The following is a 60,948-nucleotide window of genomic DNA, read 5'->3' as shown; positions in this document are numbered from 1 at the left end:
GTGGGGATCTTAGAAAGTCAGAGAGAGGTGCAGAGACCCTGCACCCAGCTTGAAGAAGCAAAGGTGTGGCCTTGGGATACCCCACACAGAGGCCATGTCCTCAAACACAGAGCCAGCACCAAAATGTCAGCTGAGTGTCATGGACATTTGGGGAAGTAGCTTTCATGTGACTTGGTGGATGTCCCACGGCTCCACTGACTTTCCTGGGGCCTCCCACCTGCTCACTGCATTGTACCGCCCCTGTAGCAGGCAGGCTTCCTCCCCCTCCCTGCACCCTACCTCCCCCACCCCCAGCCTTCTGCTTAGGTCCAGTTCCCTCCCCCTAGACCTCAGCACCGCTGGCCAGGTCCTCCTTTCCTTGGTGTGTCAGTCCCTCCTCCTCCTCTTGGAATTCTGGCCTCTGGAAGCCACCTCTTAGGCCCCAGGAGTCTCTGAGGTGCATATCGACCACCTCCTCCCCTGGCCCATGGGTGTCTCCTGCCCCAGAGGTGACCACCGAGCCAACCTCCATATCCTTCCCAACCCACTACCAGAAATTCAGCACAATCCACAGCGTTTGGTTGTTTCTGCTTTTTGTTTTTTGTCTTTTACTTCCCTATTGTTTGGAACTCACAGCTATGGCTAAAATAATTTCTTTCACAGAAAGAAAAGAAAAAAAATAACAACACATCTGTTTGTCTAGCTCCAGTGTATGGTAGATATAGCAGCATCGGAAATAAAATTGAAACCAAAACACAAAATTCAAGGCAGGGGAAGGTCTTGTCCTCGGAGGCATGCAGGTCATCCCTGTCTGGCTGGTCTCCTCCCCCAGCCTGGACGGTGGACCCTTGGGGACTAGGGGACATTTCACAGTGGCAGAGTGAATGAGGAGAGGCCTGGCGTGGGCATTGGCTGAGGGGTCCAGAGGCCTGTCCTTCCTGGGTTGTGTGGATGAATCAGAAGGTGAGGGGAGCTGAGTGGCCAGCCAGGTGCTCTGGGACAGTGGCCTGTGTGGCAAGTCTGGCACACTGTTGCTGCATCAGGAGGACCCGGGGATCAGCCCAAACCACCAGGGCTGGGAGAGGAGACCAACCCCTAGGGGTTGTGGGTCCTCTGCGGCAGCACAGGTGTGGCTGTTCCTACCAAAACATTCCAAACGACCCCACCCCACCCCAAATGAGCCTCCAAGGCAGGATGATGGGGCTGGGCTGGTGCAGTCCAGCAGGCTGGGTGGACTTGGGGTTCGGGCTGTGGATGAGGAAGGTGAGGGAGGTGCTGAGGACAAGAGGAAGGCCGGACAGTGCTGGGATAGCAGGCTGCACTCCTCTGCTGTAGACCGGAGGGGGTGTTGGTGAGATACCCCAGAGGAAGGGAGGGCCCCACAGTGGGGTGTTCTGTCAGCTGAAAAGCAGAGGCAACAGCTGACCAGGCCAACAGTAGGCCTGGTGGGGGTGTGGGCGACAGCAGAACAGTCACTGGGAAGAGCCCCTGGGTGTCTGATGTCCCACTCATGGCAGCCAGGGCAGAGCCAGGTTTCAGGGCCCAGCTTCCTGCTCGCCTCCGCCTCCAGAACCCCTCTTTTTCCCAGGCCAAGCTGGTTCTTGGGGACCTGCAAGTCGAGGGCTCTCTTCGTAGGATTCTTGGCCAGGGGCGCTGGTAGAGGCAAGGCTGAGGAAGGCGTGCCACAGTCCTCCCGGTGCCAGAACCTTTCCAGAGCGCCAGACTCGGACGGCCCTGGTCCCCAGACTTCAGAGGAAGAAGTGGGGGACGGGAGTCTCGGCCGCTGGTCCGCCAGGAGAGCTGCTCTACACAGAGAAGGTGGAGTGAATGGAATCTTACAGGCGGGCTGCGTTGGAGATGGTGGAGGGGCTAAATCCCCAATTTGGGAGCCCCGCCCCTAGAGAGGACGGGCCCCTATCCAAAAGCCTCACCCCCAGAGCCCCGCCCCATCCTGGGAGGATCCCCGGGTGGATCCCCCGCCACCACTCTGCAGGCTCCTCCCTGCTCTACCCTAGAGGACCACGCCGAGCCAGGCGCGCAGCTACTTGCAGGTGTGCACGTCGTAGACGCGCGCGCACTCCTGGCAGCTAACGTAACAGCACCAGTGGAAGACGCAGAGGCACTTCTCCAGGCGCTGCTCAGCGCGCGCGTTGTGCCCGCGGCCGCAGCATAGCAGATCGCAGCCGTCGATGCCTGGTGAGCTCACGTTGCAGGTGCGGTCTCGTGTGCCGAAGGAGCCGGTCTCGCGATTGGGCTCGCAGAAGTTGGGCGACGCCTCGTAGTAGACCAGGTCACGTTCCGTGGGCACCTTGAAGTAGGTGTAGCGAGGCCGCAGCGTCTCCACCCAGCCGCGCGACTCGCGGTGTTTCTCCACCACCATCTCCGAGGCACTGTCGTATTTGTCCTTGAGGAAGTCGCCGATGGCACGGAAGTCGGGCTGCGACCACCAGCAGGTCTTTACCTCGCAGCTCCCCGACAGCCCGTGGCACTTGCACTTGAGATGCATGTGACTGGCGATGGCCTGCGGACGCGCGGGCGGGGGCGTCAGGGCAGTGCACACCCGGTGCGTCTGCGCGGGATGATCTCCCAGGACCTGGCTCCTGAACTGCCGCCCCCGCCCCCAGGTGCACCAGGCAAACCCAGCCCATCTACTTGCTCCATAAAGCACCTGGGGCTCCCAGGCAGAGCAGGTGCCTTCTCCATGGGCCCGAAGTGCCAGTCCCCTCCGTGCGCCTCTCCCGGCCAATCCGAATCCCCAGGAGGGGGGCAGGGCCTGGAGCCTCCCTGCTCTATGGTCCAATTCTTTAGCATCTATGACAGAGTGAAGGCAGCCAGGCTGTAACGTTCTGATGTCAGTGCAGGCTGGAAGGAGGAAGGCCTACAGGTTACTTCTGACCTGTAGAACCCAAGACCACGGCCCACAGGTATATGTGGGCCGATAGAAAGGCTGGGGGCTACCTGAGCGTGGGTGATGGGATGGCTTGTCTTGGGTAACTTCAGGGCCCAGGATGCTGAGTTCTTGGACTGTATGGGATTGGGAAGAGGAGGAGTGAGGCAATGCAGGGGACAAAGCTGTGGGGACCTTTGGGGCCTGAGTGTGGACAGAGGGTAGGACCTGGCTGAGGGGTATGTGTTTCTCCCTGTGAGAAGCAAGGAACCCTCTTCCCTTCTCTCTTAGGGGGAAGGCGTGGGGGTGGGTGACCTAATCAGACCTAAAGTTGCCTTGTCCACTATGGTGGGCACCACCACCAGGAGCCCCTGAGATGTGGCTGGTCCACATTGAGAAGCTCTGTGAGTGCAGACCACACACAGGGTTGCTGTAAGTCCCCAGACTTCATACATGAAGAGGGTATAAAATATCTCATACATGATTTTAACATTGATTGCATTATTGAAATGACATGTTGGGTACAGTGGGCTAAATAAAATTTAGTATTAAATGAATGTCAGCTGTTTTCTTTTAAAATGTGGCTAATAGAAAATTTATTACACATATGTGGTTTCCAGTGCATTCCTTTTGGATGGTGCTGGGCTAAGGCTTCAGGTGGGCTCTGCATCCAAACCCTTGTCCCACTCATTCCACCCCCTCTCCCTGCTGTTTCAACTCTTCCCTCTCATACTGGCCCTTTCCTGCAGGGTGTCTATTAGTTGCCCCCCACACCAGTCCATTTCTGTCTAATCTCTGTCCTCTTCTCTTTTCTGGCCAAGAATTTCCAAAGAGGGGCAGCTGCTTCCCACCTCTGCCTCCTTAGTCTCTTGTTTTACTTTGACTTTATCAAAGATATATATGTATCTACTTTAAATAGCCCAATATTTCCTAACATCTGTTAAGAACAACAGGAGTTCTGTGCCCGCTCTCACACTGCACTTTCCTGACACCTCCCACACCCCCACTGCAGTGCCTTGTGCCTCTCACAAACCTGGAGTTCGGCATTGTCTCTGGACCTCTCACCACCCCATCACACTGATGCACATGCCCAACCTCTCCCAGCTAGATAGATATTTAGTGCTGATGGGATTGGGACTATTAAATGTCATCTCAGTGGAGCCATGTAAATGTTATGATTACTTTTCCTTTCCTACAAGATGTTTTGTTGTTGGTTTTTAAGAATATATGTGAAGGATTCAGTCTCAACCTCTCCCTTAATTGTCTAAATATCTTCTTCAAGACATTCGAAGACCAGGTGTCTTTTTGGAAACACCAGATTTCATTTTGGAGACATCTTTTTGAGAAGTCTTCTGGTAAATTTTATGAAATGTGCATGTCTGGAAACAAATCTTTGTTACTTTGCTACTTTTGCTATACTTGAAAAAAAATGGTTTAGCTGGACATAAAATTCTTGGCTAAAAAACTTCTCCCCACAGAATTCTGAAACATTGCTCCATTTTGTTCCATCATTTATATTGTTCTCAGAAAGTCTGATGCCATTTTGACTTCTGATACATGAGCCTCACCTTCTCCCACACACCCTGGAGGCTGTGTCTGTGCCATCAGTTAGTATGTCGCTCCCTTTCTTGTGCCAGTCACTTCCTGGGCCTGTGTGGTCTGCAACATGTGATCTCTGGTTCTGAATCTTCCTGCCTTATTTCTGTGCCAATTTCCTCCTCTTCGTGTTCACCACTGTCTCTCTTGGACAGAGCCTCCTTATTTTCTATTCTTTCCTACTTCCCATCTCTTTGTCTTTTTCCTCTGCTCTGTAGAAAAATGTTCCAACTATCTTCCAACCTTTCTGCTGAGAGTTCTGATTCTGCTGTCCTATTTTTAATTTCTAAAAGCTCCTTTTCCCTCTTCCAAATGTTCTCTTAAATTATCATCCTGTTCCACTTTCATGGGTACAGTGAGTCTCTTATTTCTCTGGGGGTAGTGATAGTTTTTGAAATTTTCATCTCTTTACAACATCTCTTTCCCATAAGTTTGGATTTGTTTCTTTGTTTTGGTTTTTACCTTTGTGGTTGCTGCAGGCTTCCTCGGGTGTCTGGTGGTCCTTGGTTGTCTGCTTATATTTAAAAGTGGGGCACTAAAAACCTTGCTGGAAGTTCCTGTGCCCAGGAGGGACTTGCCAACTTGGGCCCTTGCCCTGGAGTGACCTGGCCACATTGTGCCATTGGAGAAGTTAAGTCTCTTTTCCTGAGTTCATCTAATTTCCAAGACAGAACCTTCCATTTTCCTGCCTGGAGGGTGATCAAGCTTCCCTGCTGCATCAGGAGATTAGGAAGAGAAAATTCGTACATAGACAGACTATTTTCACTTGGGTGGCCTCACTCTTAGCTGTACTTGGGGTTCCAACAGTCCAGACACCCCCTGCTTTATCTTTTTTAGAGATTAAGCCTGCAGATTTCTGGTAAAGGAGAGGTGTTGCCTAGGTGCAAGGAATTGGACCAAAGAGCTGTTAGGTTAAAACAGACTTTTAAGATAGACTTTCACCCTGGCTGGTGTGGTTTAATGGATTGAATGTCAACCTCTGAACCAAAGGGTTGCTGGTTTGATTCACAGTCATGGCACATGCCTGGGTTGCAGGCCAGGTCCCCAGTAGTGGGTATGTGAGGGGCAAGCACACATTGATGTTTCTCTCCCTCTCTTTCTCCCTTCTCCTCTCTCTAAAAATAAATAAATAAAACTTTAAAAAAATAAAATAGACTTTCAACCCACCTTGTTGTTTTCAGCCCCGTATTTATCTCTGCTTCTCAAGACAACTCATGGTAGTAATTCCTGGGTTGTTTCTCAGATTTCTCATCTACTGACTTCAGACTCAGCTTTCTTGAGTCTATTAAGACATCGAGTACTCTTCTATCTGCTTTTTAGCTTTCAGAATTTTGTTGCTATTGTCACTTCTGTTTCTATGTTCTCAAATCTGTTTATTCATGTTAAAATTCATTCACTGTCATTTTTGTGGGTGTTTGGGAGAGTGCAGAGGGAAACACTTGTGAAGTGGAAGTCCCCATTCATTCTTCAGTTTTTACAATTTCTATGTGACTCTTTCTTGGTCGATTACATTACTTTTTATAGTTTCCGATTCCCTGCTAAAAGGTTCATCCTTACATTTCAGCTTTACAAATATAAGTAAGCATATTTTTTCCTGATAATCTATGTGTAAGCATTCTAGTATTTGGAGTCCTGCTTCTGTTGCTTTTTTCTGATTACCGCTCATTCGTTATGTCATCAGCTCATGTGACAGGTTATCTTTGCTTATGTGCTGGACATTTTGGTTGAAAAATTATCTGTAGAAACTATTTTAGGCCTAGCTCAAGTTACCAGCCTCCAAAGAGGATTTGTGCGCTTTTTCCAGGTGCATGAGTATATCAGCATTTGGTATCACCTTAATTCATTCTAATGTCCTGAGACTTTTTTAAGCCTGAACATATGTACAAGAGCTGGTCTACTTTTGGTTTACTCCCTAGGGTCCTAAACAGAGCAGTGATTTCCCAGAGACACCACCTTTGGTGGGGCCCTTAGTTCTGGGAGGCCATGGAAGTGCAACTCAGTGTATGTACTTCCTTTCACATCAGCAAACAACCCCTGGACAAAAGCTGCCCTACGTACTAGGCTCAGAGTCTTGTCTTTTGGATTTGGGCTTATTAACCTCCTACTCTGTAGTTAGTTATTTGACACTTAAAATCATTTTATGGAAGTATAATATACAAAAAATATATATATGTCACAAGCTAAAATATGACAAAATTTCACAAATCACCAGCTCCTCAGAAATTCCCATCATGCTCCCTTCCAGTGGTCCTCCTCCCCCTTTTCAGGGCATTGGCTCTGACAGCATTTAATTAATGGCTAATGATATTGAGCACCTTTCCATATATTTTTTGGCTATTTCTCTATTTTTATTTTGTGGAGTAGTTTTCTATCTTTTTAGCAAACTTTTCTATTGTGTGATCTGCCTTTTGAAAAATTAATTTGTAGAGTTCTTTTTATGTTATAGTTTTCATATAGTTTTGGAGATATAATTTCCTCCTGTGGAGGTTGTGTTTTCAGTTTCATGGTGGTATCTTTAATGAATAGACATTCTGAAGTCCACATTATTATATTTTTCTTTGGCTTATTTAATAAATCTTTGCCTACCCTGAAGATGTCTCCTATGTTTTCTTCTAAGCATTTGTTTGTTTGTTTTACCATTCCCATCTGGGTTTGTAACTGATTTGATATATGGTGTGAGGTAGGGTCCAGGGTAATTTTTTTCCATATTGTGATTTGATTGACGGAGCACCATTTATTCAAAAGCCCATTTTCTCTGCACCACACTGTCTTCCCTGTGATCAATCAGGTTACTGTATACAGGTGAGCATTCTTTATTTTTAACAAGGTGCTTTTTATATTCCAGGCTGCATGTGTACTTTTCTTCAGCAGGCATATAAGTCTGGTCCCTGTGGTTGGAAGTGTAATGTCCCTGTTCACTCCTTAGCCCTCTGCAATCTCCTGGTTCCACTGGGCAAAGCCAGTGCCATCTGTATGCTGCTAAATCTTCTAGACACCTCTAGATACCTACGTGGTCACTTTCTATCAGCAGTCAGTACTCTATCAGCTTCCTACTGATCTTCTGCCCCAGAAGGTCTCAAAACACTCACAGCTGGTCCCAACTAACCTCTCTGTCCCCCAAATTCTCTTCCCTCCTTCTGCTCTCCATATTCTACCCAAACCAATTCACATGCAGTCTCATCTATGGGCTGCTCAGAGGCTCACCTGGCCTCCCCACCTAGATAACTGCCATTATTCTTCATTTCTCCACTCACCACCCTTGAAGGCAGAAGCCTTTTTTGAGACTCCAGCCTGGGTCTGGACCCTCTGCTATGCCCAGTCACCCTGTGTGTGTGCATCTCCTCATTACAGAGCTTCCCATGTTGCACTGTAGCCACCCGGCTGTCACTCTGGCTGTGCAGGAACTTCTGCAAGGCGGGTCTTTATCCTACCCCTCCTTTCTTGTGACCTGAACTCTGGAGGTGGACCTGCCATTCTGTGGGATTTCCCTAGACACTTGTGGAGCAGCTGGACAGTGCTGTATTTCAGACAGCCCTGGGTGGAACGTGAGCAGAACCCCAGCCTGGCCACTGCGGACTGCCCTTCCACAGCCTCAAGGAACCAGGGCACACACCCTGCTTAGGAAACTTCTATTTCCTGGAGACCCACAGGGGTGTGCTCAGAGGGCCCCCTGGCACACCCCCAGGGCACAGAGAGCAGTAGTAAGAGCCTCCCCAATACCCCATGACATACAGGAAAGTGGTCTGAAAGTCCCCAATAACCCAGGATGTACAGGGAAGTGGTCAGAGTTCCCCCAACGCTCCAGAATACACACAGGGCAGTAGTCAGAGGGCTTCCAACACCTCAGGATGCCCAGGGCAGTCATCAGAGAACCCCAGGTGCACGCCGAGGACACTCAGGGTCATGGACTTACTTGGCGTCCTGCCTCATTGTTGTGGCGGTTCATGGCAGAGCGGGCATCGGGCCTGTTCTCCCGAGCATCTGCGAACTCCCGGGACACCATTCCTCCAAACTCGATGTCCTCACTGCAGCCGCCCCACTTCCAGCCATGGCCAGGTAAGCCCAGGTGACGGCTGCTGCATCCACAGATGGCAGCGGAGCCTTCAGCACACGAGCGTGTAACAGCGAAGGCCACACCAGCTGCGGCAATGGCGTGCACGAAGGCAGACTCACGGGTGGCTGCAGAGAGAGGCATGCAGTGGCAGGACTCAGCAGCGGAGTAGGGCTTGGGAACGAGGGGTCCATGTCCCCAGAGGACCCGAGGAGGAGGGAGAGCTTCCCCAATGAAAGTCCACTGAGGGCCAAGGAACTCAAGAAGAGATGCTGCATAGCTCTTATGTGGGGAAAAGCCCAGGGATGGTGTTATCAGAATCAAGGATCACAGAGAATGCTGGCGAGAACCCTGAGCACTGCTGGCTGGAGGAAAATGGGGGTGTCTCTTGGGAAGAGGTTTGGCAGCTTCTAAAAAAATACCCGTACCTGTCTGACCAGTCATCACCTCCCAAGTGTCTACCCTGAAGGAAGCCCACATTGACACAAAGTCCAGGAAGCAAATGTAGGCTGCTTTATTTGTAACAGCCCCAACTGGAAGCTCCCAAATGTCTATCAACAGGTGAATGGATAAAAAAAATGCGGCATAAGACTTACAGCCAAGATGGAGGCTTAGGTAGACACACTGTGCCTCCTCGCACAACTGAAAGAAGGACAACAAAAATTTAGAAACAACAAAAAAAAACACCCCAACCAGTACTGACAGAAAATTGAACTGTATGGAAGTCCAACAACCAAGGAGTGAAAGTAGACACATTCATCCAGACCACTAGGAGGGGCGAGCCCGGCGGTGGGCAGAGAAGGGTCACAGGAAAAAAAGAGGTGGCTGGTGGACCCTGGGGGGTGAAAAGTGGCAGTGGGCAGACCCAGTGAGGTGGCAGATTGTGGAGGGGTATGGTGAAGAAGGCAGCTGGCAGACTGGGCAGTCCCACATTCACATGCAGATAAACCAGGCGAAACTGGGGAGTGAGACCGCACAACCCAGAGCTTCAGCTCAGGTAAATAAAACCTCAAAACACCGAATGAAAATAGCTGTGGGGGTTGAGGTGCCGGGAGAGACTACCAGAGTCACAGGAGAGTTCCTTGGAGAGACCCACGGGGTCCTAAAATGTGCACAAGCCCACTCACATGGGAATCAGTACCAGAAGGACCCAGTTTGCTTGGAGGAAGCAGCAAAAGGGACTGAAATCTAACAGAGAGTGGAGCAAACACTATTGTTCCCTCTCTGAGCCCTGCCCCACATACAGTGTCACAACCCAGTGACTGGGTATCACCCGCCCCGGTGAATACCTAAGGCTCCGCCCCTCACTATGTAACAGGCACCTCAGGATAAAATTAAAAAATGGCCCTAATGGAAGAACAGACCAAAGCTCCAGAACAGATACAACTAAGCCACGAGGAGCTAGCCAACCTATCAGATGCACAGTTCAAAGCACTGGCGATCAGGATATTCACGGAATTGGTTGAATTTGGTCGCAAATTAGATGAAAAAAAAAAAAATGAAGGCTATGCTAAGTGAAATAAAGGAAAATGTAGAGAGAACCAATAGTGATGGGAAGGAAACTGGGTCTCACATCAATGGAGTGGACCAGAAGGAAGAAAGAAACATCCAATCAGAAAAGAATGAAGAAAAAGAATTCAAAAAAATGAGGAGAGGCTTAGGAACCTCCAGGACATCTTTAAATGTTCCAACATCCAAATTATAGGGATACCAGAAGGAGAAGAGGAAGAGCAACAAGTGACAAAGTTATTTGAACAAATAATAAAGGAGAACTTCCCCAATCTGGCCAAGGAAACAGATTTCCAGGAAGTCCAGGAAGCTCAGAGAGTCCCAAAGATGTTGGACCCAAGGAGGAACACACCAAGGCACATCCTAATTACATCACCCAAGATTAAAATGAAGGAGAGAATCCTAGAAGCAGCAAGAGATAAGGAGACAGTAACCTACAAAAGAGTTCCCATCAGGCTGTCAGCTGATTTCTCAAAAGAGACCTTACAGTCAAGAAGGGGCTGGAAAGAAGTATTCCAAGTCATGAAAGGCAAGGGCCTACATCCAAGATTGCTCTATTCAGCAAAGCTTTTATTTAGAATGGGAGGGCAGACAAAGTGCTTCCCAGATAAGGTTAACTTAAAGGAGTTCATCATCACCTAGCCCTTATGTTATGAAATGTTAAAGGGACTTATCTAAGAAAAAGAAGATCAAAAGCATGTATAGTAAAATGACAGCAAACTCACAATTATTAACCACCACACCTAAAACAAAAACAAAAGCAAACTAAACAAACAACTAGAACAGGAACAGAACCACAGAAATGGAGATCACATGGAGGATTATCAACAGGGGAGTCGGAGGGGGAGAGAGGGAGAAAAAGTACAGAGAATAAGTAGCATAGATGGTAGGTAGAAAATAGACAGGGGGAGGGCAAGAATAGTATGGAAAATGTAGAAGCTAAAGAACTTATATGTATAACCCATGGACATGAACTAAAGGGGGGGAATATGGGTGGGAGAGGGTGTGCAGAGTGGAGGGGAATGAAGGGGGGAAATGGGACAACTGTAATAGCATAATTAATAAAATATATTAAAAATACAAAATAAATTAAAAAATACAAAATAATTTTAAAAACCTGTGGCATAAGGTAAGTCCTGAAATGTAATGTACAGGGTGGTGGCTATACTTAACACTGCTTTATTGTACACCTGGAAGTTTCTGAGAGTAATCTTAAGTGTTATTACACAAAAATTAGCAGCTATGTGAAGTGATAGATGTTCCTTTACTTACTGTGGTGATCATTTCACAATATATGCACATATCAAATCATTATATTGTGCACCTGAAACTAATATAATGTGTGCATATGTCAATTATATCTTCATTAAAATTTGTGTCATTTCCATAAAGTGGAATTCTGTTTAGCAGTAATTGGAAAAATTAAGCATGATGCTTCTCCGAGTAATCATGCTTAAGGCCACCCTGATACCCAGGGGTTCGACACCCCGGGGTGGCAGCCCCTTCCCCACCCCACCTGGACTTTGTGCTTGGAGCTTCCAGCAGCCCGATGACCTGCCCAGAGCTTCTGCCTGTGCTGCTGTTCTGCCTGCACATCTTCCCCTTTACAGGCTCCAGGCACTGTAAGGACCACAAGCTCCCAGTGCATACCTCACCCTGTGCTGGCTCTACACGCTCAGGCTTGGGGATGCCAAGGACTACCTGGTGCCTGCCCCAGGACAGCTGGTATTGGAGCTGCCTGGGCCTCATGTGTGGAAGCAGCCTCTTGCTTCCACACATGGGGAAACCGAACCAGAGGAACTGACACTGGTTTGGCAGAAGAGCAGTGGGGGAGGGTTGGAGCTTGGGAAGAAGAATTGGGTGAGGTAACAGGATTAGAGAGAGGTGTGTGCAGGAGTCCAGGGAGTCCCCTCTCTACCTTGTTGGGTAGGGGAGGCCTAGACTGATCTTAGTAGACAGAAGCCTTAAGCAGCTAGTCCTGAAGGACAGGTAGGAAGCAGGCAGAAGGAATGCAGGGCACAGGGATATTCTTCTGGGCTGGGAGGAGCAGAGTGAAGCACAGAGCATGTGGGGGGCAGCCTAGCATCCCTCAGCAGAACTTTTACCTCCTGGGTATGTGCTCACATTTAGATGGGCTCTGGGCTCAGAAGGAGGGGGTGGGGCTGCCCTGGGTCCCAAGGGGAGCTGATAGAACTCACTTCCTCCTCACTCACCATTCCGCACGCTTGCATAGGGAGCACCTGCTGTTTGCCAGCCCTGCTGGGAGAAACAAACAGCAGGGAGCCAGATGGCCTCCCAGAGCTTAGCTTACCTGTGACTAGCAAGACTTTAAAAACCTAGCAAAAAACCTTTCAGGGCCTGGGAGCCCAGCAGGCCCAGACTGAACCTTGGCTTGTCTCTGATGGCTGATTGCCTTAGGTATCTTGCTGCCTTTATGTGAGGTCCTGCACCCACCTTTCTTGGTGCTGGCTTCTGTCTCTCCTCAGGCCCTGAGTTGGCAGGAGGGAGAAGGGAGCAGAGGGATGATGTGAGAAAAGCACTGACCAGGGTCCAGCGAGTGCTCTTTTTGTTTCCCCAAGCTCTCCTGGGCAGAGGATCCAAGGCAGGCTTAGGCCCTGCTGGGCCCTTTTGCCCATGGGAGAGTCGTGGGGGAGGGGTGCTGCTGTCTCTGCATTCCACGTCATTGCCCAGGGGGTCTTCTGCTCGGGAGGGGTATGGGTAGGTGGGCTCCACCCTGGGGAGCAAGCAGAGGTTCTGGGCATCCAGGTTGGCAGCTAAGAGCTAAAGTGCCCCAGGCCCATGCTCACACACACTCAGACTCACCTGCCCAGTTTCGTTCACATCCATACACACTTGTCACCAAAAATGCACATTTCCTCAGCTACCCAGAATACACACACTAGGAATGTGTTGGAGGAAGTGCCCTCCCCACTGGCCTCCCATTGGCCCTGTACCTATGCCGGCTTTTGGTGACTTTCTGTAGAGGTGCTAACACTTTCTGACAGCCCTGTGAAGGCTGTGGGCACCCTTTTCCTCCCTGGGCTCTGACCAGAGCAGGCCTGGACTTTCCCTGCTTTCGGGAAGCTTTGGGCCACACACCTCACCGTAAATCCCAGAAGGCCTCCCATTGCCAGTTTGGGGCCACCCTGAACTACAAGCTGCCTCAGGGGCCTCGGCCCATCCTGTCTACCCAGAAGCCCAGCCCTCAGCATCTTCCTCTAGGACCAGAAGGAGCTCCTGGTGGGGACCCACACCCCAGCCTCTAGCTTCCTCCTCGATCCATATGTGTTCATTGCACACACAGGCACATGGACACAAAGAGATACACACATGCAAAACACAGACACATATACCCATAGACACTCTCTCACACACAGGCACACAGACATATAGACACACACAAATGCACACGTGTGTGCACACAGACACACACTCATAGACACTCTTATACATGGACACACAGACTCACATAAATGCACACATACATGCACACAAAGATACATACAACCATAGACACTGTCTCACATGCAGACACACACAATCACTCTCACATACACTTGGCCATACAGCCACACACACACGCACACACCCACAGACACACTCTCAGACATAGACACATATGCACATGCACTGACATGCAAGGACACACATGCACAGGCATGCACACACAGGCAGACACGTAGGCAAACGTGTACAGACACATACCTATAGACATTCTCTCTCACACACTCCCAGACACACCACATATACATACATACGTACACACACACAGGCTGCTGGAACAGTGCTTTGTCCAGTGCCCATCTGGTTCTGCCTGATCCCTTCTCAAGTTCTCAACACCATGTCTTTGCTTGACTGACCACAGGCTGACTCCAGCCGTCTCACTCTCCTCCCAGTCCTGTTGGCCGCTACCTGGTCTCCAGCCACACTCAGCTACTGTCCCTCCCTTAGAGTTTTTCCAGCTGTTTCAATGCTCATGCAGTACCTCCTGTATGCCCTCCCCACTCTGGGGCACAGGACAGGGTCCTGTGGTCATGAGGTCTGGATAGGACTTAGTTTGGTACCTCAGGCTCCCAGGCACAATGGGAGCTCCCTCCTTCACCTGCTTGATCTGAAAGTCCCCTGAGGCAGGGACCAAGTCCTGTTCACCTTTTGTTTCCAATCAAGAGCACCAGGAGGTCACACAGATGGTTGTTGAGGAGCAAGGACCTGGTCTGAGAAGAGGACAGGAACTCTGGGCTAGGGCAGGGAGTCTAGTGAGGTCTGAGCCCATCTGAGCAGGCCCACCCTGTGGGGCCTGGCTCTCTGACTCTTCCCACTCAGCTTGTTCTTGAACAGATTCAGGAAAGCTCCCCTCACCGAATACCCTTTTTCAAATACCATCTAGGCTGCTGTCTCCCAAGATACATGAAGCCCCTGCCTTCTACTAGCCCGGGATATCTGAGTGAGTAAATGTCAGTGTGTGTGAACACTGACAACTTCCCCTCCTGTCCCCACCCTCAGTAGAACTCCCATCCTTGTTTTGTGTTCTCTAGGACCCCACCTGAGGCCTCCTCTCATACTAGTGCAGCCTGGGTGAGGGGCTGCTGTTGGGATGGCCTGCAGACTCCTCGGGGCCAGCTCTCCTGGCCCACCTCCCAGGCAGCTCAGGATCCAGGACGAGCTTGTGTGTCTTGGGCCTTCCTCCTGGGCACCCTCTGACTCCCAGCTGGCTGAGGGCCCTGGTCGCCCTTCCCCAGGGTCTCCAAGGCCTGAATGCCCTCCCCCAGCCCAAGGAAAGCCTGCCTTCCAGCACAGGGGGCTCAGGGCAGGCTCCTACATGGAACCCTCACTCTGCTTCTGCCTCTTCCTCCTGTGCCAGCCCCTCCCTTCCACTCTTGCCTCTGGAGATAAGGGAAGAGCAAGCAGGGGCCTTGCCCCACAGCCCTCAACAAGGGCTTGGAGATCCCTGCTTATCAACCTCAGGCAAACAGCTCAGGGCTGCCAGATACACTTGAGGGAAAGGGTGTGTGGGGTGGGGGTGGTGGACCATGAGGGCTTCCCCTTGAACTTGGAGGAAAAAGAACTCATTCTTGCCTAGCAGTGTCACCAGCTGGCTGTGCAATCCTTCACACATCTCCCCCAGCCCTGTGGGCCTCAATTTCCCCTTCTGCCAGGCGAGGAGGGGCTGCTCCTCGGATAGAGTCCTGATGGCTGAGGATGTCCCGAAGTTCAGCTCTCTCGTGGAGGAAAGAAGCCTCTGCTTCCTGTTTCAGAAAAACGTCATATAGTTTGTTCTGGCAAAGAAACAATGGTGACTGCACAGGAGAAACCAGGCAGGCCTGCCTCCCAGATGGACCGAGGTGGCCACCACCAGCCATGGGTTAGACTCAGCGCCCAGGCACTGTCCCAGGGGTGCTCTGAGGACACCTCCTTGCCTTCAAGGCATTCTCGCCAAAGATTCACAATCTTTATCTAGTCATCGGGAAACCCAGAGACCTGAGCAGGTTCCTTCCAGTCTTAAGAGCACAAAGGATAAGGGCCAACATAAGATCCTGGACAGAAGAGGAGTACTGGTGGAAAAATGAGTGAAACCTGGATACAGTCTGGAGTTCTGCTAATGGTGATGGAACTCAGTTTTGATGGATGCAACTGGGAGAATCCTGGGAGTGGGTCTAGACTCACTCCTGCAAAGTTTCTGTATGTCGACAATTATTTCCAGAGAAAAAGTTAAAATGTACCCTGAGGCCCGGTGGAAGGAAGACCCCAGAATGCCTGGGTGGCTTTAAGCCAGGGCGACCTGCAGGCTTCTGGGGGCTCATAACCTTCTGGAAATCATGAGCAGGAATGACAGAGCACTTCTGAAAACTCACATGGTTTCTGGGAAGAGGACCCATTGCTTTGATCAGATTTCCACGGTGGTTTGAACAGGAAGGTCACAACCCACTGGCTGGGATGGCCTCAGTTTACAGAGGAGGGGGACGGGGCTCCCTTGAGGTCACAGGTGGGGAGGGTCTGGAGCCCAGTGGCTGACCTGCTCACAGTGAAGTTCTTATCCACAGACAGCAGCTTCTGCAGAGCCTCCTGCTTCTGTTTGCACAATGATGGGGGCTCTCATGCCCTGGGAATGCACCCTCTTCACCTGCAAAAGGCTTTCTTCCCAATATGCTGTGCAAGGTCAAGAGAGGAGGAGACAGAGGCTATTGGAAGAAGGAGGGTGGCTAAGGACCAGTGTTGCCAGTTGGCCATATCTCTGTCTGGGAAAGATACTGAATAAGCTGCTTGAGCTACTTCAGGCCTTCTCCCTTCAGGCCTAGCACTCTTATTCCCACAGCGTGAGCAGGCTGGGAAAATGAGAGAGGGAATTGGGTGACCAAGTCATTCTGTGAGGCAAGCATCTTCCACCAGGAAAGCCTCTTCCCAACTTATTGTCATCTCATTAACAATTATTTATTGAGTCCATGCAAACTACCAATGATCCTTCCTTCCACCCATCTCCCATCCATCCTTCTCTCATCCATCCACCCTCTGTCCATCCACCCACCATCTATCCATCTTCTGTCTGTCCATTAATCCTTTTAAGCATCTAGAGCTGAGAGTCTGTAATGAGCCATAAACTAAACTCGAAACTAGGAACACGAGTTGAGCTAGAATGGTCAAGGTGACCATTCTCAACAGCTAAAGTAAGAAATCTGAAAGAAAGATGATTGCTGCCCCACATGATGAAGTTTCCAACAACCCAGGCTTTTGAGAGTTGAAGAGCTACCTGTACCAGTGGTAACTAGGCAGAAGCTGGATGACTGGCCCACTCTCAGGTACAGAGAATCTTTGCACTGGGCTGGGGGAGGGTGTATCTGAGGAATCCTTTCATCTCTTTAATAGTTGCTCTGCTGCTGCAGGACAGGTTCTTTGCTTTGGGCTGTGCACGATCACCGGCCTTTGGGAGCTTACAGTTCATGAGGGAGAGAGTTGGGGGAATAAGGACACACACTAGGCTTGGCAACATGAGCTTTAGGGTATACCTGGAGTGGCTGGCTGAATGGATGAATGGGAGATGGAGGGATGGTGGATGGGTGGATGGATGGATGGACAGATGATAGATGGATGGTAGATGGGAAGATGGATGGGGTGAGTCCGGGGCAGATGAGGGAGTCCTGTGTAGCAAGAGCTGGGCATCAGGAGGAGGGCAGGAAGAGCAGCCCAATGAGGCCCATCCTGGGCACGGCCAGGGAAAGCCTGGGTATGGGGGGCTGGGTGTGGCCTCTGGGCTGGGCTGCAGTGGCCACTTTGCCTCTCAGAACTTAGAACTAAAGGAATCTTAGCAATTCCTTTCTTCCTGTGGCTTGTCAAGCACCAGGGATCACTTGGGGACTGAAAGAGAACTGCCAGGCATTGTTACTTTTCCATGAGAGGGCAAAACATACAAAAATGACTACCAGAATTTCAGAAAGAGAATTTTAACATAAAAAAACCTCTATTTCTAAAGTCCTATACGTTGAAGAAAGTTCTCAAAAAATCATTCCCAGGACCTTGTCTTTCACATTTTGCTGCAAAGCTCATCAGTTGGCCACTATTTATTGAGCACCAGCTGTATTCTAAGTAGACAAGAAGGCCACCACTTCTGTCCCCAAGCTGGCCTTCCCTGGGGGGGGGGGGGGGTCACCCAGGAGGCCCTATCAGTTACACTGATAGGAAAGCACACCTGGAGGCCACCCTGGCCCACCCCATGAATCTTTTACCACTGATGAGAGAACCAGCTCAGACAGGGAAAGGGCACTCTGCTTAGCCCCAGTAACATGTGGGGCTCAAGGAAGTTCAGCTACTGGCCCCAGGCTGCAGAGAGGGAGAACAGAGCCCAGATAGAAGTTTCTGGGAGAGGCTTCAGCACCCCCCAGCAAGGGGTCCAGAGACTCCACCAGGCTGTTTCCATGGCTGCAGCCCTGAGGGGGTGGAGGCCCCACCTACCCTGCAGGGCTCATGCCCCACTGCCATGGTGGGTAAGGGACACCTGCCTGTCCTCTCCTAGGAGAGGAGGGTTGTAGTGTGCTAATGCTGGACAAGGAGGACAGGTTACTGGGATGAGCCAATGGGCCCGAGAAGACGCTGCAGTGGCCCTTCTGAGAGACAAGGGTGACCGCAGGCAGTAGAGGTTCCTGGAAGGGAACTATGGCTCAGATGTGATCTCTGAGCAATAGGCTGTAGCTCCTGGGTTGTCCTGTCTGTGGGGCCCACCAGATGGCCTTCTCAGGAAGCTCTGCAGGGACAGGGTTGCCAAGCCCCACGTTACTACAGGCCTGCTTCACCTGCCGTGGGCCTGGAGCCACAGCTCTTGGGGACATCTGTATCTATAAAAGATCACAGCTGATTTTCATGCATCCCCAGCTGTCTAGTGCTAATCCTGGGGGAGGAAGAGGGCCCCTGGGATGAGCCCCCAGGCTCTACCAGGGCCTCAGGTTGATAAGTCCCCACACTAGACCGTGGCAAGACCCAGCAGGCATATGGGAGAGAGGAGCCCGCACGGAGTCTCTGACACATCCCCCGCCCAGGCTTTCCCCAGTGGGCTGTGTCTCTGACCCAGTCTGTATGTGAAGCCAGGCCCTTGGTCACTGACTTCTGGGACTCAGGGGTCTGGCTATTGTCACCTGGTGGCCAGGCAGGGACTCAGTCAAAGGTAGGGTGTGGTATGAGCTCCCTAAGAGCTGCAGGACCTCCTGGTCAAAATCTCTTCTCAGCTGACCTCCTTCACTGAGTGTAGCGCCCCTCCCCTCAAAGGGCTCCTGGGCTCCATCTCTCCTCTGGGCAGTGCTGACCTTTGAGCCTCTGTGGGGGCCTCCATGGGTCACTTTGCCCCTGCCTGACTATAGAGCATCATGGGGAGGGGCTCACAGAAAGAACTGGAGTGCCTCCAACCAGGCTGCACCCTCAGCCTCCCTCCCTGGGCCCCCCAACTTCCCCAGGTGGCTTGGGGCCTTACAGAGCCCTGTCCACCTGGCAGGTGAGGGGCTCAGGGCACTCCTAGAGCTTTCTGTGCATTAGCACCTCTCCCCCAATCAATGCCCCAAGACTGCGAGCAACCCGACCCTGCAGGATGAGGGCTGGCCAGCTCTACCCCTCCACAATGTCTACCTTCCCTGGTCCACAGCGATGTGGGCTGTGGTGGGGGGGAGTCACAATGGCATCTGTAATCCTGCATCCAGGAGCCACCTGAGAGCGGAATGCAGCTGCGCCCCCACTGCGGCCCAAGCCCCTGACACCGCCCCGCCGGCGGCACGGCCAGTGTCCTCTGATTACCTGCTGGGGCTAATGAATTTGGCTTTGTTGAGCCACTGTCACGCTGCCTTAGGCCCACAATGGCCGGTGATATTTTATATGAATTTCCCCCTTGTTGGCTATTAGGCCATAGCAAGCTGGTCATAGCAACCGGGAGGTATGTGTGGGGATGCTGTTCACACGCTGAACATGGCCCTCGGGCGTGTGAATCCAGCAGCATTTCACTTCTCTCTGTGCTTAATCTTGTTGTCCTGGCGGGCACATTGTACTCTGATCGGGGGCCCTGTGGGGTGTCCTAGGGTTTCTCTGGCGCCTTCACCCCCTCCCACTGGGGAGAGTTAATGATATACGAAGGTGCCCCTACCACAGAGCACTGAAACACTTTCTGATTAGGGGTCAGAGGTCACAACCTAGATTGGGAATGCTGATCCTCTCAAGGGCCTCCTCTTGGGGCCCTTCCTGAGCCCTGAGCCCAGCTCGTGCCTGCACCCAGCCCTCCCAGGTAGGTGGCAGACCACCTCTTGGAGCTTGGACAGGCAAAGGACTCTGCCAGGGAGGGGACAGGCTGTGCTGTCCCCTTCCTGCTCCTCCCCAGCTCAGCCCCCAAGGAGCAGAGGGGAGATTGGGGGACTGGGCTCACACCTGCTGAGTACTTGATTGATTCCCCCCCATCCCTGTAGACTGCCTAAGGGGCTCAGGGGCCCTGAGGAACTGATTAGCACAGGCTCCTGGCCCTGCTCACACTAAGGGCACAGAGAGCATGAGTGAATGCAGCCTAGCATCGGGGTTGTTGGGGTCATGGGAGGATGCAGCTGGGGCCACCCCCACCAAGGATGACTCGCCCCTCATGGCCCCTTCCACCACTCTCAGGTGAAATGCCCCACTAGTCAGCCCCTCAAAGAGCTGAAGTAGAGGGCCCTCTCACTTGCACCCTAGGCGGGCCATGTGCCAATGTTCTCCCCAGGGGCATGGCCAGCCAGCTCTCCTTCAGAGTGTCTGCTGAGGCTCTGAGCTCAGAGACCTGCCTTCCCTCTCCTGCAGCCTCCCCATCCCTTTGCCTTAGGGTCAAGGGCTGGCCAGCTTCTCCCCTTGTATTGGCCCGCTCTGGGGAAGCCGGCCCTCCAGTGCCCAGAACCTGACCAGGGTGGGGTAGGGGACAGATAAGCAGCAGTCCTGTGCCAGCCTCCATGCACTCAAAAATTCTTCAAATGCTTCTGCCCCATGATGCAAGTTAAAACAGTCTAGCTACCTTCGAAGCAGGAGGGGGGCACTTGTCCCGAGCCAGGGCTCACTTCTGTCGCCCAACCCCACCTTCCCCCACCAGCACATCTTTCAGGTCCAGCCCCAGGCCACGAAGGTGGCAGAGAGAGTGTGTGTGCATGTGTGTACTTCAAGCAGAAGCTGTGACCACACGCTCTTCCCCTGAGGTCCTCACACACACTGCACACGCACCCATACACCCTCACGTATGCTGTGCACATGCACACACAAGGCTGGGCCCTCCCCTTACCTGGCCCGGTGGTGTTAAGCTCTGTTCCATGAGGCTGCTCTCGTGGGGCCAGGTAGCCAGTGGGCCTGGCCATGGAGCCTGGGTGACCTCTGACATGATCAGGGGCTGCCCTGGCCCTAATTCAGCCAGACTGATTGCAGCCAAGGCCTCCAAAAGGGCCTCTAGGAGCTGGCCTCTCTCTGGGGCACCTGGCTAGCTCCTCCCCCCATTTCTTAGCCCTAACAGGCTAAGGGAGCCCATTGGGTGGGTGAAGGAGAGCTGGGCTTCCTCTGTCCCATTTAGAGCAAGTGGTGAGGGGCAGAGGGCTGAGGCAATTGTCATCTAGCAGAAAAGGGTAGAGGTAGGATATGTGAGGAGGAGGAATGGAGACTGGATAAGGGGAGCCTGCAGATCAAGGGACAGAGACAGGTGCTCAGATGTGGGGAGAATGACAAGGGGGGAGTGGACATGGAGCAGTGTAATGTGGTAGGAGCAGGTGTGAGGGTGTGGACGCAGCGGCAGTAGATGTGGGGGAAGTGGATATGAGGACCTGGATGTGAGGGAGTAGATGTGGGAGAGGTGAAGTGGGGAGAGTCAACATGGGACAGTGGACATGGGGATCAGGCATGGGAGAAGTTTTGTGGGGGCATGGAAGTAGGGAGGGTAAACCGTGGAAGGACTGGATGTGGGGGTTACTGGGGGCCAGACACTGAGGCTGCAGGAGTGTCCCTGTGACCTGTTGGTGCCTAGACTTCCCAGGAGAGGCTTTTGAGGAAGTTTCGAGGTGCAGAAGAGGAGGGCAGCTGCCCAGACCCTCGCACCTGCAGACACTGCCTTCCCCTGGAGAGCCCCTGTTAAACTCCATGTTGGGCTTACTTTCCTCACTTGTAACCATAGCTCTGGCTCATCTGTTGGGTGTTAGGATTCAATTTTCTGCCTGGTGTAAAACACTGAGCACTCAGCCAGAAAGCTCTGTGTGCATGTTCTAAAGGAAGAGAGAAAACTCTGAGAGCCAGCTCAGGGCCACCTCCCTGTGAGGTCTATCCACACAGGGATATCTGGGCCCACACTTTGCCTTTCAGTCACCCACTCATAGCCTCCTTACTAAGCACTCTCTACGTGCCAGTGCACACATTGAAAGAGCCCCTTGCATCTGCTGTGCACCTGCTGGGCGTACAGTGGGGCACATGAGACTCTGGTCCCAGAGAGGGATGGTGTTAGTGGGACACAGATGAACCTGGGAAATGCAGAGTAGCTCCAGGGGCTGGGAGCCACTGCCCAGGTGGGACCTGTGGACCGAGAAATGAAGAACAGGGAGCTAGACAGGATGAGGACTTTGATCATGGGGGCACAAAGGTTGCCCTTGTTTCAAACTGAGGGGCACAGTGAGGCAGGGTACGGGGGAGAGCAGTTCTCGGCAGGCAGGTAAGGTCTGTCACAGTGTCATCTGAAGCAAGCAGGGAGCAGAATGAGCTCCAAGAAAAGGCATGATGCTGTGATGCCCATGAAACACAGAAAGGGCTGGGTGGGGCATGGGGCCAACAGACCTTAGGGCTTCACCAGCCTTGCTGACTGAGGTGTTTATGGGTCTGAATGCAGCTGGAGGATTGCAGTTTGGAGCTGAGAATGACGGGAACCAATGTACCAATGTGTGAAGAAAGGGCAGAGCCTGAAGCCAGTGAGGGTGATGTTGTGCCCTAAGGGAACGATGGCTTACCCTAGGGGCCTCCAGGTGGGCACGCATATCCCTGTGGTGCATGGAAATGAGCCAGGGCCTTAGATGGCATGGGTGGATGAGGCACCTCCCTTGGGCTCCTGCCTCCCCTTCCAGGGCTGCCCTCTCCCACTCTGTCCAGGAGGAGACTCCTGGTCTTCCTGACATGTGTCCAGCCTGGCATTGGCTATGAAACTGGGGTCACAAAACCCTGTGCAAATCAGGCGTTTCCAGCTTCTTATTTTTCACAGGATGAAAGGGAATCCAACTGAGCCAGGAGCTGACAGATTTTTAAACTTTTATCAAAAGACAACAGATTTCTATGTGCTTTCTGGCATATATAACTCAAAAAAATGCAAGAAATCAAAAGATCCATTTCATGTACATATACTTTCCATATGACCTATTCATGTGAACTGGCATCTCACACTGAGATCTGTAAAGCCAAGCATTATACCCAGTAGGGAAAGACTGAAACCTCTTCTTCACAGAGCAGGATGAAATTAGAGTGCTCACTCTGCCTACTACTGCTCAACATTGTTCTGGAACCTCCAGCCAGGACAATTGAGCAAGAAAAGGAAATAGAGAACATCCAGATTGGAAAAAAGAAGGAAAACAGTCTTTATCAGCAAATACATGAAAACCCTAAGGCATGCACAAAAAGTATCAGAACTGATGACCTTCAGCAAGGTTACAGAGTATAAAAAACAATATTAAAAATCAACTGTGTTTTCTTTACCTGAGCAATAAATAATCTAAACATGAGATTAAGAAAACAATTCCACCCTGGCTGGTGTGGCTCAGTGGATTGAGCACCAGCCTGCTAACAAAGGGTCACAGGTTGTATTCCCAGTCAGGGCACATCCTTGGGCCTTCGGGCCAGGTTTCCAGTGGGGGGGCACATGAAAGGCAACCACACATGCTGTTTCTCTCCCTCTCTTTCTCCTCCCCTTCCCCTCTATCTAAAAATAAATTAATAAATAAATCATTAAAAAAGAGAAAAAGAAAAAACAATTCAACCTGCCACAGCATTGAAAAGAATAAAATACCTAAAGACAAATTAACAAAAGAAGTGCAAGACAATGTACACCGAAGGCAAAAACATCGTTGAAAGAAATTAAAGACCTAAGTAAATGAAAAGACATCTATGTTTGTGGACCAGGGGACAATACTGGTCCCCTGGTCCCACAACCAGGGGTTGCTCCTTAAAATCCAAGCTTTTTGCAGACTGATGAACTGACCCTAAAATTCACACAGGAAGTAAAGGGCCCAAACAGCCAAAACAAGCCTGGAAAAGCAGAACAAAGTTGGGGAACTCACACTTCCCAATGTTGAACTTAGTGCAGGTAATCAGGATGCATGCATCAGTGGGATAGACAGATGGACCAACAGAATAGAACAGAGCCCAGAAATAAACCCACATTTCCCTCTCCAGCTTCCAGGTGGGGTCCAGCCCCATCTGAGACAACCTTCCTCCACAACTGTATGGCAGCTTCTCCAGGGAGGATAGGCTTTTGCCTTCTTCCCCAAATCCTGCTGTTTCCTTTTGGGGCACTGGGAACCCTAGGAGTCCCCATCTGCGCTCTGGCACCAGGAACCCAGATGGCACTGGGACTGTGTCTGGGGCACCTTGGTAAAGGTCTGGGGCACATGGTGCAAGTGGTAAATATGCCTCTTGGCCCCACAACACCATTGAGCAAGGCACAGCATGGGTTCCACATAGGCAGCAACTGCACCACAGGCATGCTCGTTCACACATGCACACACATGCTCATGCACATGCACACACCACAATGATGCTCGCACACCCGAACACATGTGCACATGTGTGTGCACCATATACACAGACATGCCACACATGCATGCGCACAAGCTAAGCAAATACATGCATGCACACACCACACATGCTATGCACACATGGCTGAACATGGGCACACGTGTACTCACAGTCATTCACACCCACACCCACACAAATGCTTGCAAATGTGCATCACACTCACACATGCGCAGACACACGTGAACATACACATGCATGCACACACTTATACACACATGTCTTCACGTGCCTGATGTGCCACACTGCCCTGTGGATCTAACTCCTATGCACAGCAGTGGCCATCCCCACAGGGAGCTACTGTGTAATTACCCCTTACAGTAGCTCTGTGAAGTCAGCTGAGTAGAATTATTTTCCCATTTTGTGACAGGGATGCTGATGCTCCAGGAATTGAACAGACTTGCTGATCAAGGTCACGTGATGTGACCCCCTCACTCACAGCTCCAGAGAACATGGGCTCCCTTGGGGTGTGGTCGTGACCACCTGACATTGGGGATCCTGGGTGCTTGGGCAAACACTTTCAGGCCCCTCCAGCCCTTTATGCAGCATTCAGCTACACGCTTAGGACCCCTCCTCAGTGGGCCCCTGCTGCCTGCTGCGTGCACAATAGTCCCAGGACCTGGTGCATCTTCCTCCCAGATGTCTCTTATGTTTTCCCTTCCTCTGCTTTCTGAGGGTGCTGCACCAGTGCACATTCCATCCTTCATGCTCATCTCTCAAGGTGACTTTGACATGCCACCAAGGGTTGGGGTTTTTGTCTCCTACCCCAGAATCTGGATTGGCCTTTGAAACTGTGTCAACCAATAAATGTAACAATTTGAGGCCCCTGAAACGAGGTCTCAAAAGGTGATATGAAGTGACATCAGTGAAATAGAAGAGTAGGAAGTGCCAAGGGCCTGTCCATCCACAGAAACATGGAAAAAATAAGCAAAAACTGTCATAATCAACATTGTTATAACTTTTGAAAGGAGCCCAAGGTTTTCAGCAACCAAGCAAATTCTGAGTCAAGGTGACTTTGTCAAGGTAGGAGAGCTTCATGCTGTTCTTACTTGGCCATGGCCCACTAGGCTCCATGGCACAGTGAAGTCTTGAGATGGCAATCTTTGTTGTTTCCATGTGGGTACAGCAAAGGAGTATATGGAGTATAGTGGACATTTTCCCTGAGTATTTTGTCTGTTTTGACATGTCTGGGGTTTCCTGAAGGACTGGACTCTCTCAGTGGAGGATATTCCATGAAAATATTAAAATCAAATGAACCAGCCACTTTTACCTGGGGAAAAAGATTATAGTTGACTGCCTGGGAGGAAAAGCTGGGGAAAGAACTACTTTGGCAAATAAAGGCTTTGAAAAGCTCCTGTGCATCCTGAGAGAGCTAAAGCCACATGCATATCAAATGCAGGGTGCTTGCTCAGGAAGTATCTTAAGTTTTCATCTCCAGCTCATTTCCAGGCTCAGTGGCAGGTAGCAAAACTAAGGCAAATTGTGAGCAGACTAGCTAACAGAGAACGAGCACACAGCACACAGCTGATCTGCAAACACGAGAAGAGTATTTTTTGCTTTTTTTTTTTTCCAGGATATTAGGGAAATTTCTACCAAACCATTATTAGCTGACTACAAAGTAAAGAAACAGATACTTCAGAGACCACACATGACAAAGAATACAGTAGTTATAAATAGTTTTTAAAAATCACCAAACAAAAAAGCAAGTAGAACTCACAGCAAATACAACAAACCCTGAGGAGGAGCAAGAATCTGGTTTCCAAAGTTACCCACATTATAATTATTCCAAAAGTACAGATTTCACCAAAAGTCATGAGGCATGCAAAGAAAAAAAGTCTAGCTAAAATGGAGAAAATTTCCAGAAAAACACAAACTACTAAAACTAATTCAAGAAGAAATAGAAAATCTGAATAGATCTATAACAAGTCAAGAGGTTGAATCAGTAATTTAATACTTCTCAATGAAGAAAAGCTTATAGAATTATACCTAACACTTAAAATAGATCACACAGATCATTCTTAAACGCTTCCAAAAAAAGGAAGAAAAAGAAAAAAAAGAGGAAGGAAGAATTCCAAACACATCCTATGAAGTGATATCAAAACCAAACTACTGACGCAATATCCCTTACAAATATTGATGTTGAAATCCGCAACAAAATCCTTACAACAAACCAAAATATCCAGCAGATTAAAAGGATTGTACATCATGATCAAAGAGCATTTATCCTAAGAATGTAATAGTGGTTCAATGTAGAAACATCAACCGGTACTAACACACCACATTAATAGAATGAAGATGACACATAAACATTTGAATTGAAAAGAAAAAGATTTTTATATAATCCAACGTCTTTTCATGATAAAAACACTCAACATACTAGGAATAGATAGGAATTTCCTCTACCCAATAATGGGCATAAACAACAAACCCACAGCTCACCTCATACTCAATAATTAATGACTTATAGTTTTCCTCCTATGATAAAGGGCATAAATAACAAACCCAGAGCTAACAACATACTCAAAGTTGAATGACTGAAAGTCTCTCCCTGAGATGAGGAAGAAGACAAGGGTGAACAATCTCGCTACTCTTGATCCAACAGAGTACTGGAAGGTCTAGCCAGAGCAATTAGGCAGGAAAAGAAATACTGTAAAAGGTATGTAAATTGGAAAGGAAGTATTAAAATTATTTCTATTCACAGATGACATGATCTCATATACAGAAAATCCTAAAGACTCCACAAAAATTACCAGAGCTAATGAACAAGTTAAGAAAAGTTGTAGGATACAAGATCAAAACTCAAAAATTGGTGCTAGTTCTATATATTAGCAAGAACAATTTGAAACAGAAATTAAAAAAAACAATTCCATTTACAATAGCATCAAATAAAGTAATATACTTAGGAATGCATTAACCAAGGATGTACAAGACTTGTTCACTGACAACTACAAAACATTGATGAAAGAAATTAAGGAAGTCCTAAATAAATGGAACATACCCCACATTTAAAAATTGGAAGACTTAATATTGTTAAGATGGCATACTCCCCAAAGTAATCTACAGATTCAATGAAATCCCATCAAAATCTCAATAGCCATTTTTTGCAGAAATGGAAAAGCTAATTTTAAGATTCATATGGAACAGAAGGGACCCCAAATAACCAGAATAATCCTGTAAAAGAAAAACAAAGTTGGAGACTTATACTTTCCAACTTTAAAACACACTACGAAGCTATAGCAATCAAAATCATGTGCCACTGGCAGAAGGATAGACATATAGATCAGTAGAATGGAATTGAGAGTACAGAAATAAATCCCTACAACCTACTGCCAATTGATTTTTTGACAAGAGGCTAAGACCATTCAATGAGGAAAAAAGTCTGTTCAACAGATGGTGCTGGAATAGCTACATTTTCACATAAAAAAGAATGAGGTTGGACCCCAACTTCATATCATATAAAAAAATTAACAACATAAATCAAAGATTAAATGTAAGAAATAAAACTATGAAGCTGTTAGAGGAAAACATAGGTGTAAATCTTTGTAACCTTAGATTAAGCAATGTTTACTTTAATATGACATTTAAATAAATAAATTAGACTTTACCAAAATTTAAAAAATTTTGTGCATCAAAGGATACTGTCACAAAAATGAAAATACAACCTACAAATGGGAAAAATAGTTGCAAGTTGCATATCTGAGGAATGTTTAGTGTCCAGAATTTATGAAAAATTCTAAGAACTCAGAACAAGAACCACAAACAACCAAATTAAAACTGGGCAAAGAACTCAAAACAGATATTTCTTTAAAGAAGACATACAGATGTCTAATAATCTTGTAAAAGATGCTCAGTATCATTAGTCTTCAGGGAATTGCAAATAAAAATCACAATGAGATGCCATTTTGTATCCACTGAGATGACTAAAGTGAAAAAAAGGCAGAGAATAACAAGTGTTGTCAGGGATGTGGAAAAAAGGAATGCTTATGCCTTGCTGGTGGGAATATAAAATGGTGCAGTTGCTGTGGAAGACAGTTTGGTGGGTCCTCAAAAACTTAAACATAGAATTATCTTGAGAACAAACAATTCTACTCATCCACTGTAAAGGCTTTGAAAACAAGTACTCGAAGATAGTTGTACACAATTGTTCATAGCAGCACTATTCACAATGGCCAAAGGTGGAAATAACCCAAATATCCATCAATGATGAATAGATAGTAAAATGTGATATATCCATATAGTGGAATATTATTCAGCCATAAAAGGAATGAAGTCTTGTGACATGCTACAGTGTGGATGAATCTTGAAGACATTCTGCTAAGTGAAAGGAGTCTTTTTCTCTCTCTCCACCTCCCTCACTTCCCACTTGCCCGTGGGGCCCACCTACCACGTGGTAAGGGAGCCCAGGTCACATGCAGAGGTCACCTGTGGCTGTTCCTACTGACAGCAGCATCGACTGCCAGATGTGTGAGAGAACAGGGATGGCTGAGGGGCATAGACCATCCCTGCCTGTGTGTGCTGCACTCTGATTTGTTGGATGTACAACACATCATTATTGTTAAACCATCATGTTTTGAGAAAATTTGCTGTTCACCAAAAGTTAACCAACATGCAGCCCTCCTCTTCTTCCTCTTCTTCCCAAAATAACTGCTGGCTCCAGGATACTGGGCAGCTTCCCCCATGTGCCTCTTGCCCCCAATCCTCTCCCTTACTGTTTTTAAAAAAGTTCTCTCTAAGACTTGCCTGAAGCATCCTCTTGGAGCCGTACAATTGCCTTGGGAAGAGAAGCTGAGAACCTGCATGATCCTGTGTCCCTCCAGAGCTCCAGGAGCCCCTCAGAGCCAGGGACTATGGTCAGGGACCACACCAGATGCAGCCATCATGAGGTCTGCTCTCCTGTTGGAGGTGCTGCTCCCATGCCCAGCGCCAAGTGAGACACCAGGGCAGAGCAGAGCAGCTGGCTTGGGCCAGCCACATTCACAGGCTGCCACTTCCATTTGGAAGGCCTACCTTTGTCCAGCACAGGGCCAAAGATGGCCAGGCTATTGTTGATGGTGGTGCAATTCCACCGACGGCCTCGGAACTGGTGCTGGCACTCTTCGATGCTGATCCTGACACCCTCTGCCACGCTGGGCATGATCTCCACGTAGTTCCGGCAGAAGCGCAGCTGTTTAGGTACTAGGCCCGGGATACTGGCACAGAGGATGGGCTGCGTGCCCAGGGACGAATACTGGGGCCCAACAGCTAGGGACCTGGGGAGAAGGACAAGGATAACTAGTGAGTGGGATAGCTGCCTTGGAGGGAGCACAGGGGCCTTTTCCTTTGTGCACTCCATGGTGAGACATGCTTGCACTCCAGAGGTGGCCTGTCCCTACACTGTACTGGAGATTTGACACAAAACCTTAAGATGTGGGAAGTGAATCAAGAAAGATGGAGGCTCGTTGCCCCAAGGAGGCGCTGCTGGTCCAGGGCAGGAGCGGTGGTAAGATGGGCACAGCAGTGGCAGAATCACACACCCTCTGTGCCAGCCCAACAGAAATAAAAACATGTGTCCCAAGGAAGATGTGCTCAAGAATACTCCCAGGGCTGTGATCGTGAGCACAAACCTAGGAGCTGCTGCATGTGCAGCACGGGCACGTGAATAACAGACAGAGCTTCTGCAGAGAGAAGCTCTGTGAGACAGAGGAGCCAATGCGGCAGAGAGGCCTGATGCAGGTGCCTGAGCTCCACCTCTCTGAGACAGAAGCTGCCCACGCCATGGGTGGGGACAGAAACCAGGGCGGTGGTTAGGCACACAGTAGGATGGGCCTGAGAGGGGCAGAGAGAATGTTTCTCTGGCTGCAGAATGGTCCCCACTACCCCACAGGTACCTGAATTTAAACTAAGTAAAATGACATCGAAAGAGAGAAAACTTGGTTTCTCAGCTGTACCAGCCACATGCGGCTCAAAGCTACCATGGTGGAGGGTTAGATATGGAGCATTTCTGTTCCTGCAGAGAGTTACACTAGACCACAGTGACAGACTGCTCTGTTTGATGGGGAGTTGATTACACATGTGTTTGTGTGTCAGAACTGATTGAACTATGTCCATTTTACTGTAGTAATTGCACCTTGGTTTCAAAAACCACTAGGTCCTCTTGGCAGGAGGAGGGAGAGAGAGCTTCTCTAGTCTGGCACGTGATGCATAGTCCTTCCTCTGTGGAGGTGAGGTGTCTCCCTCCACAGTGGTTGGTGGTACTTGCAGGCAGAGCTCGGCATCTCTTCATCTCAGGGTGGATGGTATAATCTTTTCCATCAACTGCTAATATCACAGAGGGTCTGCAGGGCCTCTGGGAAGGGGCTGCAGAGACCTTCAGGCTCACAGAAGAGGCCCCAGATCCAGGAGGCCCCCTGTGTGGATGGTTCTAGGGGACCAGCATCCAAGGCTTCTGAATGCATTGTTGCCAGGGATCTGCTGACTCTTTGCTCACTCAGGCCATGGGCTGTGCACACACTGTCCTCTTTCTCCTGAGGGAGCCCCCTCCTTCCTCTGGATTTCGGGGTATAGGGTGTCCCAGTCCCAGACCCTGGACCCTCGCCTATCTGGAAGCTTGCTAGCTGAGCTGCAGGTGGGAGGAGAATGAGGACATGGGAGCTTCACTGATGCCTCTGCCAGAACTACTAGAGGTTCTTACTCAGCACCTCCTCTCCTCTGAGGGTGGAGCACTCTGAGAAGAAGGGATGAAAGCTTCTGTGTCTCTCAGCAACCGCATATTCCCATGATGATACTGACATTTGGTAAGTTCTACTCTAAGTCTAACTTAGTTCTATCTAGCTTCCATGAGAGACATTAGAGAAACAAACCTGCTCTCTGGAAGCACAAAGCAGATCCTACCATCTTTCTCACTCAAGCCAGCTCATTGTGAGGCATGAGGCCCGTGCCTTCCAGCCCCTGAGCACCCATGCCTTCCATAGCTCACCATTTCCTCATTGCACAGCCCTGCTAGGATCTGGATTTCCCTGCCACCACTCACTCCTCTCACAGCCTGAGGCTCTGTACTTCTGCCACCTCAGCCTCCCTCCTACAAGGGCTCTTGTCTCACTCATCCCAGCTGCTGCATGGAGAACTTTCTCTGCTTGCAGAGCCCTGCTTCTTGGCCCTCGGCAGGCAACACATATACAGTTCCGCCTTATTAGTTAGCCAGCTGGAGAGTGGGTGACTTCTCCCTGGAAGTCTCGAGTGTAGGGTCTCCCACATGTGATGTCCTCTCACCCCATGCCCTCCTGTCCAACCCCCTCAACAGCCTGTGTGTTTCCCCTATTCCTGGGCACCCTCCTGCCCTCCAGACCCTGCACATCTCTCGGGGTCAAACCCGTCTCTTTCAGAATGTCCACTCATTTTGCAGCCAGATGCCCTACCAAAGCCAGGCTTCCTTCCCATGGGTGCCTCGCCTTCTGAAGGGAGACCTGGTGCTTCCAGACCAGACTCTTAGCCTCTTGGGTCCCTCGCACGTCCCCACTCTGATATGCCAGAGTGCTCCCTGTCCTGTCTGTTACCTGCTTGATGTGTTGATGAGCCACAAATTGCCATGACCTCATGCCAGACACCACAGGCCTCACCTTACCCCCATCTCAGTCTGTGTCTCTGTTGTGGCGTGCAGTGGGTTGGCAGGGAGGGGCAGGCTCATTCGTTGACTCCTTGTGGAGCCCTGTTAGTGCTGAGCCAGGCTTCACTCTCCCAGGTTTCTCTCGAGACTCCTTCATAGTCTCAGGACCCCAAAGTTTCCAGAAAGGCTAGCCATCTGCTCTTACCCAACTGTTTGGTCTTTCCCCTCTGGGAAGCTTCCCATAACCTGCACCTGGCTCTCTTGCACCTTGCCCTATAAGCATGGCTCTGAGTGGGGCCCATGTGGGCTGCCTCCACCATCTCTCAGGGACCCTGTGGCAACCTAGTGCTTGCCTTCTTGGTGGACAACATGGGGTCAAGTGGACAGATGTCAGGATGAGCAGAGAAGTTGGGCCTGGCCTGGTGCTCTGGCACAGGGCATGGGTAGGACAGGGGAGGCAGTGGGGCAGGGGGCAGAGAAAGTGCGTAGCTAGCCTGCATGCCCCCATCACTCTTGGCCACTTGGGTGTGGAGAGCCATGAGGAGTAAAGCCCAGACCCTGATCCTGCTTGCCATACCCCCTTCCTGTCCAGTCCGCTCCAGCCCATTTTTGCGCCACCCACCCACCAGATGGTCTTGTCCTGGCTCCAGAAACTGCACAGCCTGTGTGGGCGCTGTGTGAAGATGGCTCTGCCTGCCCCAGGCCAAAGTCAGCACCTGTTTCCAAACCTTCATGCCCCACTCCTGACGAGGAGCAGGTGCTGGGGGCTCCACACGGACGTCTCCAGACCAAAATCCTTGTAATGGCATATCCATTAGGCTGCATGCCCATCCCACTGGACCCGCAGCACCAGCGGAGGGTGCACCCTTGCCAGTGAGTGGGGAGACGCAGGTGCTGAGGCCCGGGAACCCTTCACTGGCTGGGTGTCCAGCGGGAGCAGTTGGGGAGGAGCCCTGTGGCTCAGGCTCCTCTAGTAGCTCCAGGGGTGACTCCCGCAGGGGCCCATCTCTCACCAGGAGGAAAATTCACACAGCTTTTGAACATGTTTTCTGACTTAGAGACTCAGACAGACAGAGAAGAGGACCCTATCTCTCTCTCTTTGCCAGTCTCAAGGTGCTGGCCCCATGCCAGATGTGAGGCCAGGATGCATTGTGGGTGGGGCTACAGGAGGGTGGAGGTGCCCACCCTAGAGCCCCACAGCCCCACAGAGAACCAAGTGCCTGCACCACCCTGGCCTTCCCCACCACCCTTCCTGCCTTCAAGTCAGGGCTAGGGCAGGAAGAGTGGGCCCACCCTGCTTCCTTCATACCCCATGCCACTACTCTGGGAGATGCAGAGAGGGTCTCTCTGGTTCACAGCCTCTCCCCAGCTCATTCCTGTAGATGCTGAGTCAGCTCCCACCTGCCTCCTCCTGGCTCTCCTCTGGGCAGGCCCTGGCTCGTCACCTTCCCAAGTGAGGCCAAGGTGCCAGTGGCTGCCAGCCCAGATGCTGCTCCAGCTGCTCCAGCCTCCACCAGCCCTAGCTGGATCCCTCTCCTACCCCATTATTTCTTGATTTGCTTCCAGAAAGGCTTCTCTGTCCCAGAGCCAGGTGGCCAAGGGGACCTGGGCAATGCAGACCCTTCCTGAGAAAGGCTGAAAGTCAGGGGCGGGGGGGTTCCCTTCTTACAGGGGCAGGGCCATGTTGAGCAGGAGAGGGGCAGGGAAGGGCCAAGGGGTCTAACTGGGCCACCAAATGTTGGTTGGGTCTTAAAGGACAAATTGAGTCATTTAAAAAATCATATAAGCCCTGGCTGGATGGTTCAGTGGATTGAGTGCCAGCCTTCAAACCAAAGGGTCACCAGTTCAATTCCCACTCAGGGCACATGCCTGGATTGTGGGCCAGGTCCCCAGTAGGGGGCATGTGAGAAACAACCACATATTGATGTTTCTTTCCCTCTCTTTCTCCCTCCCTTCCCCTTTCTCTAAAAATAAATAAGCAAAATATTTAAAAATAAATAAATTAATAAAGAATCATATAAAATTTCAAACATGTTCACTAATCTTATGTGGTGATCATTTTGCAACATGTACACGCATTTTATCAAATCATCATGTTGTACAATGTCACGCACGTATCAATGCATCTCAATAAAGCTGGGAAAGCATCCATACTGCACACACCCAGGACCCAGATCTCTAACTAAGGAGAAGGTAGACATGGTGTTCCTGCTGTGTGTTCAATCAGTACTTGGAAACCATGGTCTGTGGGTCCCTCCAGCTACACCCTTCCAGGAAGAAGTGGGGAACTCTGGGCTGGGGCTGGATGGGAACAGCCTCCATCTGCAGTAGTGGCTGTAAGGGGCTCAGTCTCCCAGGACCACCATGTACTGGCCTCTCTGAAGGTCTCCTAAGGACTAGAGGCAGCACCAAGTGGGACAGGAGCAGGGAAAGGATGCCCATGGAGACACTGGTGAAGCTGGCTGTGTGTGGCTGGTGGCACCGTGCAGGAGGGCTCTCTCCTCTGAACAAATGTGCTTGCAGTGCAAGATGTGAGTGTGAAGGGTAGTGGGTGCAGCATGGAATGGGAGGATGGAACTCATTGTGAACCAAGAGGAGGAGACACAGTTGTGAGGAAGCAGCAGACTGACATGCAGTTGCAGCTGCAGCACAGGGCTTTGATTCAGGAACGAGTGTGTCTTCTTGTTGGGCCGATGCCAGGGTGGAGAGCACCAGGGCATGTTGTGATCTCTGCCCCACCGTCATCTGAGATGAAAGTAGCTGCTTTCTCCTGGTGACACTGGCTCAGAAATTGCCTGCACTTCGGCAGTTTGCCTCCACATTGGTAACTGAAGACGAGCCCAACCTCAGCCAGCAGTGGGCAAAAATACAGGTGTCATCCATCCCCTCTGCCCCACGGGCATCTGCAGGCAGCTGCGTGCTGTGGGGGAGCAGCTCGTGGCTCCCCCTACCTCACTGCCCAGCAAGCCCAGACCCTGACACACCCCTGAGTCCCCACCCTGCTGCCCAGACCTCAACAGGCTGCAGACCAACTTGCTTCATCGCCAGAACCTATGGTGCATGGCGTGATGTCAATCAGGGCCCCACTTGCACAGTTCTGGCAGCACAAACTCCACCTGGGGGTAAAATCTGAGTCCCAAGGAGCTGTTGTGGCTCTGTGAGGGACTTTCTGGCCACCTCTGGGGACCAGAAAGTGCCCCCCAGGAGGTAAGAATGACTAGGTGGACAGCAGCAAGTATGTGGGGCTGGTGCCCTCACCATAAGGACCTGATTTGCCAGCTAGGTGAGGCTAGGAGCACTTTGATTTTGTCCTCATGAGATCTGGAGCAAGAAACCCAGACAAGCCCCCCAGCCTTCACTGGCAGAGAATGAACTAATGAATAGGTGATGCCTGAGGCACGAGCCTGGTCACTTGTCACTCACCGCAGGCTATTGTGCTCCTGGCAGCTGCCTCTGCTCACAGGCCCAAAGGGACAGACCCTCATGGGCTACTGGGCCTTCCATGTGCAGTCCGAGGGTCCGTGCCAGTGCTGCCTTTGCCAGGCAGTTGCCAAGATCTTTAGCTAGCTCCCTCTGCCAGCTTGCATCCCTAGGTCCATCACTCCCCACAATTCCCAACCGCCACCCCCCCCCAGAGGCTTGTTATTTCTTCCTTCTTAAGCTCTGGCACCGCTGAGGCCTCTGCCTGCAGTTAGCCACTGATAAACCCCTTACCTGGCCCACCTGCCCTTCACCATCACCTGTGTGACCTTGGGCTCAGTTCTGCCCACTCTGTGACTTTCTTCAACCTGCACAAACTGCAGAGGCAGTGTCCAGGACCCTCCCAACTGGGAGGCCGTGGCTCAGAGGAAGACACCAGCCAGCAGACAGCTGCCTTCTCACTGTGTCCTCATGCAGCAGATAGAACGAGCTCCGGTCTCTCCTTGTTCTCATAAGGACACTGACCTGACTGTGGGGGTTCCACCTCCTAACACTTCGCACTGTAGGTCAGAGCTTCAAAGCGGGAATTTGGAGGACACAGACAAGCAGTACATGACAATGAGTAAGATGCACATCAAATCAGTAAACAAACCCCACCAGCCACCACTAAACCTGCACATCTCATTTCCATCATGGAAGCGTTGTCAGGGGGTCAGCTGAGGCAGCCCCTGCCTGTGCCCAGACTGGTGGACTCTGCCTGCAGCCAGGGCACCCTCTGTGCTTCGGCTTCTCTAGCTGACACACCAGGCGTCTGGGTGAGAGTGAGGTCCTGCTGGGGTAGTCCCTGACCTGCCAGCGTGTGCACCAGAGGACCTGCCAGAAACTTGAGTTCCTCAAACCTGCTGGGTCAGAAACACAGCCTGGGAAAGGGTTTCTGGTTCTGGGTCACTGAGGGTGTGTCCGGCTCTCAGTCCTGGGGCTGCGAAGCCTCCCTGCTGGTGAAGAGACCCTGAAGCCTCTTCAAGTCCACACTCTTGGACTGCCACGGCAGCCAGGGTTCCCCTCTGGTTTCTGCTTCCAAACCCCAAGACTTCTGGAGACATCCAATGCTACCATTGAGACAGTGGGTTCAGTTTGACCCAGGAGGATATGTCTGATCTAGGTCAGGAGTGGTGCCAGACATGGATCTCTATGGCCCCATCCACTTCCCTGGCACAGCCATGTGCCTCCCTCTAGCCCAGTGGTCCTGGAACCAGAGGTGAACAGGTCACTGGGGCCGGGCCCACATGTCCCCTCAGAGACACCTACAAGAGGAGGAGGCGTCAGTGGTGACTGTTCCAGAAGCCACGTGGTGGGAAGGATGATGTCTGGCCACAGGGCAGCTTGCTCTCCAGCCTGAGGGGACAAACTGGAGTCTCCATCCAGCATTAATAAGAGGGGTTCTCAGGAGGGGCCTCAGTGTGAAACTAGCCTCATTGACCTTGGAGCCCGGGCTGAGCTCTTGCCTGGAGTCTACGTGGCAGGTTAGTCCTCCAGTCTCCCCTGGGGTCCAGATGGGGATGAGGCCTGGCTCAGGAGCCACTCACAGGAGAAATGGCTGAGTTCATGTGAGCATGGTAGTAGCATCTGAAATCCCTTACTCCTCTTTTAACCCAGATCACAGCAAGGGCCTGGCCCTGCCTCAGGGATACAATGCATTCCCCCTTCTTCATGGTCATTGCCACTAAAGGACATTCCAGCTGACACCACTTGGGGGCTGCCAGCCCTGCCCTGATGCCCCCTGGGATTGTGATCCTGGGGGCCTGGAAACCACAGGAGCATGAGGGCTCTGCCCACCCAAGGAGAGGTTGAGAGGCTGCTTGCCCTCGCCTCACACACTTTCTCCATCCGTCCCGGTCATGTGACTCACCTGTGAGGAGGCCTGCATTTCCCTCCCTCTGCCAACCTGGAGGTGCAGGATGGCACTCCAGGAGTACCCACACCCCCGCAGAGAGGTTATAACTTTTAACTGCCCAGCTGGACACCATACCCCCAAGTCCCACAGGCCTCTCAAAATCAGAGGGTCCCACACTGAATGCACCCCCAGACTGGGCTCTGAGCCTTTACCCTGGATCTCAGCTCAAAAGAGACCCTCCCTGCAGAGGGGCCAACAATCAGACAGAGCACACCCATGCCACAGGCCTGAGTCACTGCTGGCATCATCACTGAGAAAGTCCCCGAGATTCAGAAAACACTTAACAGACAAGGTAAGCCCTACAATGCAGAACACTAACAGTTCTGCGTAGTATTTTTAACCATGAGTAAAAGGACAAGAACCCACAGTATTAAGTCTATGAGATGACAGACTTTTTTCCAAGGTGAGGAGTCACTTTCAGCCCAGAACACACCACATGCAAAGTGGCCCGTAGGCTTGGTTCCAGCAGCGTCAGGGCCACATGGACCGCACCTGCTACTAGCCCTGGTGGTTTCCTTCCTCCTCCTTTGCTCACCGCTATTGAGGATGATGTTGCTGAGGGGCTGGGCGCCTTGCCAGACTATTTTGCTTAGAGTAGAGGTGGCGCTGATGTGACATGCATGGGAACAGGCCACTGGAATCCAGTCTGGCTAATGGCCTTCACCATGTAGATTTTACTGTAACTTTGTGGTGGTGCCAGAGGACAGAAGAGGCTCTGGGCAGAGCACGGATTTCCAATTAGAGGGGCTGGCCCTGTGCACCCTCCAGGTAGGTCTGGATCAGGGTCAGGATCTTGGTTTTTTTGAATCCTGGCCATGAGGATTTTGAGGGGTCTGTGGGCAGGGGCTCGGCTGGGCATAGAAGGCAGGATGTGGGCACCAGCTCTGCCATTATTCTCAGGTTTAATTGATTTTGCCTTTCTTCTTTTGGGTCTCAGTTTCCCCCTCTCTCTCAGGAGGCAGGGGCCACATTCTATCTGAGGCTCCCAGAGCAAGGTGAGAAGTGGGAAGGTAGGTCCTTTGTGCCTTTGTGGCCCTGGGCACATTCCACCCCATGTTATCAGGCCACTTCTCCCAGGAAGCTCTCTATTCCCCAGTCCTGTTGTCTGCCTTCTCATCCTGCCAAAGCTGGCCACCACTTCCCACACATCCTACCACATCTGTGCCATGAGGTGCCTTTCCCAGAGGGCAAAGCTGGGTCTTCTCTTGTCCTTTGAGGGCACAGAGCTCTGTCCAGGCCCTGGTGGAGTGAGGAGGTCCTGGGGCCTCTGCTGCCCACCCTGCAGGGTCTCTGGCTTGGGGGTCCTGGTTTGTGCAGGGGGTGTCCCCCGTGAAGATGCATGAGGCCTCCAAAGCACTTGTCCTGGTCGGAATCACTATCTGCTAAGATCAGAGCCTCTCCACGGGAGGAATGAGGTTCCTGTCCTGTGATCTGAAGCCCTAAGTGAGGGCTGCTCCCCCTGAGGGTTGATGGCTACCCAGCTTAATGGGTGGACTCTGCTTCTTTGGGAGGAGCTGTCCAAGAGCCACAAGGAACCAGGGCTCCCCCATTGGGGCAGACCTGCCCCAGTAACCTCCAGGTTGTGCCCACCGAGAGTACCTCAGGAAAGGCAGCATGCTTCCCCTCTTTCTTCTACTTGGAAGACCCCTCCCCAGGAGCATGAGTCTTCTTCATGGGGAGGGTCAATGGGAAAGGGGTCCCAGGACCCCTTTCCCTGCCCAGTGTATGACCCTGCCTATAGCCCTCCCAGCACCCCCAGCCCACCGGGCCAGCAGGCATTACTGACACATACTTTGAGCAAGTCTCAGCAGGTGGGCAGAAGCTCGCGTGCCCGCGGCCAAGCATTTGCCCGCTTCCCTGGGCGGCAGCGGCACGTTTTGTCTGGGAAGGAATGTGGAAGCGCCAAAGCGTGAAACACCTCCAGGGTGTCACCTGTGGAGGCTTGGAGGGAGACCGAGGCAGCACTCCCTGATGAGTCATGGGCACCCGGCCCAAGAGCAGGGAACTCAGAGGGGGGCTGTGGGAACATTCAACTATGTCCTCATGTTCCCCAGCTCAGGTCACCCCATACAGCTTCTGTTTTTTATAGGAAAGATTCCATTGGTTCATTCACTCATTTATTTGTTCATTCAACAAAATCTTACCAGAATTTTCAGAAGGAAAATGGCCAAAAAAGGAGGAAGAAAGAGTCCCATCATAGGGTTCCACACCGGGTGATGCAGGGACATTCCTGTGCCAGTTCTACAAAGGGAGGGACAGGGTGAACTGGGAGGGACAGAGTGAACAGGCTGCTGGGCCGGGCCTGTTTCCCCACAACCTGTGACTGGTCAGGTCCTTGTCCAACCCAGCATGGGTACACCAGGCAGGGTTGTCCCTGCTGTTTGTGCCAAGGCATCTCTGCAAGGCCCGCCCAGTACAGTGCACGTCTGACACCAGCCGCTGAGCAAACACGCTACCCAAGTGGCGGATTGCACCTGGTAGAGTTTAGGGACATTACCAGGAGGACTGTCAGTGGCAGTGGTGGAGCTCAGATGTCCAGGAACCCACACTGCAGCAGGCTGTCCCTTTCCACACCTGCAGGGCAGCCCACCACCTCCCCAAGCACCAGGACTGGTATTGCTCTCAGACCCAGGAGCTCTCCTACTCTAAGCCAAAATCCACTTCCTGCAGCCTCTGACCCCCACCTCTCACACCCAGCACAGGACTGTGGGCTCCTGACACTTCGCAACCCTCCAACCACACTTCACATGGGCACATACAAGGCCTCACATTTGGTTCAAAAAATCCAAACGCAGTGCTGGGTGGAGAAGCAAAAGGGCAGCGGTCCACTGGGCTGCCTGCCACAGGGAGCTTTGGGCTCAAGGCACACATAGGTAGGTGCTTTTCAAACTTACTAGAGAACGACTTGCACTTGGAGTCTTTTAGAATCTTCTCACCCACTATAAAATACCCAAACCTGCAGCAGTGCAGGCACTGCTGGGATATCCCCATGCACATACTTTCAATTTCTGTTCTTATTTCTTCATAGATGACTTGCGGACCACATTCTACATATAACTGACACCTGCTTGGATAGGCAGCACACCCAGGCCCTGCTCTACTGTCCTGGGCCACACCTGTGAGACAGAACCCATTGCCTTCCATCCTGCAGGCTGGAGACTTGCCCTGGGCCCACTGTGAAGAGTGTGATTTGAGTGATTCCCAGCCCCCCTGAGACTGTTCCTCCCAGATGTAGGCATCCTGTTCTCCTGCCACAAAGCATTCTAGCAGGTTTATGCAAATAAAACAAAAAATCACTCCATAAAAAGTGATAATGAGACCAGTAAAATGGAGGGCAGCCCACCCTGAGAAAAGCTGCTACACCCAGACCCCAGATAGAGGCCTGGATGTTTGGGTGGCTAAGTCAGAAGGATGGATGTGAGGGTGAGTGAACCGCACGGGCTTGTGAAGGATTGAGATGAGGAAGATCTGACTTGGCAGTTGTGTGAACCAGTGTTCTGACCGTATAGATTTTACCTGTGGCCATTTCTGACATTGCCCCTCAGTAAAAGGATGTCTGTTGGTGGTTCTGTGGGGAAATGCTCTTTCCAGGATCCCAAGACCCTACACTACTTGGGAGTCAGCTGGCATCTGGATTTTTCTAGTTTTATAGTCTAGCTACCACCATCGCCAGCTTCAGGGGTGCAGAGAGAGAGAGACAGAGAAACAGAGAGACAGAGAGAGGGGAAGGGAGAGAGAGAGAGAGAGAGAGAGAGAGAGAGAGAGAGAGACCAACAGCCAGTGAGACCCAGAAAGTAACAGAGAGACAAGGACAGAGATGTGCTAGCTACTGCCATCATCAGCCTCACGGTGGCATGGGCGGGGGGGGGGGGGAGAGGGAGAGGGAGAGAGAGGGAGAGAGTGACAGAGACAGAGACACAGAGAGAGAGACACACACACACACACAGGGCAGAGGAAAAGGGAAGAATTGGAGAGAGGCAGGGGGCAGGGCTGCCTGGGCAGGCACACGGGGTACAGTTCACAGAGGCAGGGTAAGCTCAGGAAGTCTTGTCCACTTGGGCCCTGCCTGTCTGAGAAGCCTCAGAGATTTGCTCAGCCCTCCTCCTGATCTTCTTTCCCCTCCTCCTGCTCCTGCTACTGCTCCTCGATCATGCTCTGAGGTTGAGGATCCTGGGTGGCACTTCTAGAACTCTCCTTCACCTGCTCCTTAACTCAACACACACCTTCACCCTACGAACAGTGGGCCCCCCTGAGGGAAGTCTATATCCCACTCCCAGACTGAGAAGATCCTGTGTACCAGGAGCTTGTGGGGCCAGCAGGAGGGAGGTCCATCACAGAGGAGGTTCTGGGGTGTGGGGGCAGGTAATGGCCTTCCTTCAGAGCCAGAAGGAGAAAGAGGGCTGGACACACACTCTTAGCTGGTGTCTGCATGCCTAGGAGTGTGAATGGGCAGGGTCTGGTGAGGAGGGTGGGGAGGCCAGGGAGAAGGGGAAGCAGGGAACACATCTCAGGCCTCTGAGCTGGCGCAGCAGTGGGAGAAGTCCGGTTTCAGTCTCACACTGCCCTGCTCAGCTGGTTGGGGCAACACCTGACCCAGGGCATGGCCTCTGTGCTGGGGAGCCTGGGGTCCAGCAGGGACTGGTGAGGGGCAAAGCAGCAGGAAGGGGTTCTCTACAGGCAAAGGGAGATAGGCTCTCTATGTGGGTACAGCCAGTGTAGTAACCCTGGGCAGTGGGTGTGGGATTGGCTCAGAGGGCAAGGATGGAGGCTGAAGAGGGCCCTGGGGCCCTGGCCATGCTACTGGGGGTGGGGAGTGGGGGATTTACAAAATCCCAGCACCCAGACAGGGGAAGTGGCAGGAAGGTGCCCAAAGCACAACAGGGAACACCATGCCCACTGGGGCTGCTCTCCGCAGGGTCCATGCCCCCTGGACTCTGGTGCCAGTCCTGTGTACCAGGGGCCTTCCACCTCACTGATTCTACAGGCAAGCAGCCCGGTGAAGGGGTACTGGCCACAGGGTCAGGTGCCATGGCTGTGTCCCTTCTCCAGGCCTCCACCTCTACCTCTCACACACGAACACATGCTCCTAGAGGTCTCTGCCACTCTTAAGGTCCTGGTCTGAGGGCTGTTTTGCTTTACCACACTTTGAGATGGTCCTGAGGGGCCTGTAGCCCTTCAAATTCCTCCAGTAGCACCAACTCCTCCTCTCCCTCCACCCTCCCACCAAGAGCCACACCAACTTCAAAAGCCTAATTACTCCTGATTTGGGCTGTTTCCTGGTGGCTTCTCAGGTGAGAAAGTCCCCATCCCTTTCACTTTTATATGTGAGCTGCAGGGGTGGGGTGAAAAGGGATGGGACAGTGGTTTCCTTTTGGGGAGGGAGGTTCAAACTGAACAGCCAATTAGGAAGGCTGGGTGTGAAGGTGAGAAATTATAAAGGAAGGGTCCCTCAGGCCCCCTTGGCAGGGGAGGGTGGGCAGGAGAAGGGAGGTGCCACCTGTGGGAGCTCCAGCAGATAGTGAAGACAGAGGCTGTTCCTGCTGTGAACCCCCATCTTTCCATGGGTCTTCCTCTGTTCTGCCTGTGTGCCCTGTGGACACAGTGTCCCTCCTGTGTCCAGCTGGCCTGGGGGCAGAAAGAACACAGGAGGGGGAATCCGTGGGCCCCCAGGAGCCCTGAGGTTTCGTCCACCAGACACACTTCTTTTCAGGGAATGGAGAATCACTGAGTGTGCAGGCAAAGTGGGGTTTCATGCCACCCCTACCTTCTGGGGCCACAGGTTGCCCTAGGCTTTTGTTTGGGCAGGTGCCAAGTGGTAGCTTCTAATGAGAGGACCCCTCCTTCAACTGGAGAAGGCGGGTCAGGGTCCGTTCTGACGGAACACATATAGCCCAAGTGAAAAGGGTGACACACGTGTATTGTGGGGGGCAAGGCCAGGGTCCCCCGAGGCCAACAGGACAAAGCTCTCACTGCCTGGGGCAGCCAGGAGGCTGGTGACACGGCTCTTCTTTATGGGAGGAGCGCGGGGGCGAAGGCGCTTCCTCCTGCACCCAGGAATGCGGCGGCGGTTCTAATTAGAAGCCAGCGAGGGAGCTGGCGGCCGCGGGGCCCTCTGGACGCGCTCCCCGGCTCCCCCGTGGCTGGCGTAGTGAGCATCAGGGTCCCCGAATCATAGGCATGCCCGCGGCAGCCCGCGCTGGGAAAGCGACTGGGCCTGCAGGTGCCACTCGGGTGCAGGGCGCGCGGGGGTCCCTGAAGCGCAGCCCCGCCGTTACGGGGCCTCTTCCAGGCCCCCAGACTCGCCCCAGCCATCCTCCCGCCCCGCCTCGCCCCGCCCCGCCTGGCTGCTCCTGGACCCTAGTCCCACCCTGGGCGCCCCCGCTCTTGAACCATTTCGAAGAGAAAAATTATTATCGGATTAGATGTACTTGGGCTCGTTGGGTCTCCCCCTCCCCCCCGGCGTAATTATTATAATTCCACCAAGCCGTCGGAGAGGGCTCCTGGGAGTGTGGGTGCAGAGTGCGCAAGTGTGTGGGGAAGCTTCTCTCCAACTCTGGGTCCTCTCCAGCTGTGCGCCCAGCCCCTTGGCTCCCGCTTCTCCCCTAGGGAGGCCTGGGGTGACCGTGGCCTGTGGAGGAGCTGCCTAATCGGGTGCCACAAGGGAGAGTAACCCTGACCCTCCTCCCCCAATATGTACAGTCGACCTTCGGGATCCCTCCCTCAGTTTGTCTGCGCTTCCATTGCCAGATTTAGGAGGGTCTTACAGGAATGCGCCTTGTCTGGGGCAGAGGAGAAAGCGCCCCAAACTTCTCAGGGGTGGGTTCCCCGGCCTCTCACTCAGGAAACCTCAGACTCGATGCGCTCTCCCTCCGTACCTCTCGGCAGTTCCTCACTGCCATCGAGGTCCGGGCAGAGGGTTCGCAGAGAGGGCCCCTCGGGGACACCCTCGCCGGGACAGCGGCGGAGGCTCGGAGGGCCTGGCGCTGGCCCCACAGTGCCCGCCGCTCCCGGCCGGTCCCCACGGCTGTCTTTACGTAACTGTGCTGCCCCGAGCTGTTCGGTCTTGTCTCAACGACTTTCTTTTAAGGTGTGTGTGTGTGTGTGTGTGTGTGTGTGTGTGTGTAAAGCACGGTCCTTAAGGAAAATCTGGCGAATCTCTGTTTCCCCGCTCACCCTCCGGGCTTCCCTCGGACTCAAGCTGCCTAGACGTTCGTGACATCTGCGTGGACCCTCTTCCAGCCTCTCCCCAGCCCACTGTTCGTCCCGTCTGGCGCCGGGGCCCCTCCGGGTTGGGGGATCAATGTCCCCGGAAGCTCTGCCACCCGCATCCCAGCCGCGGCCTGAACCAGTTGAAGGTGGCGGCCAAGGGAACAACCAGCCCCCGGCCCGCGGAGTCGCAGGGGTAGGGCGTGGGCTCCAGGCCACCGCGGTCCCTGCCCGAGGGGACGGCAGCTAAAGACGCACTGCGGCGAACGCGAGGAAGGCTCACTCACCACCAGATCGGATAGCTGCCCAGCGCCTGCTTCAGGCAGTGGAGGAATAAGAAGTACACGAGCGGGGCCATGGCCAGGCGGGAGAGCGCGGGCACCGGGCGGGCCGGAGCCCTGGGAGCTGGCGAGTGGCGGCGCTGGGCCCTTCTGGGGCCTCGGGGTGCGCGGGGAGCGCGGGTGTTCGCGGGTGTGCGGGCTCCGGGTGTGCGGGCTCCGAGGGCGGCGCTGCGCCAGGTGGGCCGGCGGCCGGGCGGCGGGCCCGGGCCCGAGGCGGCGCGGGACGGCGGGGGCGGGGCAGCGCCGCAGGGGGCGCCCGCCCGAGCCCTGGCCGGGGCGGGGCAGGGAGGGCCAAGCCGGGGGCGGGCGGGGCCCTAGGAGCTGGCTTGACAGAAGTGCCGGCCCCTCCCGAGGCCGCAAGATGCGCGGGGTGCGCTGGATGCGCAGAATGTTCGAGGTTTGCTGTCAGATGGAGGGACCACATCTGCGGACCCGGAGCCTGGACGGCTTGGTCAGCAGTAATCCTCTCCGAACTCCCGGGCCGCACCTGGAGTTTGGAGCCCCGAGCGCCCTGTGAGCACCGTGGGACGCACTGTCCTGCTTTCGCTCCTGCTTCTTCTGTGTCGCGCGCTCTGCCCTCAGGGTAACTAGGCTGCCGCAGCTTTCCATCCATCTCCTTGCCAGGAGCTAGGGCAGTGGGTCAGTTTGTCTGAGCCGGCTCCTCCAGCCGCGCCTTGCCGGTCCACTGGGATCCGGGGTACCAGAGCAGCTCGGCAGAAAGAAATCAGAGGGGTTGGAGACCACCTGCGGTGGGGACAGCTGCTGGGCGAGCTCCCAGGGTGCAGCCACGTATCTGAAAGTTAAGACTGGGAAACATGTAGTGACGCCGTCACTGTCTTTCCACATCCAACAGGGGAAGAATGCTGAAACCCCTGGTATTTCGAGCCCCTTCCCTCCAGCTCAGGGACCTTAGTTCTGGGACCTCTTACCACCCGGTCTGCCAGGGCTGCCAGGTTTTTTGTTTGTTTGTTTTTTGTTTTTGTTTTGTTTTGTTTTCTTTAACCCAGAAAGGATTTCTGACAACTGAGGTAAGCTTTATGGTTCAGCTGAAGGGGAAAGGAAGACCAGGAAGGGAACGTGACTTACACAAGGTCTCCAGGAGCGGCTCTCTAGCTTTCCAGCTTTCAGTCCACAATGAAGCTGTCTGCAAATTCATCTGCAGCCCAGGGAGACAGAGAGGCTTTTACTTGGGGAGGGGAGACATCCCCAGTTTTCTCTGGCACACATGACAATAACAGGCGAGAGACCCTCACCCATGGGAGACTGGTCAGTCTCAATTACGCTGTGAGGAGAACAGAGCAGGAAATCCTGTTGCCATTGGAGGACTTGGGGCAGAGGAGCAGAACTGCAGCTAGAAATCCTAAGTTGAGGCTCTCTCATGATGTCTCTTTTCTTGGAGCCACTGCTCCCCACCATCTGTGAGCTGTGTGGCACTGCACAGTGTGGTCTGCAGAGTGTAGGGCCCCACCGTGAGGCCCCAGCACAGGGGGTAGCTTGGTGTTCCTCTGGATTCAGCGCTCATTGAAGACTCAGAGGCAGCACTCCATAGCATGCTGCCCCATTTGCAAAGGGGGCCTGGGGGCTTGTGGATGCGAGCCCCAGGGTCACCTGGTGACTTGTACTAGGAACCCTTTCTCCTGTGGAGCAGAGCCGTTGTATTTCAAGGAAAGTTCTCTTCCCTTCACAGGCCTTGGGATCGAGTTATGTCTACGCATGCCCAGCCCTCCACCCCTCCTCTGAGTCACAGCACACCCCCCACCCCTAGAGGGAAGGAGGGATGAATTCTGCGATGAGGTGGGTGGGCAGCAGGGAGCTAGATTGTCCTCCTTTGGACTTCCCCTCTCTCTCTCAGAGAAAACTCCACCCAATTATGGAATTACTGGGGATCTGGGTTGTGGGAGCGGGGTGGGGGCCATGCCGCAGCTCCCACCCCTGCCTTCCCAACTGATTGGCCTGTCTGGATTAGAGCTTCGATGGGGAACCCCCCCACCCCCAGGCTACTGGATCTAAACACACGGGGGTGGCTGTCCTGCTGGGATGGGCGCAGGTGGGTCTTGTCTCTTCAGCTCTGCCTCCAGCCCTCACCTGCTAGGTCCCTCTCAGCTGGCTCCCTTGGCTGCTCCCTTCTCCTGCTTGGTCTTTGTTCTCTGCCAGGCTAGGTGGTAGGGAGGGAAGAGAGAATGGAAGGTGAGCCCTGTCATGCCCAGGTGAAGGCTCCCTGTTCTAGAGAGTTCCCTGAAGACCTGCAACCAAGGAGCTGCAGCCCGGACAAGCTCTTCCTTCACCTCATTTTCTAGGAGCTATCAAAGCCTTTGAATCTGTTTCCTGCAAGCCTAGGAGCATGGGACAAGGCCACCTGGGGTTGGTGTGGAGAGGGACATAGGTGTAGGAAAGGGAGGTTTCCACTAAGTTGGGTGGTGAGGTTCTCTCCTGCTCCCTTACTTTCAGCTGGAAATTCTGCACCTTAACTGGAAGAGAGACACCCCACTCCCCACCACACACACACACACACACACATGTCTGCTTGTGCCTCTTCTTGCCTGGCCCTGGTGGTCCTGCGTGGTTCCCTCCAGGACAAAGCTGCTGAAGGTTAGGTCCATCCTGGCAGCTCCCTCTGCCGTCAACCAGAGGGAGTTTACCTGACCCAACCAGAGCCACACATCTGACTCCACAGCATTCCCCCTTTAAGGGTGACTCCTGTGGAAGGGTCTTGTTTTTGCCCCTTAGGGGCCGCTTTCCTTACAGAATAAGTCCTCGGGGAAAAGAAGGTTTGGCCTCAGGGGCTCTGGGAGGCCCCTGCTGGGGCTAGGAGGGGAGGCAAGGACCTGGTATGAGGGCAAGGCCTGACAGGAGGGCAGTTTGCATTCTGAGGTGATGAGTTCCCTGTCTGCAGAGGCATTTAAATTCTTCATAACAAGTTCCAAGAGGAATTTTGTAGTGGTACTTTTTGTATCGGGGAGGGGGATGCTAGCCTTTCAGACACTAACTGCCTGATCATTCACTTCCTTCTTTTGCAAAAAGAAGTTGGGGAGGCAGGAAAGGATATGGGCAACCAGGGGTGTGGGATATGGAGGTGGGAAGCCAATGGCCATGCCCTCAGAGGGACAAAACTGTGGACAGGATGGGGGTCTCAGGTCAGAAGTGCGGGTGTTCTTGCTCCTTCTGGAAGTTCCTTCACCTGCCGTCTGCACATACGTGTCTCACTCTGGGGCACCTGTGCCTCGGGGGTGGACCCTTGCACTAACAGGCAGAGGGCCCAGAGTCTCTGTCCATGCTTGGTTGTCTTTCCAGAGCGCCCAAGGCCAGAAGACATACCTGACAGTATTATTTAGCAAGTAACTAGGTCCCAAACCATAATAATTAGTAGTTCTTTAAAAAATTACATAAGTAAAAAGAAAAAAATACTATTTTTATTTTACTCACACATAACTGTAGCTACTTGCTGATGGGAAGCTGTGCCTGTAGTTGGCAAGGACACGTCACTTTCTGTCCCTGTGGATTTTCACTGGTACTTGCTTTTTATCACAGCATCAGCCAGAAAACCATCCTCACAGAGATATGATAACTTCCAAAGGAATGTGGCCCATGTCAGCTGAAATGTGGCTACCTGGAGCCCCTAGGTGACTCCTAGCAGATGATGATATTGCTGTGTCTCCCTTGTGTGTCAGTACCCTGGGGGTTTCCTGCAGTGTACTGGGTGCCTCAGTACCCAGTTAGGAAACCATGGCTACAACACAAATAGGTGGGAGTGGCTCCCAGATGCACGACCCATCTCAGCTTCTCTTCCTCCTTGTCCATCCCCCAACCTCAGATGTACCTCTTGGTGTGCCCTGCTGCACATCTAATCTGGCTGTGTGTTCCTGGATCATTGCATTGGCCCCTATCCCTTTTTCTTAGTTTGTGAACATGTTGTGTTTTAAGAGTCTTTCCTCTCCAGCCCTGGCTGGTGTGACTTAGTGGATTGAGTGCTAGCCTGCAAACCAAAGGGTTGCTGGTTTGATTTCCAGTCAGGGCACATGCCTGGGTTGTGGGCTAGGCCCCCAGTAGTGGGTGCTCAAGAGGCAACAACACATTGATGTTTCTCTCTCTTTCTTCCTCCCCTCCCCTCTCTCTAAAAATAAATTAAAAACAAAACAAACCAAAAATGAGTCTTTCCTCTCCAGCCCAGAACCATGGCCAAATTTTTGGCTCTCCAGGTTTTCCCTGCAAAGTCAGGCTGTCGATCAGATGACTTCTTCAAGCCCGTTGAGACAGTGACAACAACACATACTCTAGGTTTCAGGCTTTGCCTAGCATTGTGGTCCCTGATCTCACTCAGAGCCCTAGGAGCATCTGTTTCTGTGTTTCAAGTGAGCAGAGGTTGCCCACATTCCCAGAGGGTGGTGAGGCAGTATGGGTCTCAGTCTCTGTGAATTATGTGTTTCTCATGAGAGCCAGTCCCTCCAATATATGATACTGGAGGTGGAACTCGAAGTTCTGAGGTCATGTGGTGGAAAACCCTAGTGGAGAAAAGCCAGGGCCAGGGTGCATGGGTGGGGTGGGTGCTTGTACGTCTTTCTGAGCTGCCCCATGTATGGCGAGTGAGGCCTCTTTCGCAGCTGCTACTTCTTTTTTTATTTTAAAGGTTTTAATTATTTACTTTTAGAGAGAGGGTAAGGGAAGCAGAAAGAAAGGGAGAAAAACTTCAATGTATGGTTGCTGTTCATGTGCCCCCTGCTGGGGACCTGGCCCACAACCCAGGTATGTGCTCCTACTGGGAATTGAACTGGTGACCCTTTGCTTCTCAGTCCTCCACTGTGCCACACCAGCCAGGGCTTGTGGTTGCTACTTCTAACTGCCCCTGAGAGCTCCATTTTGATTTTGATAGGAAGTTCTGACTAGACTCCATGGAAGCTAGACCCTTAGGTCAGCCTCTCCTTGAATGAGAATGAAGACTCAGGGTGAGTAGCAAAGGGGGAGGGGTGAATGGGTAAGACCTCTATTTCTGGACCCCACCCCAAGAAAACCTCCATGCCTTTCAGATTGTCCACCCTGAGTCACCACACACCTAGCCTGTGCCTCTGAATGTCATGTGGGAGGTTGTCATCCATGGCTAGTGGAACAAACACCTCCAGAACAGCCGTAGCTCAAGCAGCTTCCTGATGGCATGACCTCCCATTTTCCGGCTCCAGGCAGTGCAGCCATCAGACCTCACATCTCTGATTCTCAGAGCAGTGAGTGGGCCTGTGAAGCATAAGAATACAGAATTTGGGGGTACAAATCAGCATTGTGGAGTTCTGGGATCCCAGACTCTCATCACTATGGTTAGGACTATAGATTAATTTTCTGGCGTCTTGGCTTCCTGGGGACTTGGAATCTTGGATCTGTAGATTTACTTGCTCACCTATAAAATGAGGTTGTTAGTCAGATTTCTGTCTAATGTGCTATTTTGCTGGGATGGCCAGATGGGGTCAGTAGTGTTTGAGTAGTCACCTATGGAAGTTCCACTTCTGGGCCTACATCGCCACCATGTGGAGTGAGGCAGCAGAATAGACAGAACACCTGAGGCCACATTGAGGTCTCTTACTGGCAGGCAGTGCCCATCTGGGCTCAGCTGTGGGTGGAGAGAGCCTCAATCCCCGCTCAGCTCTCAGCCTTCCTGTGGCCTCTCCTCTTAGTAACAGGACAACCAGTCCTGGAGGGTCTACCAACCTTGTGATGGGTAATCTACTTGATCCTGAGAACACTTGACACAATGCTACCATCCTTGGGGCGTGAATCAGAGGTGAGGCCTAGAGGGGCTGAGTGTGAGGTCCATGTTGCCAGCATGCAGAGCATTAAGGCTAGAGTCTAGGTGGCTCCCTGGTGATATCCTTCTCACTGCTCCATCACACAGATTCCCAACCGGACTCCTCTCTCCTTTGGTGTACCACACCCCTAGTGTCACCTGTGGAGCCTCCCTCAGTGATAATGGGGGACACATGCATCTGTCAGTTTCCATCTCCCCAGGCTGAGAGAGACCACGATGTCACCCCTCTGCATCTCTACATTGGACTCTGTGAGCCAGGATGGGTGGAGCCTTGTCCTGGGAGGGTGTGAGCAGAGTCAGGCAGAGGCCTGGATGTTGTCTAGGTCTCCACTGGCCACTCCCTTCCTCTTTTGCTGCCCTCTGGCTCCAATAACACTTAACAATGTTTCCTCTGGGGCCATCAACCCCTTGGTGGGCCACATCCTTTTCCTACCTGATTTCAGGGCCTCCCTACCCAGAATTCCCATCTCTCTACACCCCCAAAACCCAACCTGGTGCCCTGCCAGCAACGTCTTTCACTTCCTTCTGTAATTCCAGTGAACCTCCTCCCTTCTCTCTCAGTAAACTCCCTCCTTTTCATCTCATTGAGGAAAATCAAGACCATCTGCTTCCCCACTACAACCTGCAGTGGGACCTCCATCTCCTGCCTCAGAGGATGAGAATTCCTTCAGCCCAGCTGGTCCAGAGGGTTTAGCAAAGCATTTGTTTTCATTCTTCCCAGGCTCAGTGACCATTTCTCTCTCCTAAGCCTTCTATCTGCTCTAGACCAGCTACTTCCTCTTAGTCTGGAAACTAGATGCTATTACAAATTCTTTCAATTTCCATTTCCATCATCTACTGCTAGTACCTAAAAATACCATCGATTTTAATGATTGATCTTGTAGCCTTCCCAAACTCATTTGTTAGTTTTAGTAGTTTTTTTTCTACCATAGATTATGTAGGATTTATTGCATACACAATTGTGACAGTTTTATATCTTCCTTTCAATTCTAGACACATTTCACTTCTTTTTCTTGCTTTATTGCATTGGCTAAAAACTCCAGGATAGTGTTGAATGGAAGTGGTGAGAATGGATTTCCTTTCTTTGTCCTTGATGTTGGGGATAGACATACAGTGTGTTTCACTTAAGCGTGATGTCTGTGGTAGGTTTGCCATAGATGCCTTTTATCACATTGAGGAAATTCTCCTGTATTTTTAGTTTGCTGAGAGTCTTTATCCAAATGTCTGCATTTCTCAAGTGATTTTCTCCATCTGTTGAGGCAATTATATGTTTTTTATTCTGTTAGCCAGTTAATATATTGAATTCTATTAAATGATGATCAAATAGCAAACTGACCTTGCATTCTGCGGTAAATTACACTTGGTTATGATGTATTGTCCTCTTAATATATTGTTGAGTTGGATATGACAAAACTTATTTGTATCCATGTTCATGAGGAATATTGGTTTGGTGTTTTCTTTTCTTATAATGTCTTTGTATGATTTTAGAATCAGAGTAGTTCTGGTCTCATGGACTACTCACGTGTTCCCAACTCTTTAACCTTTTAGAAGAGTTTGTAAAGAATTGTTATTTCTTTCCTGAAATAACAATTTCCAGTTCACCAGTGTAGCCATCTGGGCCTAAAGTTTTCTTAGTAAGAAAAGTTTCTATAGGAAGGTTTGTAGCTACACAGTCAATTTATTTAATAGATGTAGGGCTATTTTGGTTATTTACTTCTTGTTGAGTGAGCTTTGGTATTTATGTCTTTCAAGGAATTTGTTCACTTTGTAGAAGTTTAATTTATTGGCATATAGATGATAATAAATTCCCTTTTATTTTTGATGTCTATAGAACATGTAGAGACATAATCTAATTCTTGATATTATTAATTTATTCTCTCTTTTCTGATTAGTTTGGCTGGAGTGATTTTTACAAAGTCCATGGTTTGAGCCTGTCCATGATCTCTTCCTGAATTCCTGTGGATTTTGGACTCACTTAGTCTTCATAAACTCATAAAGCAACTCCTTATAATAAATGTATGTCCTACCTTCAGGGACTCTTATTACAAGTATATTACACTGCTTGAAGTTTGCCTCCAGTTCACTGATCCTGTTTATATTTTCAGTCTTTTCTTCTATGCTATGTCTTCAAGCTCACTAATCCTTTCTTCTGCCATGTCTAATCTGTAATCGATCCCATCCAGTGTGTGTGTGTCATCTCAAACATGGTAGCCTTCACGTTGAGAAGCATGCCTGCCTTAATAATAGTCCTTGTTCTTACACATCTACTCAGTCTTCCCTCTACCTCCTTGAACATGTAGAATCCCTGCAATCATTGTGTTGATGCACTTTCTGACTAACTTTCTCATCTGTGCCATCTGTGTCTATTTCTATTGCTTGATTGATTTTCTTCCTCTTTATGGGTTGTATTTGCCTACTTACATGCCTGGTAATTTTTAAAAATGTTTTATTTTATTATTTTATTTTTAGAAAGGGGGAAGGGAAGGAGAAAGAGAGGAAGAGAAACATCATGTGTGTTTGCCTCTCACATGGCCCCCCACTAGGGACCTGGCCTGCAAACCAGGCATGTGCCCTGACTGGGAATTGAACCAGTGACCCTTGGGTTCACAGCCTGAGCTCAATCCACTGAGCTACACCAGCCAGGGCTATGCCTGGTAATTTTTGATTACCAGACATTGTAATTTTATCTTATTTGGCTGGATACATTTGTATTCTTATAAACAGTCTTCAGCTTTATTTTAGAATACAGTTAAGTTACTTCAAAACAAATTGGTTCTTCTGAGGCTTTCTTTTAAGTTTCATTTGGCAGGACCTAAGCTGCATTTTGTTGAGGGTGACCTTCCCCTCAGTCCTGAGGCAAGGCACTTCCGACATCCTCTGAGCATGAGGCTTTTCCACTCTGGCTGTAAGGAACTGAAACTGTTGCCAACCCATGTCAATTCTGGGGATTATTTCTGTAATTCTTTTAGGGATTCTTTCCGTAGCCATGAGTAATTTTATCACATGCACATGCTGATCAGCAAGTCACAGGTGATTTGGGGGAGCCCTCAGTAAATCTTGGGAGCTCTCTCCATGCAGTTCTCTCCTCTCTGGTGCTTCATCTTTGAACTCCAGCCAATCTTGACTCCTTGGACTCCTGATTCTGTTTCCTTAGCTCAGGAAGACCCAGGCTCCCCTGGGTGCTCCTCCTGGCTCAATGTGGACTCTCCCCAGAGTCAGTGGGCCATTCTTACGTATATCTGCTATTTTAGGGATCACCTGTCCTACACTGTGGGATCCATGCTATGTGTTGTTTCATATGTTTTGCCCATTTCTTTTGTATTATTTGTTGTTTAAATAGGATGGTAAATCCATTCTCTATTACTCCATCTTAAATAGAAGCAAAAGTCCTGATGTCAGTCATTTTAATTTTGGTTCTGCTAGTGGGTATGAAGTGGTAGCTCACTGTGGTTTTCATTTGCATTTACCAAATGATATTTGTGTATCTTATAACTTGGGAGTTTCTGTTTGAGTGTTTTATGCATTGTTTTATTGAGATGTTTTCCTTTTTATTTTTTACTTGTAGGAGCTCCTTATACAACCTGGAGGCAAATCCTTTGTCAGATAGGTATATGGTGAAAATTTTTCCCTCAGTTTGATGTCTTGAATTTTTTCCTTAAACATGTCTTTTGTTTAACAAAATTTTGAATTTTGATGAGGTGTGTGTGTATGTGTGTTTATGTTTAGAGCTTTTTGTGTCCTCTCTGGGAAATTGTTGCCTGCTCCAATGTCATGAGGGTATTCTCCAAGCAGATATTTTTAGGAGAACTCTAGAAGATATTCCTTCTAGAAGAATTTGCTGTTTTAGCCTTCATATTTAGGTCTGTGATCCATCTTGAGTTGATCTGTGTGCTTCAAGGTAAGGGTAGGCTCACTGTCCAGTTGTTCTAACACCACTTGTTGAAATACCTTTTCTTTCTAGTTGCTTTGCCTTGATCCCTGGGTTGCATATGACAGAATCCATCTCCAGACTATTATGTTTGCATACAATCTATTATTATGTACGCGTTGATCCATATCTCTACGCTTGTTCCCTGTTTGTGCAGCCTATAGTAAGTCTGTCAGTTTTGTCTTCACACTATTTGGGTTATTTTAGATTCTTTACTGTTTCATATAAATTTTAGCATCAATTTGTCCATGTTTCCATAAAAAGCCTATTGAATATTCACTTGTGAATTTAATTTTTAATTACAATAATGTAAAATTAACTTTTGAAATGTGCAGTTCCGTGAATTTTAACACATGGGTTTAATACAGGGTGAAATCATTCCCACATTTGGGGTCCACAGCAGCCCCACCACCTAAAATGCTCTTTCCTGTTGTGCCTTTGTGATTGCCCTTCCCCCTCCCATCCCCCTCCCACCCTCCCACTGCTCTGTTTTCCATTACTATAATGGCATCATTCTGAGAATGTCATATGAATGGACATGAGTGGCTTCTTTCATCAGCATAGTGCCTTCCCACTTCCTCCACATTGCTAAATTTATCAATAGTTCAATCATTTTTTTTTTTTTTAGCTGAGGAGCTTTCCCCCAGATAGGAACACCATGGTTGGTTTGCCCATTCCCTTGTTGAAGAACACTTGAGTTCTCCTGGTATTTGGTCATCATAGATAGAGCTGCTGTAAACATGAATGTGCATGTTTTTGTGTGAACAAAAGTTTCCTTGCTCGTAGGATTGGGATTACTGGGTCCCACATAGGTGAATGTTTAATTTTATAAGGAACTACCAAATTGTTTTCGGAGTGCCTGCTCCATTCTGCATTCCTGCCAGAGATGCAGAAGTCCCAGTTGCTCCTCATTTTTGTTAGTGCTTTGCATTACATTTTCAGAGTTTTTGTTTTAGCTGTTTTAGCAGGTGTGTATCAATAGCTCATTGCATTTTTCAGGTACATCTCTCAATGGCTCATGCTGGTAAGCACCTTCTCATGAACCAATTTGCCATCTGTGTGTGCTCGTTGGTGTTATGGTTCAGCAATCTTACCTGTTAATTTTTTTTTATTTAATAACAATCATGGATCCACAAAAAATTGTGTCAGCATTGGTACAGTGCGTGTGCATGGTATTCTCGTTTCACCTATGTCTCATCCCATGCAGACTCCTAGAACCAGCAGCACAGTCAAGACACACAGCTGTCTGACCAGCACACAACTCTGCTTGTGTGCCTGGTGATAGTCCTGACCTCTGCCCTGGTGCCATCAATCTGCCTCTCTATATAATTTTGTCATTTCAGAAAGACTTGACACATCATGTACACAGACCTGTTGAGACTAGATTTTTCACTCAGCATAACAACCTTGAAGTCCTTTTAATTGTTGTTGAGGTCCTTTTAATTGCTGTGCATATCTTTAATTTTTTACTGGTAAGTATTGCATTGAACAGGTATGATGAAGTTTGTCTGACCATTCACCTGCTGAGGGGGATTTGGGAGGTTTGCAGTTTTTGACTATGACAAATACGGTGGACCATTTACATTAAATGTAACAATTGGTATGTTATGGCTTATGTCTGTCCTGTGTCTGTTTTCTTTTTCATACATTCTTGTGGATTACTCAAACATTTTTTTAAGAATTCCATTTTGGTGTATCTAGTATGTTTTTTAAAAATCTTCACCTGAGGTTATGCTTATTGATTTTAGAGAGAGGGGAAGGGAGGAAGAGAGAGAGAGAAACATGGATGTGAGACAGAAACATTGATCAGTTGTTTCTCCTACCCACCCCAACTGGGGTCCAAACCCACTCATCCAGGCATGTGCTCTTGCCCAGAGTTGAACCAGTGACCTTTTGGTTTACCAGATGATGCTCCACCCAACTGAGCCGCACCTGTGGAGGCTCTAGTGTGCTTTTGAGTATATCTCTTTGTCTCGCTTTTTTACTGGTTGGTCTATGTATATAACATCACAGTCTACTGATGCAGACACTTTACCAGTTCTAATACAGTGTAGAAACCTCACATCCTTCATTTATAATAGAAGCATCTTAAACATTTCCTCTACATGTTTTGAGCACTACACCAAATAAAGTTATGTTTTGCTGAAACCATCAAATACAATTTGGAACACTTAAGAGGAGGAGAAAATTCAGTATCACTGATCCATATTTTTACCTTTTCTTCTATCTTAATGCTCCACAGCTTTTCCTCTCTGTTCCATAAATACCCTTGAACCACCCTTTCAGGGTTGGTCTGCTGGGGACACATTGTCTCCTTTCTCTGAGAACACCTTTATTTCCTCTTTATCATTGGAGACTTTTGTTGGTGCATATAGAATTCTGGATTGACAGTTCTTTTTTATAAGCACTTGAAAATTTGTTTCTGTTCCTTTTGTCCTCCATGGTTTCTGATCCAAAATCAGCTAAAATCCTAATTGTTGTTTCCTTATGGGTAGGTGCCACTTTTCTCCTGCTGCTTTTGAGATCTTTTTCTTGTCTGTAGAGTTCAGAAGTTTGACTCTGGTGGGTCACGGTGGTGTGCTTTCTTCGGGTTCATCTTCCTTGGGGTTTGCTTGGTCTCTCAAATCTGTAAATGTATGTATTTTACTAACTTTGGGAAATTTTTAGCCATTATTTCTTCCAGCACCTTCTCAGCCAGGCCCTCTTTCTCTTCTCCAGTAACTTAATGACAAACAGATCTTTAGTTATAGAGTCTCCCAGGTCCCTTGGGCTCTGCTAATTTTTTTTCCAGTCTGTTTTGTTTCTGTTGTTCAGACTGAGTAATTTTGTCTTTAGCCTTCACTGATTTTTTTCTTCATCCCCTGCATTCTGCTATCAAGCCCATCCAGTGTTTTTTAAAATATTTTTTTATTTACTTTTTGAGAGGGGGGAAGGGAGGGTGAAAGAGAGGGAGAGAAGCATGGATGTGAGAGAGAAACATCGATTGGTTGCCGCTTGTACATGCCCCTAACTGGGGACCAAACCTCCAACCCAGGCATATTCCCTGACTGGGAATCAAACTGGCGACCTTTGGGTTTGTGGGACAATGCTACAACCCACTGAGCCACACTGGTCAGGGCCCATCCATTAGTATTTTAGTTATATTTTTCAGTTCCAAAATTTCCATTTGGTTCTTTTTTATATTTCCTATTTTTTGGCTGATAATTTCTTTTTTTTTTATGTCAAGGGCATTTGTAATTTCTTGTTGAAACATTTAATGATGGTTTCTTCAAATTCTTCTCAGATAAGTTCAGCATCTGTGTTGTCTTGGTGTTGGTGTCTGTCTGTCATGTGGATGAGGCTTTCCTGAGGTGGATTCTCTTGGGGCCCCTTTGGCCTGCACACCTGTCATTTCTGGGTTTCTGCTTCCCCAGTACCCAGGCCAGGATCTGTGGATAGAGGAGCCCAGGACTCACTGTGGCATCTCCCTCAGATCCCACAGCCTTGGCGACGTGCCTTCGCTCCGCATCTCGTGCCTTCTTGTTTCACTTGGTCCCTTCAGAACCAATTTCCTGTTCATGTCTTGTGTGAACGTGCTGCTTCTGCTTAGATGGTGGTTAGTGTCCAGTGAATGTCCTTTATTCTGAGATGGTGGCATTTCCTGCTCTTTGTCCTCTCAGGCTTCTGGAAGCCCCTGTCAAGCTCTGTCAAGCTCTGTCAAGCACAGTGGGTTAGCAAAGGCCAGAGGCAACCCTGGACTAGATCAACCCATGAGTGCAGAGGGCCAGAGGTGTCCAACCTTTTGGTGTCTCTGGGCCATACTGGAAGAAGAAGAGTTGTCTTGGTCTACCCATTAAGTACACAAACACTAACAAAAACTGATGAGCAAAAAAAGGTTTTAAGTAAATTTATGATTTTGTGTTAGGCTGCATTCACAGCCATCCTGCACCTCATGTGGCCCGTGGGCCATGGGGGTTGGACACCCTAGGCCAAGCCTAAACAAAGGGCCAGACCCCTCAGAGCTGCTGGGAGCCATTGATGCTAGCTGTCATTCTGAGCCCCTGACAGGCGCCTGACACCCAGGAAAGTGCAGGACCCAAGAAGCTCTGTCTACCTGCCTGGGAGTGTAATTAAGTTTACCCCTGATCCAGGGCATTGCCCAGCCCTGAGACTAGACCATCTGTGGACATGAGAACCAAGAGTCAGGAACTATAACTGAGTTCTGTGCCCAAGGGACAAATGTAGACAATGGGAGGAAGCAAGGCTAGAACACTCAAACTTCTCTGCTATTGAATCCCCTCAGAGAAAAATTACCAGGGGTCCCTTCAGAATGAAACCTCGCTGAGTGCTCTTATTCGTGCTGCCCACTGCCCAGCAGGCCCCTGCCAGGGAGAGCTATGAATGGCCCCAGGGAGAGGGAGGCTTTGTAAATGGCCTGGGCTTCTGATGAGTGATTCTGAGAGGGTCTGGGAGACCGGGGTCAGCTCTGGGCTGGATGTTGTCAGCAATCAGGGCTCCCAATAGTCCTTTCCAGGGCGGCAAGGGGCAGTGCAAGATGAGGGGTAGAGGGCAGGAGTGGGCACTGGGGTGTGTGGTGCAGCCTGGGGAGAAGTGTGGTCTCCATTGCCTTTGTTTTCTGGAAACTGCATATTAAGATCCATGTGGAAAGTTGCATCTGAGCAGACCCCCTGAAGTTCAACACCAAGTGTATGAGTTGCTGGTTGCCATGAAACAAATCAGCCAAAGGTCACAGTAGAACAAAACTGATGTATCATGTTGTCACAGCATGGTGGCTTTGTGGCTGTGGCCAGCAGTGTGGCCAGCAGTGTGGCCAGGCCCTCTGCTCAGGGCATCTCCAGGCTGAAACCAAGGGTGAGCAGACACATGTTCATCAGGAAGCTGGACTGGGGACAGCACTGCCTGAGCCACCTCGAGTTACTCACAGAACCCTGGTCCTTGTTGTTTCAGGGCTGAGGTCCCAATTGTCCCAAGTGTTGGGAGGCCTGTCAGCTCTCCCTGCAGAGATGGCCAGAGCCCCACCACCACCAGCAGCTCTCTGATCCGAGCACAAGTTTCTATCACTAGTTCCTGCTCCTCTCCTTGCCCTGAAGCCCTAGGGACCACACCCTGGCCTGCAGACCTGCCCTGTGGGCTCTGTTTCCCTGGTGAATACGTGACTCTCCCTCTCCCCTGGCCCTGGTGCACTGCGGCCTGTCCAGTGACCTTTAGGCACTGACGACCAGGCACAAGCCCTCAGCCTGCTTTGCTCAGTTGGGGAAACCACAGTGGGGAGCCTGCAGATCCACGGCAAGACAGGCCTGGCCTGGTGGAGAAGGCCTCTGTGGTTAGCATAAGGTACTTCCCCACAGAGAAGCAGTCAGCTGGGTTCTGCCAGGACTGACTCAGGAAGTAGCTGTCTCCACCCGTCTCTGATCCTGGGGAAAAACTGTGACTCTGGAAAAATTGTTGTCAATTATACACATCCTGCTGTAGGTCTTGTCCTCCAAGGCAATGGTTCACAGGAAGCCACAGAATGTCAGCACAACACTCAGCCTTGCACTGCATGGTAAACTGAGGCACAGTAGGGTAGCACTGTGGCCTGGACTGGACCCTCCATCCCACCCTGTTCCCCCTCACCCCACGTGGACCCCAATCTTGTCTCTACTCTCTTTTTCCTTGGACTAGGGACAAACTGATGGCCTGATGTTACTTTTATCACCTCTGTAAAGGCCCATCTCCAAATATAGTCATACCCTGAGATCCTGGGGGCTGGGTTCCAACTTGTGAATCAGAGGTGAGCACAATGTAGCCCATAACAGCCTCCCTGGATTCAGGCTGTCTCCTCCACTGGGGCCTCCACTTGGACCCCCTCCTGTGCTACACTCCCTTGGGGCCCTGGGGCTTACTGTGCTCTTAACCCCTGGGGTCACTGTCCTGTGTTGCCTGCTGCTCAATGTCCCAGAACCTTTCCAAAAACTTCGTCTAGTTTCTCAGTTGTTTTGGGAGGTAGGGTCAGTCTGGTCCCTGTCAATTAATGTTGGCTGGAGCAGAAGTCTCCCCGGTACAGACAGCTAGTCTGCCCCCATGCCTTCTTCTCCACCTCATCCTCCGGCCAACCATGCTTGTCCCCAGGCTGTGGCCAGGGAACCCACTCTCCTTTTTGCTGCAGCTTCTCCTCTGGGCCCAATCAGTGATCTCCTGCCCATCTGTTTTCCGTCTTTCAAAAATCTGTTATAACCTCTTGTCAGCTTCTCCAGGTCACTCTGTCCCATGAGTCTTATACCTTTTTATTTGCTTATTATCATTTTGGTGAGGGCTTGGAAGGAAGAAATCAACGTGTGGGCTCGGCAGTCATCTTTAGCCAGGAATTTTCTCATGTCTTTAGACAGTTAAATTTTCCTGTAAATGTTATTTGAGAACAGATCCCCTCTGGGGGACATTT

General features: G+C 50.8%; 1 protein-coding gene across 1 annotated transcript; it reads right to left on the bottom strand.

Moving 5' to 3' along the window:
- Positions 1 to 517: 517 nt before the first annotated feature.
- On the bottom strand, positions 518 to 44,992 carry WNT3A (Wnt family member 3A). The gene is made up of 4 exons (XM_028534571.2): positions 44,758 to 44,992; positions 29,316 to 29,557; positions 8,376 to 8,641; positions 518 to 2,500 (listed from the first exon to the last, which is right to left on the bottom strand). The coding sequence occupies exons 1-4, from the start codon at positions 44,826 to 44,828 to the stop codon at positions 2,021 to 2,023; spliced, it is 1,059 nt and encodes a 352-aa protein (XP_028390372.1). The 5' UTR covers positions 44,829 to 44,992; the 3' UTR covers positions 518 to 2,020.
- Between the last annotated feature and the right edge of the window lie 15,956 nt (positions 44,993 to 60,948).

The sequence above is a fragment of the Phyllostomus discolor genome, chromosome 8, assembly GCF_004126475.2.
Source record: "Phyllostomus discolor isolate MPI-MPIP mPhyDis1 chromosome 8, mPhyDis1.pri.v3, whole genome shotgun sequence".
NCBI lineage: Eukaryota > Metazoa > Chordata > Mammalia > Chiroptera > Phyllostomidae > Phyllostomus > Phyllostomus discolor.
Note: the sequence above shows the minus strand (reverse complement) of the source record. Positions and strands in the feature narration are given on the sequence as shown.

What these genes read in the sequence shown, in the direction of transcription:
- WNT3A (XM_028534571.2), bottom strand. Translation starts at nt 44,828, where the DNA reads ATGGCCCCGCTCGTGTACTTCTTATTCCTCCACTGCCTGAAGCAGGCG. An exon ending in TGGCCCTGTGCTGGACAAAG is followed by an intron (nt 8,642 to 29,315) that starts GTAGGCCTTCCA and finishes CTCTCTCTGCAG; the next exon opens with CCACCCGTGAGTCTGCCTTC. An exon ending in ACAATGAGGCAGGACGCCAA is followed by an intron (nt 2,501 to 8,375) that starts GTAAGTCCATGA and finishes GCGCGTCCGCAG; the next exon opens with GCCATCGCCAGTCACATGCA.